General features: G+C 46.8%; 1 protein-coding gene across 1 annotated transcript; it reads right to left on the reverse strand.

Moving 5' to 3' along the window:
- Window positions 1–906: 906 nt before the first annotated feature.
- CCDC70 (coiled-coil domain containing 70) lies at window positions 907–8,001 on the reverse strand. Its single transcript, XM_042903759.1, has 2 exons — window positions 7,786–8,001; window positions 907–1,805 (listed from the first exon to the last, which is right to left on the reverse strand). The coding sequence occupies exons 1-2, from the start codon at window positions 7,841–7,843 to the stop codon at window positions 1,057–1,059; spliced, it is 807 nt and encodes a 268-aa protein (XP_042759693.1). The 5' UTR covers window positions 7,844–8,001; the 3' UTR covers window positions 907–1,056.
- Between the last annotated feature and the right edge of the window lie 57,124 nt (window positions 8,002–65,125).

The following is a 65,125-nucleotide window of genomic DNA, read 5'->3' on the forward strand; positions in this document are numbered from 1 at the left end:
ATGAGTTGGTGAGTGTGAAAGTGCTTGTCAAGCAGGAAGGGATGTGCAAAGGCTAGGTAAGTAGAGGCATTAATAAAGATGAGGGCCAGGCCTCAGAAAGGGGGGAGGCAGGTGTTTGCCTTTACATGTCTCCACTTCCACCTTCTGTTCGTTTCCATACCAATGCCCACAGAGACCATCTAATCCCAGAGGAAAAGCTGGGTGTGTAAGTTGCTGACCACATGAGTGTACATTCATCGAGTGTATTACCTCCTTGGGGCATTTTAATTTTGAATGAAGGAGAGAGATTCGAAGGAAGGAATTGATCCTGTAGTGAGGCCTGTGTGAATGGGAACACATGTGGCAGGGAGACTGTTCTATGTGGAACACTTTGACTTCACCGGCAGGGAAGGGCCTTGCTCTAGAGCCTTCGCCTTATGCCCCGCCCCTTTCTCAGGCTACAGAGAACTGGAATTGAGAAGTTTGCTGGGCATCAGGAACCACAAGTGACAGGACCATTAGGGAATTCAGCCTGTGTGTTCTAAAAGGCCTGCAGGGACAATGAAGCACAATGAAGGCACTGTGGCCTTCTCTGAAAAGCTGTCAGCCTGCTCCAGGCCTCTAAGCCTGCTCAGAGTGGAAAAGAATGATTGTCCCCCAGCACACCAGAGGCATAGGTGACTCAGCTGCTCTCTGTCCCTATGTGTCTCTAACTGGAGTTGTCTCAGCCTCTCTTCTCTCCCATTCTGACTTTTAAAGAGAGCTGTAGGGTCTCTATTCACAAACACTCACACATGGTGGGCTCATGGTGAAGTGCCCAGAACCAAGTTCTATACAGATAGCAGTACAGCCTGGAAGGTGGAAATATGGCCTTGGATAATCACAAAAGTGGGAAAAAAAAAAATGAAGCAGGCCTTATTGAAGAAGTTGTTTTCCCAAACCTCTTCTCAGGACTTTATTAGGTCTTTTGAAGCAAGGAGACAAACAAGTGCCTATTTTCTCCAGCACGTTGGGTCACCCTGGACTTGAATCCCTATCCAACAGAGTCTGGACCCCATGTCCCTTCATGTCCTGTTCTCACGCTCTGCCTCGGAAGAGGGCCAGTGATTGGGGCCCTCCATTGATGTTGTGGTGCCTGTCTTCAGGTATCTGCTCCTCAGCAATATGGCCACCACCTTCTACCCAGAATGCTTTCTCCTCTTCCCAGAGGGCATTCTCTTCCTCCCAGAGGGACTTTTTATCCTCCCACAGGGACTTTTCCTCCTCAAGAAGAGCTCTTTCCTCCACCCACAGGGCTTTCTCTTCCTCCCACAGGGCCTTGTCCTCCTGAAAAATGTTCCGGTCTCTTTCCCATAAGGCATTGTCCTCTTTCCAAAAGGCCTTATCCTCCTTCCAAAAGGTACGGTACTTTTTCCAAAAGGTTTTTTCTTCTTCCCGGAAAGATTTTTCCATTTCCCAGAAGGCTTTTTCCTCTTTCCAGAAGGTCTTCTCTACTTCCCAGAAAGGTCTCTCCTCTTCCCAAAAGCCCAAGATCTGACCCCGGAAAGCATGGATCTTGCCTCGGAAATTCCACATCTTTTCTCTGAAGTCTTCTATTTTCTCAAGAAAAATTTTCATCTCTTCCCGAAAAGCCTTATCTTCCTGCAACTTGCAGATTAGTTTCTTCTGGCGTATGTTGGGTGAGGATCCCACCATTGACCGAAAGCAAGCAAGCCCCATCCATTTGCTCACTTTGAAGGGAAACATCTTCTTAGTTAGCCAGAATGGTGGGGTGGCCATGATGGAGGACAGGACTGTTGGCCAAGTCCAGGTCAGCTGGTCAAACCCTGCAGGGGCAGTACAGAAAAAAAGTTCATGAGTATTACATGCCAGAGAACGAGCCCTTGGGTCTGTATTATCTGATTTAGGAAAATTTAACCATTTCTCTCTTTGACCCATCGCATGTGTTTGTGAGAGATGAGATTTGGTAGAGAAACATGCTGGCTGGTTATAGCTTTGGGCTGAAGAGGGAGTCAATACATTCAAAGTCAAAGCCACTGAAGTCATAGAATCTCAGCCAACAAGGACAGGGATGCTCAACTAGGATATCAGAACACACAAGTGTGACACGATCACTTCAAGGGGTGTGTCACAGTTTTCTTTTACTTTTAAATAATAAAGTACTGCAGCCCCTCAATGCTTTGCTTTTGTTAAACCAATGAGAATTCATTTGAAGTTTCGGCATTCTCACTTGGGGATCGCTCATAACCTTCTCACGGCCATGCTCGCAGCAGGGTGCCACAGGTGTGAGTGTTCTGTTAAGGCCACCTGAAAAGCAGAGGGTGAGACCCACTGGCCTAGGGGGTACTATTTTAGTAGAAGAGTCTATTTGGGGAACAAAGACTTAAAACAGTAAGGTAAGAGACGATGCCAAATGTTAGCAAGGATACAAATAAGAGGAGCTCTCACAATATCAAGTAATACTGAACAATAGGGAAGAGACTTTATGACTCAGTAGCTCCACTTCAGGTATGTACCCTGAGGAATCTTATGAATTGTGACCAGGAGACATGTACAAGAATGTCTGAGGAGACTTGTTCATAAACGCTCAACTGCAACGATCCAATGGCCATCACAATAGAATGGAATTTAAAAATGGTAGTATATTCATGCAATGGACAGCACAGCTATGTGCAACAATGTGGATGAATAGTATAAACATAATTTTTAAAGAAAGAAGCAAGATTGGGGCACCTGGGTGGCTCAGTCGGTTAAGTGTCTGACTTGGTTTCGGCTCAGATCATGATTTCATGGATCGTGGGATTGAGCCCCACATCAGGCTCTGCACTGACAGAGGGGAGGCTGCTTGAGATTTTTTCTCTCCCTCTCTCTCTCTCTATGCCCCTCCCCTGCTCTCTCTCTCTTCAATAAACAAACATATAAAGCGCGCGCGCGAGAGAGAGAGAGAGAGAGAGAGAGAGAGAGAGAGAGAGAAACGCAGGATCAAAGAATTTCAAAGAATAAAGTTCCCAAACAGGAAAAACTAAACTCTGTTGTTTATATACTTAGGTGATAACACAAAAAAGCATAGCAAAGAAGTGAGACCCATAAGTCGAGATAGTGGTTGCTTGAGAGGGGAGGATGGGATAGGGAAGTGGTGGTGGTGATTAGGTGAGACATGAGGAGGGCTCCTGAGGAGATAGCAGTATTCTATTTCTTTACTGGGGTAGTGGTTGTAGGTGTGTTCATTATAAAAATATGTTAAGTTGTAGATATATATTTCAAGTACTCCGATAAATGTATTATATTTTACAATAAAATATAAGCTAGGGAGAAAGAAAGGAAAGAAAGAAAGAAGAAAGGGAAGTGAGGAAGGAAGGAAAGAAGAAAGAAAAGAAAAGAAAAGAAAAGAAAAGAAAAGAAAAGAAAAGAAAAAAGAAAAGAAAAGAAAAGAAATAAAGGGAGGAGAGGCAGAGAGAGAGAACATTGCCATATATCTGAGGTATCAGATATCAGCACCCTCCAGACTACAGTAAGTACAAAGGTGGGTCAAGTGATGAGAAAAAGGGCTGGACACAGGAGAATGGTCAGAGGCAGGGAAGACAAAGGGTGCATGTACCTGGTGAGGGCATTAATTTCCATTTTGAGCTTTCCGGAAGGAGCTGCCAGGGTCTGGCCTCACTCTGTGGGCCTTGCTAAGCACCACATAATGGAGCAACATGACTTCCCTTTGGGAAGTCCCTCTGGGCTTTCTTCTTGTTTTTCCATTTTCAGACTCAGGATCAGGGAGTAGGGGAGAAGGAAGGACACATAGGTGGAGTGTGTGTGTGTGTGTGTGTGTGTGTGTGTGTGTGTGTGTGGTGAAGGGATAGACGGTGGCATCACCATGTCCACCCAGCCACACAAGCCAGAAACGTGGAGCTCATCCCTGACTCCTTCCTTTTCCTCACCAGACTTTGAATCAATCATCAACCCTCCCAGTTATGATTGTTAACATTTCTTGGAACCATGCCCTCAGATTCATGTCATTGACCACGGCTGCTTTGCACCAGGACCCCTGTGACAGTCTCACCAGTCTCTCTGGTATTGACCTTACCCTCCCATCCACCCCTACTGTAGCCTCAGGGGTGTTTCTAAGTTTCTTTATTTATATTTTGAGAGAGAGAGAGAGAGAGAGAAGGCGAATGCTCAAGAGAGGGAGGGGCAGAAAGAGAGGGAGAGAGAAAGAATCCCAAGCAGGCTCTGCACTGTCAGCACAGAGCCGGACACGGGGCTCAAATCCACCAGTCGTGAGATCATGACCTGAGCCAAAATCAGGAGTTGGATGCTTAACTGACTTAGCCACCCAGGGACCCTGCCCCAGGGATGTTTCTAAAACACGTATCACACCTGCTCGCAAAACTCCGAAGACTCCACAGCCCAAATCCAAATGCCTAGTAAGGTCCTCTGTAACCTAACTCCTGCTTGCCACTCCCTTGACCTTCCTACCATCTCCAAAGCTAAGTTTCAGTAATAATGGGCCACATCCAGTTCTCTGGACAAGACCTGCAGTTTCAAGCTTCCAAGCCAAGGAACACGCTGTGTCCTCTACTGATTACCTTTCCTTCTCAGTGTGGCTTGAATTCCTCTCCACATCGCCCCCTCTGAAAGCTACTTGGACCTTCCAGACAAAGTTCATCACCACCCCCTCACTCACTCCTGTTGTTTGCTTGTCATGCTCGGCTGATAATTAGGTGTGGACGTGCCTTGCTGCCATCCCTGTAACCCAGCATCTAAGATGAAGCTGTGGGCATAGGAGGTAATTGATAGAAATGTTGGTTGACTTGAACTGAATTTCGTTGAATTTTGGAAATTTGATTTTCTAGGTTGTATTATGGTTGTCTTATTTATGTAACTGTTGGTATCTTGAGGTGGGGGAAAGTGCGTCCTTCTTCCTTCCTTTCTGCTATGAGAACACAAAGCAGGCCCTCAACAAGTGTTTGTTGAACTGGATTTGGAAACTCTATAAGCAAAGCCTCAGGGTCAATTAGAGCCCAGGATAGCTGTCAACAACAATCAACTTTCTAATTACAATGTTAGTAACAACAACTCCCTGCACATTTATTTAGCCCTTTTATGCTGGGCACTTTACTGGCATTACCTGTGTATCCTTTCAACCATGCTGTGAGATAGGCACCTTGATTAACCTCATTATATAACTGAGAAAACTCAGGCCTGAAGTTAAAAACCCATTCAAGCAATTAAGTAGATGAGGCAAGATTCTTCTAGTGAGTGCTAGAAGTGCATTACGTGGTCAAGCAATACTACTTGGAAACACCATCGGGCTGATATTTTAACTAGGAAGGAGTGTGTGTGTGTGTGTGTGTGTGTGAGAGAGAGAGAGAGAGAGAGAGAGAGAGAGAGAGAGAAAGAGAGAGAATTGTATTAAGCCCCGGACCTACTGCTAACTTAATGATAACATTTAGCAATGTGGTCACTAATTTTAAAGGAAACCTCCTTTCTCCTCATACAATCCTGCTAAAAAAAATACACCAACACTCACACTAAAAAGCAAATCAAAGAACACTGAATGTTGTCAGTGAAGAAAATATATTTTTCACCAAACAACAAAAAAAGGCTTACAAAAATCTATTTTTATATGTGAGGCTTGTCTGTTTCCAGTTTGCAAAAACAAACGAACAAACAAACAAACAAACAAGCAAAACCATTTCTGTGCAGGCTTCTGACTTTCTTCTGAAATGTTTCCTGGACATATTCCAATGCCAAAAGTAACCACCTTCCAAATTACACTAAAGCTTTATTTCTTATTCCTTGGGCAATGTTTGCACTAACTAGAGAACTCACTGAAACAGTTTAATAAATTCTTTTTTCCTTTGCACCAGAGATCCCCACTGTTCTCTGATTCTGAATTTCCCTTGCCTAGTGGTTCCCAGGCTCTTATTTTCTGGCTCTTTTCATGGCCTCACACTTTCTGCAGGTCTAACACCAGTTGTGGTTCTTGGCAGGCTTTCCCTTCAGCGCTGTGCTCCACAAAGAACCAGTGTCGACATTCATGAGGAGAGAGAACCACAAAGCTGAATGGAGAAGCCAATTCTGGGGGACTGGCTCAGTCCATGGAGTCACTTGAGAATAGGAAAAACTACAAAGTATAGGTCAGTGAGCACTAAATGTTCACTCTCCCTGATTTTCCCCCAGTCTCACTGCCTACTTGGGCAGCGGCAGGAGAGATCTGCTTATGACACTTGTTGACAGAAATAAATGTATTATAAGTCAAGTATTCAGGGACTGTCCCTTGTCAGAAGATCTGGGCTCCTATTTGTGGAGAAACAGGGCCACAGGCTGAAACTTCTTCAGCCTCCAGCTTAGCGTCTTGGCATCCACATCCATTGTTAATCCCCGCCTACGGGCTCCTGGGCAAAGCCAGGCCCTCCCCCATCTCCTCACAGCCCCATGGTGACTTTATTTCCTCAGCCATCCCTCACTCCTGGGCCTTCCTATCTCCCTCTCTGCTCCTTCCGGCCTCTCAGCACACGAACACACTCAAGTCCCTCTCATCTTAACACGACCACTCGACCAGCTGACCACAGAATCCCCTAGCTCTTTCTGCTTACCGTGTGCTAGCCTTCTCCTCCTTGAATACTCTTCTCAAAGAGCAGCCGACGATCACTATCCACCATTTCTGTATTGCATATACAACCCATCCTACAGCAATCTGCCTTTTGCCTCCTTACTCCACTGAAACTCTATTTGTTAAGATCCCTAGAGACGTGCGTATTGTTTAGTCCTTTGTCCTCACTGACCGACCTGTTAGCAGCATTTGACATTAGTCCTTTTTGAAGCTCCCTCCCCCTTGGCTTCTATAACACGGGGTCATCCTGCTCTCTTCCCACTTCCCGGACCACTCTTTCTCCACCTCTTTGTGGACTCCTTTTCCCGTCGGAATGTGTTTTATCCACGGAAGGCAGTGCCTACCTCACAGAGCTCTTGTAGGGAGTAAATTGGGCATTTTGAGTGCCTAGCCCAGTACCTGGCACATAGCAAGTGCTCATTATACAGAAAGTAAGAATAATTACAATTGTTACTATTTTCTGTCATTTTCAATCTTCTTAGACCAGCATGCCAGGACGATCATGATCTGTCCCCACAAACCATTTTTGCTTTATCTCTCAGCCACCTTCCCTGATGCCTATGCTCTGGCCACGTGCAATCCCTCAAACATGGCAAGTTTTCCTCAGTTTCCTGCCATGTCGGTCTCTCTCCCTGGATAGCCTTGCCTAACCCCACTTCACTTCACCTAGTTAACTCTTTGGAACTCAGTCACCTCCTCTAGCTCTCCTGACACCCCTGTCTCTACCAAATTCAGAGTCAGTATATGCCTCTCCTGTCCCACTAGGAACACTGTTTCACAGCTCTGTGTCCAGCATCCAGTGCAACAGCTGGTACATAATATATGTTAAGTAAATGACAGCTGAATGAAGGGCGGTATCCCGGATTATAATGTTAGAGAAAAATTCATCTGCAAGTTTTTCTCATGACCATTTAAATTATCCTTGAGAGATAAATCAAGCATAATATCAAATACATACATGCGTATTTAGATATAAAGTGTAATATGATATGTGGGTTCAGTGTATCCAACTTATTCCCTACAAGAGCTACCTATGAGGTAGGCACTGCCTTCTGTGGATATAAAAACAAGAATCAAAGAAACACGCCTAGTTTTCAATATTATACTTCAGGGCAGGAACTTACTTTTAAGGAAAATGTTGTATATAACTCTATGCTTAGAACAAATAACTATCCAATCTAAAGCCAACAGTTACTTACTGCTTAGCTGTTTCCCAACTGGGCAGTCCTCAGTAGCCCTCAGAGGCCAGGCAGTCATTGTCACATCATAGACCCCCTGACACTGTTGGCAGTGATCCCTCTGCCCCTCTTAGTCCTGATTCACAGGGTAGGGAGACCCACAATGGGTAAGGGACTTTAAGGAGTGGAAAGAGAAAGACTTTTCCGTCTTCCATTTTTGACTTCACCAATAGGGTGTCACTGTTGATGACTCACAAATGATTGTTACCTCACATTCTACCTGGATTGTATCCAGGGGCAGGCTTCTGGAAAATCACGTTGCAGTCAGGGGTTTTGTATGTGATGAATCATTTCTCTTGCTGCTCTCGAGATGCTGTCTTTGGCTTTTGACAGCTTGACTATGATGTGCCTATGCATGGATCCCTTTGAGTGTATACTAGAAATTTGTTGAGCTTCTTGGAAATGCAGATTTGGTATAGTTTTTCTTCAAAGTTCAGAAGTTTTTGGCCATTATCTCTTAAAATATTCTTTTTTCCACTTTCTTTATTCTTCTCGGACTCCTTTTACATGTATATTAGCTCAATGGTGTCCTAAAGGTGTCTGGGGCTCTGTTCATTTTTCTTCATTTTTCTTTCTATTGCTTAGACTGGATAATCTCAATTGATCTGTTTTCAAGTGTACTGATTCTTCAGCCAGATCAAATTGCTCTCGATCCCCTCTATTTTTCATTTTTAACTGTAGAATTTCTATTTGGTTCTTATTTTTTAAATAATTTCTATTTATTGATATCCTCTATTTGGTAAGACCTAATTCTCAAGCTTTTCTTTAATTCTTCAGGCATGGTTTCTTTAATTCTTTGACCATATTTATTTTATTTAAAAAAAATTTTTTTAATGTCCATTTATTTTTGAGACAGAGAGAGACACAGCATGAATGGGGGAGGGGCAGAGAGAGGGAGACACAGAATCTGAAGCAGGCTCCAGGCTCTGAGCTGTCAGCATAGAGCCTGATGTGGGGCTTGAACTCAGGGACCGTGAGATCATGATCTGAGCCGAAGTCGGATGCTTAACTGACTGAGCCACCCAGGCGCCCCTCTTTGACCATATTTATAATAGCTGATGTAAAATCTTGGTCTAGGAAGACCATCATCTCCAGTTTCTCAGATAGTTTCTAACCAAAAAGAGAATAACTCAAAATAATAGTTTCTATTGATGCTTTTTCCCTCCATGTGTAAACCATTCTTTCCTGTTTCTTTGTGTGTGTCCTAAGTTTTTGTTGAAACTGGACATTTAAAATAATATAATTTTAAATAATATCATCTAAACAATATAATATCATACAAATAATACAATATAGCAACCCTAAAAATGTGATGTCCCCCCTCCTCAGGTTCATTGTTTCTTGTTGTCGTCGTCGTTGTTGTTATCGCTATTTGCTTGTTTAGTGACTTTCCTGGACTAATTCTGAAAAGTCTCTTTTTTTTTGTCTCGTGTGGCCACTGAAGTCTGCCTGCTTAGCTTAGTGGTCAGCTAATGATTGAACTAAGAGATTTCCTTGAACTGGCAAGTGTCTCTTCCTTTGCTGAGGGACTCTGTGTAGGTGTGTGTGTTGGGGCATGACTTAGGTGATTTGCAATTCTGCCTTAGCCCTCACTTCCTTGCTTGTGTAGGACCTCAAAGTCAGCCTGAGGTGAAAGATTATGACCCTCCTCAGGTCTTTCTTGGGTATGTACTCAGTCAAATACACGTGACCGTCTAGATTTCCAGAAATATGTTAGAACTTTTCAGAATCTTCATGTTGTTCTCTGTTTTTCCTTTTAAGTTTTTGCTCAGCTTCTTATTAGCTCCAACTGGTGACACTGTCACAGGAAACTGAGATATTAAAAACTTGCCACTGTTTTCTTTTTTTTTTTTTTTTTGACAAATGCCCTGAGGATAGGGCCATTTGCACAAAATTAGCATTGAGTTAGGTCAAATAAAGACAAGTCCTGTGGCTGGAGCTTTTCAGTGAACTGCCAGACAAGTCAAGTAGTAATAATTCTTTGGAGATGGGGAATTCTTTGGACTCCAAACTCAACCTGTCCTCTTACTTGTCCATTCCAGGTGTCCCAGTCATTGATTTTAATCATTACTCTTTTCTAATATATGTACTTAAGAATGTCAGTTTCCCTATAAGTACACTTACTTGGATCTCACATGTTTTGACATGTCACATTTAAAAAAAATATTTTTCATGTTTATTTATTTTTGAAAGAGAGAGAGAGAGAGAGAGAGAGAGCATGATCAGGGGAGGGGCAGAGAAGGAGACACAGAATCCGAAGCAGGCTCCAGGCTCTGAGCTGTCAGCACAGAGCCTGACATGAGGCTCGAACTCACAAACTGAGATCATGACCTGAGCCAAAGTTGGACACAACCGACTGAGCCACCCAGGCACCCCAATGTTTATTTATAGTTACACATATTTTTTATCTTTTCTGTTGCTCTTCATTTCTTCCTGCATCTCTATGTTTCTCTTTGAGATCATTTTCTTTTACATCTCCCCAAATCATACCCTAAACCTAAAGTTTCCTTTATTATGGGTTTTGTGATGACTTCTCTCAGTGTTTATTTGTTAAAAATACTTTTATTTTGCCTTCATTTTTATACTATATAACAGATTTTATTATAGAATGGTTTGCTTAACATGTTTCTACTGTGGTATAAACAAATGATTCTTTCCTTTCATTTTTTCATTCTTCCCAGTATTGAGTATTTTATGGCAATAGGATTTCAAAACATTGTAAGAAAGGAATTTTAATGTCTATAAACATAGTGTGTTTAATGTGCTGTTTAACTTATCCGTTCAATCTTTTTTTTTAAGTAGAGGGAAGCTCTGTGTCTTTTTAAAAATTTTTAAATGTTAATTTATTTCTTTTGGGAGAGGGAGAGAGCATGAGTGCAGAGGGGCAGAGACAGAGGGAGAGAGAGAATCTCAAGCAGGTTCCATGCTGTCAATGCAGAACCCAGTGTGGGCCTTGATCTCATGAACTGTGAGATCATGACCTGAGCCAAAATCAAGAGTCAGACACAACCAACTGAGCCACCCAGGCACCCCTCAATCTTTACTTTTATTTACTAAATATTATTCAGGTCTAAAACATCCATGTGATTATTTCACACAGTTTTCAGGGTTGTTTTTTTTTTTGTGTCACGTTTATTCATCTTGATTTTTAATTCCATGAACATGTTAATAATAGTTCAAAGTGTATGTCTTATTGAAGATCCAGATCTTCTGTGGATGTCTTTCCATTGTCTGTTTTTCTCCTCTTGGTTTTCTACCAAAACTTGTTTTCTTACATGGCTGGTTACTTTCACTGATGTTATCTTTTTCCAGAGGTACTTATTTTTGCTTCTAGTAAGCAGAGAGGCTAGAGAAGCTGATTACTTGATTCCAATCAGGAGTTGATATGATTCTAAAACTGGGCTTTAATCTCTATGAGATATGCTTCTCCAATTGACTCTTACTCCAAAAAAAAAAAAATGCTTATGATGTTTTCCAGAACATCTCCTCTCTGATACGTCCTTAGCTCTAATTGTAGCCCTCCAAGCCCCTTTATATTGCTGGAACTTCCGTTCACACCCTCCAGCTTTTCATTCGCTGCTTTCACTTTTGGAAGCAGCTTCAAATGTCACTCATCTCTACTGACTTTAATCCTTATTCAGATCTTGGCCTCCAAACTTCTCCCTGACTCAGTGTTTCTGAGACGTCCAGCACTGCTACTTGTTCTCAGCAATGTTGTTGTTATGGATGTTACAAGTTACATCTATAACTTGTTCTCAGATATGTTGTCTGAAACAACCTGGTCAGCCACTGTCCAGTGGAAAACTCATAGGGGGAACTTATAACCAAAGGAGCGACATGATGTAACTCAAGATTGTTGACCTGGCCAGAAGGCCCAAAGTAGATGAAAATAAATTGATTACATAATTGATATAGCTAGCATTTATTGATCATTAACTATGTGCCCAGTTGCTGTTCTAAGTGTTTTTACATGTATTTTCTCACAACAAACTAACAAATTAGATATTATTGCTACTCCATTTTACAAGAGAAGAAAGAAATGCATAGAGAAGTCAAGAAACTTGCCTAAGGTCATGCAGAAGTAGAGCCCACATTTGAACTTAGGCAGTTTTGTTCGGAACACATACCTGTCTGATACAGAAGGTTGCTGTGGTAATGGAGGCAACAGATAGTCTGAGTCATGACTGGTATTGTAGCTGGGGAGTCAGAGAGGAATAGATAGCTACAAGAAATATTTCAAAGAAAGACTCATTAGCTGATCAAAAGAGTTGCATGGGATTAAGATGGAGGAAGTAAGGGCAAGACTAAGGTATGGGGCCTAAGTGCCTGGAGCACGACCATGCGTTTATTAGAAATTTATTGAGATGCAGTTGATTTAGATGAGTTGCAGTATTCTTACATGAATGTATTCTTACATGAATACATTCTTACAGTATTCTCCAGGTTTCATGTAATTCACGATTCATAAAATGTTGGCTGTTCCAAATAAATCTTACAGCCTCTGGGGGGAATGGCAAATGAAATTATTATTGCTGAATGTGAATGGAGTACTGAAAATAACTTGAGCGTCAGCATCAATGTGCTCAGAGAATTGAAAAGGATAAACTTTTCCCTAGTGCTGCCTGCTTTGCACCAAATCAATGGCTCCTGTTCACTCAAGACAGAAAGTTTAGCTTACATTCTGTTCAATATTATTTTTAAAATTTGTATGACCATTACTGCCAATTTTCAGAAAAATGCATATTCATTGTGAAAAATATTAGGAAACAGAGCAAGGATAAAAAAGAAAATTAAAATCATCCATAACCCAGTACTCAGAGGTAACCACGATAAACATTTCGGATACAGTTTTCCACTCTTTTTCCTATGCTTATGGCTAGATATATTCTGTGAGGCTGGTTTTGTGCTGTGCCTGGTGCTTCGTGGCTTGTCTTTGTATGCAGTAATATATCATAAGCACTTCCCCATTTCTTTAAATATTTCTGAGAACATGATTTTTAATAACTGCAAGAGTGCACATTCCCTTATTTTTGGAAATTGATTTATTCCATGAGGAATATAGATTATTTTCCTGGAAGAGTAGGTCAACCCGGAAAATTGCTCACAGAAGAAGACAATGGCAATGTAATCAATCATTGCTGCCCATGGCCTCAGTCTCTGTATTGAAAGAAGAGAATTCTTTCTAGCAGTACCAGTTATAGAAAGGGATCATTCATGGGAAGTTGGCCTTGTGAAGGCGGAGACTTTGTTTTGTTCCTGCTGTACTCACAGCACCCATTTTACAAAGAGCTTCTGAAATAAAGCAGAAACACATAACCCAATAGATAAATGACCAAAGGATGTGAATACTTTGGTTGTAGACAAATAAAAATGACTCTATGAAAAAATTTCCAACCACACTTAAAGAGAAATGCAATTGAAAATAAATATTGCGTTTCCTACCTATCAAACTGGCAGAAATCCAAAGGTTTAACAATACACTCTGTTAACACAACTATATAGAAATAGGGCCCCTTGTACAGTGCTGGTCAGGATGCAAAATGTTTCAACCCCTAAGGAGGGGAATTTGTCAGTGTCTAACAAAATTATAGATGCATTTACCTTTTGATTCAGTAGTTCCACTTCTGGAAGTATATCCCACAGGTACACCTATTCAAGTACAAAATGATACTTATAAAGGTTATTCAGTTCATTGGAGTATTGTTTGTAACTTCAAAAGATTGGAAATAATCCACTTGTCCAGCAACACGGGACAACTTAAATAAATTATGGCATGTCACTGAGCAGAGTACTATGCAGCTGTTAAAAAAATACAGCAAAGGTTCTATAGGTTGATATGGAGAGTTCTCCAGGATATATAAAGTGAAAAAATCACCATCAACAAGGTGCAGAATACTGCTACATATTGTATAAAGGAGAAAATAAGAATATATACCTATGTATTTGCTTATATTTGCACAAAGGGATATTAGAAGAAAAACACCAAGCTAATAAAAATGGTTATTTCTGAGGGAAATGGTATAGGGGAAGGGGTAGAAGCAAGACTTTTCTGTGAATACCTTCCATGAAGGCTTTGGTCTTTGAATAATGTAAATGGATAATGTATTCTAAAACAAAAAAAATCTTAAAATTGGAAACAAACACATGAACATAACCATACATCAAATATTACCATGCCCACATGTGCCTTGAGGTCACAGTGCTTTGACTTTACCTCTTAGTGGCTACAGCCACATGATGTTGGTAGGAAGGCACCATGTGAGATCTTACAATGTATACTGCATGCAGGTGGGTGTTATGGGATGATTTGCGCCCCCCAGAATGTCATATGTTGAAGTTCTAACCCCAATACCTCAGAATGTGACCATATTTAGAGATGGGGTCCTTAAAGAGGTAATGAAGTTAAAATGAGGTCACTGGGGTGGGCCTTAATCCAATGACCTGTGTCCTTATAAGAAGAGGAAATAGGACACAAACATGCACTGACGAAAGACCATGGGCAGACATAGGAGAAGACGGCCATCTACAAACCAAGGAGAGAGGTCTCAGAAAAAACCAAACCTGCCAACACCTTCAACTTGAACTTCTAGCCCCCTGAACTGTGAGAAAAATAAATTTGTTGTTTAAGCCAACTAGTCTGTGATACTCTGTTACAGTGGCCCTAGAAAACCAATACAGCAAGGGCTTTTTATTTGCTTACTGTTTCATTCCTGCACTTAGAACAGTGTCTGGCATATAATAAACATAGTCATTGAAGGAAAAAGGGAAGGAAGGAAGGAAGGAAGGAAGGAAGGAAGGAAGGAAGGAAGGAAGGAAAGAAAGAAAGAAAGAAAGAAAGAAGGAAGGAAGATCTATTCCTATAGTTTGAAATAAAAGTAGGAGAAAAGATCTGTACTTGGAGATTTCCTCCACAAGTGATTTCTATTCTTTTGTTCCTCCTCATCATATTATTTTTATCTCTGAAGAGGTTATCCTTTTGCCTTCCCCTCCCATCCTCTTCCTCCAAAGGATTACTCACCAGCCTATCTTCTGGAGACTTTCTGTGCACCACCTTTTCTTCTGTGCATTCCTTTGGATCTCTTTGTTCTTGGTGGTTGAGGCAGGTGGATTTCCCAAAGATGGCCTCAATGAGCTGTCTTATTCCATACACTTTTCTTATACTGTGAACTTTCAAAACACTCTCAAGAGGCAGAGTCTGTACCCTCCCCCTTGAACCTGGGTGGATCTTTGGATTGCTTCAACCAAGAGAGCACAGAGGAAGCGATGCTTTGTGACTGGTCAGCAGTAATGTGCTGGGGCCCATGCTACCAGCTCTCCAGTCAGGGTGGATGTCTTTCTCCAGCCCCGTGCCCAGTAAAGTCATGCCAGTACCCTGGAAACAGCCACAGTGGGATTATCTATGGTGCAGAAGCCAGAAAGGACTAGGATCACACACACACACACACACACGCACACACACACACACACACACGCACACACACACAGGTGGTTGTTAAACATTTACCAGCAAACCACTATTTCTGAGGCTAGATCATAAAAAGTGACTCAGCTTCCCCTGGTTCTCCATCTCTCAGTACATGTGCTTTTAAACCCCAGCCGCCACGCTGTGTAGAAGCCCAGGGCACATGCAGAGGCCACATGTAGTGTTCTGGCTGACAGCCCCACCTAGCATCACCCCCACTCAGCATGTGAGTGAGAAAGCCCTCCCATGACTTCAGCCTCAGCCTCCATCTGTCCAGGACCCCAGTCAGTTCCCAGAACTGAGATATATAATAACAAATGAGCACTGTTTTACACCACGTAGCTCGGAGTGGGGAAACAGCAATAGGTAATCACAACAGTGATGCTCTTCTCTGCTCTTCCTCATGGCATTGTAAGTTAAGAGGAAGGAAAATTTAACATTTTTAAAATGTATCAGTTTTATGTGATAAATCTTCATGCTCAGAGTGAGATTTACTCACTCATTTATTCAACAGATATGTATTGAGTGCTAACTAAGTATCAAACCCTCTGCTCACTCAGTGGTAAGGGTAGAGGAGCTCCCTGTACACAAATACAGACAAAATGGAAACAACCAAATACAAACACAGTATGAAAGGCTGACCATGCAGAAGTGTGTCCAGGAGCCACTGGGATGGTGAAAAGGAGAAAGGGGCTAACTCTTGCTTGTTGAGAGGTGCACAGGAAGCACATAGTCAAGGAAGACATCAGAAAGAATGTCTCGGCTAAGTCCCGAAAGCTCGATGGTGTTCCATGTTATTAGTGGGAAGGTTTTCGCAGACACAGAGTAACCCATAAGAAGGAATGAAACATTAAGATCCTGAAACCCTTGTTTTGCACGACTGGATGTGCCCCATCACTGACAGACAGTTGCTGGAGGCTTGTGATCAGGCACCTTCCTGTTGAGGCATGTTGAGAGATAGAAGCCTGGAAAATAGGTTGAGACCAAGTTATGAAGACCCTTGACTCTATCCTGATAAAAGCTTGTAGCACAATAAGAATTAAAATACTGTTTTAAATCTATTAGAGGTCAACAAATGATGTCATGCTGGATGATAAAACTCTCAGAACTTACTATGTGCCTGTCACTTGGGTCGTTGCATACTGATTTAGCTATGCCTATAGCTTCCGACTGGCATCTGTTCCGATTGGCTGGTGCTGCCGTTCTGATGGGTCAGGGCCCTTGACCAGTTTTTAAGTACCGTATTTTGAATGTATCACCCCTGAAAATATTATTAAAATCAAGGACAGGACAAAGTGGGTAAGCATTCGCCATTTTGTGAGTGATAGCCAATACATCAGACAATGAAATAAAACAGGAGGTATAAATACTAGAAAGGAAGGGGCAAAGCCATAGTTACTGGCAGATGATTTGACTTCCTATCTAAACAAAAAAGGAATCAACTTACAATTTTAGAATTGATAATAATCAGAAAAAATAAGCATATGATGCCGGATCTCTCCAAATTTATTTATGACTTTAATGCAGTCTTGAACAGAATTGACAGAGGATTTCTCCCCCTGGGAAACTCAACTAAATCACCTTTAAAAAAGTAATCTGGACAAGTAAATATGTGGGAAAGATAAGGAGTCTGACCCAGTGTCTTTGGTCTCAAAATTCTAGGTGACGAGAGAGACCCAGCTGCCGGGGTTGGGGTAGGAGCCAGGGGGAAGGCCGCTGTTTCTGACAGGAGGCCAGGGTCTCACAAAAGTCTAGCGGATGGTAGGGGGAGGAGGGGCAGAGGGAAGAGAAAACCCCTGGTAGGTGGGGTTGAGCATTTTCCCAATCGTGACATATACCCCTGGGGACGTTGAGACCATCCTGGACTCGGCAACCAGGAAGAGGTACATGATGACAAGTTATCACTCCTTCCCCTCAAGGCTCCAACTGGACCTGAGTAAAATGATTGAGGCTGGAAACCTTCCAGGGAGTGAGGAAGCAGTCTGCAGGGACGTCTTGTCCTCACACCCTCCCTAGAGCCCCTGGGAGCCCTGAATGTGGAGCTCAAGGATGCCCCAGCATTTTCCTGGAGCACCTTGGACAACTGCCCAGTCCCATAGGGCCCTTTGAACTTTAGGAGTTTGACTGTATTTTTTTTTTCCTTCTTCTTCGCCTCTTAGACCACAAAGTTTATTTGTTCATTTATTTATTTATAAAATTGTGGCAAAATACACATAACATAAAATTTACCATCTTAGCCATTTTGAGTGCAGAGTTCAGTAACGTCAAGTACAACAATGAGACAAACTGTTGTACGGCCATCCCCACCATCCATCTCCAGAACCTTTCTATCCTGCACAACAGAAATGTGCCCACGAAAAATAACTCCCATTTCCCTGCCCCCCCCCCCCCCCCCCCCAGCTCCTGGCAACCAGCACCGCCTTTGGGCTCAGAGCTTGACTGCTCTGGGTACCTCATGTAAGTGCAATCCTACGGTGTTTGTCCTCGGGTGACTGTCTTATTACTGCACTTGGGGAAATGTCCTCAAGGTACATCCCAGTTGTAGTGTGGGTCAGGGGTTGACTGCCTTTTCATTCTCCTTCTGACTCTGAGCCGGTTCAGGACTCAGGCAACCCGCTTCTCTTTTTCTTAAGTTATTTTCAGGAACAGGGTGCCTGGGTGGCTCAGTGGATGAAGTGTCCGAATTCAGCTCAGGTCATGATCTCACAGTCTGTGACTTCGAGCCCCACATTGGGCTCTGTGCTGACAGCTCAGAGCCTGGAGCCAGTTCGGATTCTGTGTCTCCCTCTCTCTCTCTGCCCCTCCCCTGCTTGCGTTCTGTCTCTCTCTCTCAAAAATAAACAAACATTAAAAATTTTTTAAATTATTTTCAGGAAAATTAGAATGCTGAAAAAAGTTAAAGAGAAAATAAAAGTGTATATTGAAAATGCTTTCTGACTTAGGTGGGAGTTGAAGTGAGGGACCTAAAAGTTGCTTCCCCAGATAGGAAGCCGTTGGGGTTCACAGATGGAAAATTTAGAAAAAGTGACTCAGGGGTGCCTGAGTGGCTCAGTTGGTTAAGCGTCTGACTCCTTATTTTGGCTCTGGTTGTGATCTCATGGTCATGGGATCGAGCCCTGCATCAGGGGCTCAAAATAAAATTAAAAAAAAAAAAAGAAAAGAAAAGAAAAAGTGACTCAAATAGAAGAGTGACATCAGAATAGAAAGCTCTCCAAGGAAAGCATGAAGAGAACGAGAATGATTACACAGAGCTGATTTGTTTGAGAATGACACACAATGAAAGACAACCTTCTGCACAATCTGGGGAGGAAAATGGGGGTGAACGTTCACAAACAGGGGAGTCAGTGTCGACTGTTTCTCTGATTGCTCCTTATGTTGTATGCAACTTGGTCTTTGGCCAACTTTAATACCTCCCTTCATTTCTATGGCTTCTGTCGAGAATCAGGCATACCCTCATTAAGTCACAGACTCCTTTGTAATTAAACTCAGCGATACACTCATTAACTCATTACTCTTTTGAATTAAAATTTCTTATGGGATACATTGGATTTTATGAAATAACCCTTTTACTCATAGTGCCTGGCTTGGATGGAGTAAGAGCTATTGGTTCAACGAATGACTGAATTCACTTCTACCAGCAGGGCCTCGTTATGTAGGCCACCTGAAGGCTTACTGGTGACAATATGCATAATAAAGTTTCCACTCCGAATTTAATTTTTAACTCAACTCTACTAATGTTCCCCCCATGGGGCCTTCATTCATATGGCAATAAGTGTAGTGGGCAAGAGGATTGACTCAGGATCACATCGCCTGAGTTTAAATTCATTACACACACTCAGGAGCTACGTGACCTTGGGTAGTTACTTAATCTCTCTATGCCTCACTCTACTCATCTGTGAAATGGGGATATTAATAGCACCTGCCTTGCTTTGGGCAGCATTTCTAACAGTGGTTTTGTACTCATTTCCCACAGTAGCTGCTTCCACTGTCTGTTACTAATCTCTGAGTTGCCTACCACCGCCCCCCACCCCAAAACTTCTGTTTGACTTTTCAGCCCTTCCACTTTTGTAACTAATTCCTTGTTTTAAATTCCCTGTTTTCCTAAATGATAAGACTATTCTTTTTATTCCTATCATTTAGCCTTCGAATCTCATAATCACTTTCCAAAGACTCATGCTTTTTTAAAAACAAGTCTATTTCTGCATATAAATATATATTGTCTCTGGGGGCATCTGGGTGGCTCAGTTGGTTAAGTGTCAGACTTGGGCTCAGGTCATGATCTCACAGTCTGTGAGTTTGAGCCCCACGTCGGGCTCTGTGCTGACAGCTCAGAGCCTGGAGTCTGCTTCAGATTCTGTGTCTCCCTCTCTCTGCCCCTCCCCGACTTGTGTTCTATCTCTGTCTCTCAAAAATAAATAAATGTTAAGAAAAAACTTTTTAAAAATATATATTGTCTGGTTTGGGAACAAATATTCTGTGACCTTCTGCTGTGTCTACAGCTGCGCCTGGAAAAACTGAGAGGCCACCTGGTCACTGACCCCCAGGAGGACGGCCCCATAACCTGAAATTCAGTCTGTTTTGACTCCTGAGCTGAAACATGTTCAAAAAGGCCTACTGTCCTTCTTCAGCCAGCTCCAGTCTCTGCTGGAGGGTCCTGGGGGTTGCAAGGCTCTGCTCCCCCTGCTCATAACCACCCCACTTCAACTTGCTCAGGGGGAGGGGTGGCCCAGCTTTGCAGAGAAGAATCAGGGCACCCATACACCACCCTTTCCTCTGGCAGGTCCCCGTGTGCTGTGAAGTGGTCAGCTTGGGTTCAGGGCTGGAGTCTGGCAGGGCCGGGACCAGACTGAAACTAGGGAGGCACTGGACACAAGGTTTGAAGAGATGTCACTTTCAGGGCCATGCAAGTGCAGACTTGGCTTTAAAAAGGAATGCCTCCTTGTATTTTGTGCAGTCAGAGCTCCCACCTTGGTCGCAACCTGTAGACGGGCCGTTTCCACGAAAACAACACAAAACGTAGCAAGCCAGGGCTGGAGGGTGCATTTAATGGCATTTGATATGAAATGGCATTTTCATAGAGTCTCAGACTCGTATAAAGTAACAGTTGAGGACTTCTGCTACCTGACGCTTGTAACAGGCAACGCAGCCTCCAGGAGTCGCGGCTTCAGACCGCGGACAATTAGGCGTTTATTATCCTGGACACACTGCCTGCCCCAGATTTCACTCTCCGATCTACCCTCTGGAATGACACTGAATGTTTCGTCTCTTTTCTTCACGGCAATCCTCAAGCACCGACCGTGCCCCTCGTGTGCTCAGCCCCTCTTCCGGGACCTCCATCCCCTTCACTAAACATCCCTGTTCGGTGGACCCTTCCTCACGTGCCACGAGGCATGTAGGGACAGCGAGAAGGGACAAGAGCCTCTCCAGACAGGTGTGCACCACCAACTAAAGCTACGGCACTGGAATGGAATATTTCCAGCACTAATTATCACCAGCACTGAATTATAACCTCAGTCTGCATTGTAACGACCCCCTCCCCCCCCCCCCACCCCCCTCCCACACCCCCCACCCCGGCCTTGCAAAACCTTCCTGGGATTGGTCTGCTGCCCCCTTTCGGCCGTTGAAAGCACTCCAGGTTGTTAAGGCTGCTGGTGGGGGTGTGCTTTTTACCCACCCGTGAGAGTGGAAAAGGCAGATAAGCCACCCCTCGCCAAGGCAAAGGCCAGGAGTTGCTGTTATGCAGCAGGCAAGAAATCTGAAATGGGAAGCAGAGAAAGAAGCGTACGATAGAGAAGGGGACCTGAAAGTGAAGAGAGGCCCCACAGATGCAGACCTGGAGCCCTGGGACCCCAGCGTGGCTGAATTCTGCTCAGGTTCTGCATCGGGCTCTTTCCTCAGCTCTAAAGGTGAGTCAGGACAGCCCGTGCAGCCTTTCAAGCTGGAGGAATGCTCCTAGCAGATGGTTTCTCAGAATCGCTCAGAGGAAGATGGCAATGTGCTGATTTATGCTTCCTGGAAGGGAATGCCTGCCTTGTGGAGGTGCTTTTCTTAATTGTGTGAAGGGAACGAAAACCTTAATCTTCACTGAATCTAAGGAAAATAGTTTTTCTTGCTGAGAGAATTATCGCAAAGGAACAATGAACTACAGGGCGACAGCAAGTTGTGCTGGACTATTAGAAATAACTTGCTAACTACAGGGCAATGAGTGCACAGAATCTACTGGGTCTCTGAGCTGGCGGCTTTGACTTGATCATTACAAAAGTGTCCTAGAGCTGAAAGGAAGTACGTTTTCCATTTCACAGGAACTGAACAATGAAAGGCACATAGGGGGTCGGTGGGATCACTGGGGCACTCAGTAGGTATGCAATGACCTCCACTGAATTCATGCATGATGCAATAGTTAGGAGAGGAAACGTAGCACAGACTACAGAGGGAGCTACAGGCAATGAAAGATTTGTGTTCCGAGCAGCTGAAACGTCTGTTGGAAATATTCAACTCTCTGGTTAACGTCTGCTTTGGAGGAACAGGGATGGAGATGGTTAATGTTTAACCGTTAAGGTTACTCAAAACCAAGCAATGAGTTGGGGTCTCTGTCACATCCGATTTAGGAGCAACCAGTCTCGTTTACCAAGTAAACCATTAAAATTACACTCACCAAGTCAAAGACGTGCTCATGCTTCATGCTGGAGCTTCAGGGTGAAAATCAGTAATGCTCAGTACTGACCCAGTGCTCAATGTCAAGAAAACCTAGACACCTATCCATTCAGGCTCACTGTTAAATTAGGACACAAATCAGAGGCTTAAAGGAGCATTTGATATATCTGAACACTAAAACTTTAGGGGATGTTAGATCTGAAAGGGTTTCTCCAACTCAGAGCTACTGACATTTTAAACCAGATCATTCTTTGTTGTGGGGGCCGCCTTGTTCCTTGCAGGATGTTTAGCAGTGCCCCTGGTCTCCGTCCACCGGCCACTAGCCACCACCCCCACCCTTAGTCATGACAATCAAAAACGTCTGCAGATACTGCCGAGGGTCCCTTGGGGAGCAAAGCTGCCTCTGGGTGAGGACCACTGAGATACACCAACTGGACTGAAAACTGAAGAATGTCACTTGGCAATTATTATCAATTAATTTCCTTCTGCCCTTTGTTATCGGTCAGCTTCCAGGAGAGAAAGCAACAGGAGCTATTATCACTATTCTCTTTTAAAAATTTTTCTTAATGTTTTATTTCTGAGAGACAGACAGAGCACGAGTGGTGGAGGGGCAGAGAGAGAGGGAGACACAGAATTGAAGCAGGCTCCTGGCTCTGAGCTGTCAGCACCAAGCCTGACGTGGGGCTTGAACCCATGAACCATGGGATCATGACCTGAGCCAAAGTCAGATGCTCAACCCACTGAGCCACCTAGGCGCCCCCTGTCATCACTACTCTTATTGATGCAGAAGCACACGTGAGACAAGCAATCCTCTCACCGTCTTACATAAGGATGAACTTCTAGGTCATTGTTAATTCACACTGGAGAGATAGTACTGCCCAGCTCCCTACCCCAATCTCTTCCTGTTTCAGATTTCTACCAAAAAAAGAAAACCTACCAAGCAAGAAGCATTTTCATTTTCTTATTACTTAGAAACTTTTGAAATTAACTAAAATTGTCATTATCACGAAGATTAACATGGTTCTACTCTATTGGGCATCTCCTGTATTTGAGGGATTGCGCTCTTAGAAGAGCTTCAGTTTAGAAGGGCTAAGGAGCATGTCACTGAGTTTTGTGAGTTTTGCCATGTTCCCACCTTTTAAAAAATTTTTTAATCTTTATTTATTTATTTTTGAGAGAGAGAGAGAGTATGAGCTGAGGAGGAACAGAGAGGGAGGGAGAGAGGAAATCCCAAACTCCACGCTGTCAGCACAGAGTCCCATGTGGGGCTTGATCTCACCAACCATAAGATCATGACCCAAAATCAAGAGTCGGATGCTTAACTGACTGAGTCACCCAGGTGCCCCTGACATGTTCCCACCTTAGCAGTGAATAGATCTTTGATTTAAACCTGTAAATTCACACAGTGAGTTCTGTGAATAAAAAAGCAGATTTGCTACTGTATTTTCCAATTACAGCTTTTTTGGTGGGCTTGGTACCTCAAAGGTATTTGTTTTTGCTTTGAATTGAAATAAATCCACATCAAATATCATAAAGACTAATTCACAAAAGGAGAAGACGACCAAAAACCAAACAAGTCATGAAACAATGTGCAATATCCCTGGTAAACAAAAATTAAATTAAAATCGTAATTAAATTCCATTTTTGCCTATTAAAATAATAAAAATGCTCTAGCCTTTCTAACTCTGAATGCTGGCTAGGATACGGTGAAACGGGCACTTTGCTGTATTGCTAGTGACATTGTAAATGGATACAACTCTTTGGGAAGTTAATTATATCTTAAAAGCCATAAAATTGTTCACCCCCCTAAATTCGGTAATCCCACATCTAATTATTTATTCTAAGGAAGTATCTAATATATGGAAAAAGCAATCTTCATGGACATATATGTCTCCTAGGATTAGTCAAAATAATCAGAAATTGTAAGTAAATATCCAATAACCAGGTTATGGTTAGGCATAGGATGATATACATCCTGCTCTGTGGAATGTGGTAGAACTATTAAAATGATGGTTATGAAGACCACATAATTACCGAAAGAGTTCTCATGTCAAAACGTGGAGTGTTAATTTAATGTACCCATGAATGCGGCCATTTAAAATGCGTGTCTTTGTGCATGCATGTGTACACGTATAGGTACATATCCACACACTTGGAAGAAAAGCTCTTAAAATACTAACAGTTGATGGGCTACGTGTTCTGCAGTTGTTTATAGTGATAAATGGTTTTCTTTTCCCTCTAATTGAATTTTCTGTTAGTTTACTTCTGTAATGTTAAAGACAGTATTCCAAAAGAGAAACAGAGTAGACGCGCCTGGGTGCCTCAGTCAGTTGAGCGTCCAGCTTTGGCTCAGGTCATAATCTCGCTGTTTGTGAGTTCGAGTCCCGCGTCGGTCTCTGTGCTGTTAGCTCAGAGCCTGGAGCCTGCTTCGGATTCTGTGTCTCCTCTCCCTGCCCCTCCCCCGCTTGTGCTCTGTCTTTCTCTCTAAAAAATAGATAAACTTAAAAAGAAAAAAGAGAGAGAGAGAGAGAAACAGTATCTCCCCACTACCGTCACACCATCACATCCTATCTCCCTTTTTTGTTTCTCTAGTGACTTGTTTCTGCTTGTCTATGCCCCCTCAGGCTACTTTTTATCTCTGGAATTGGGGGGAAACAATTTAACTGATTTCCTTTCAAAAAAATACTTCTTCAATGTTTTAAATTATAAACATAAAACCGGCTCAGGGGTAGAAAGGTAAGGCAGGATTAGGGTATAAAGTACAAACGAAAATACTTTGCATTCATGCCTCCAGCCCTTTCTTCAGACCCTACCCCATGGCCCGAGTTCTGGTTCATCTCTCCAGACGCAGTGTTTCTTAACGCGGGGTGTGTCTGCTTCTGAGCTTTTCCTGTGCATTTGTGGAGACGGTTTTTACACCAATGAAGTCGTATTATACGCATCACCCTGCCCACTCAGGTTGTGACAGATTGTGCCAAATACCCCTCCAAAGAAGTGGTACCAACAACGTATCCTTAGCTCTGTTTTTCTGTCTCCTCACTAAAATCTTAAACTGTTCGATCTTTGCCAAGCTGATAAGGGAAAGATGATAGCTCGCAGTTGTTTTAATTAACATGTCATTCCTTATCAGTGCAGTTGAACACAATTTATGAAGGCTGTTGGCCAGCATTTGGGACTCTGCATGGGAATTCTGTCATCGCTTTCTGGCTGAGCGCCAGAGCTCAGCTGCAAGGTCACAGCCACCTGTCTCTTCGGGGACATTCTTGAAGGCGTGACGGAATTAGTAGCACATCATTCTCTTTTAGTTCTCATCCATCTCACCGGCTTATGAAAATAAAGGGCTTGAGGAAACAAGAATTGCCCCACTTACAAAATGATCTCAAAACCTGTACCTTGTGTCGGTGTGTTCTTTTGGATCCCGCTTTACGGGGTCTGATCTTGTTACCAATAAGGATATCTTTGGTTTTTAAATGGACATTTCTACCACTCTTTGCAGTTAGAGACTACAAAGATCAGTCACTCTGGGATATTTGAATCTAAGAAGTTCTCTGTGCCTCCTTACCCTGTTTCTTATAGTGGACACTGTTCAAGTTTCACAGGGAAACTAATGTGCGTGTTTCCTACCCCATTTACGGTCCCAAGGTACAAACGTTTGTACTGTTCTGATGTGACACAGACAAGCTCAGATGGTTTCCACAAAGCTGTTGTGGATTTAAAAACTGGAATATCTTGGGGGCACCTGGGTGGCTCAGTTGGTTAGGCGTCCGACTTCAGCTCAGGTCATGATCTCACGGTTTGTGAGCTCGAGCCTGTGCGGTCAGCACAGAGCCTGCTTCGGATCCTCTGTCTTCCTCTCTGTCTGTCCCTCCCCCTGCCCTCAAAAATAAGTAAACGCTAAAAAAAATTTTTTTTAAACATGGGATATCTTGGGTTGTAGGTATGATAGGAACAATTCAACTCCACACACAAGTCTGAACACTATGTATGATGGAGGAGGAAAATGTTATGGCCCCTGGCTAGATGTGAAGTCCACACCAACCCCTGAGAAGAAAATTCCACCAGCTTCTAAATGTTATTTACGTACCGATCCACGGTGCCCAGGGCCTGTTAGTGAAGTCCACAAGTTCTAGAACTCCAAAGGCCGAGAGGGCAGGGAGACAGGACATCTGGAGCTGAGACAGGAAGAGAGCCACGTAGGGACCGGGAACACAGTCTCTGATGCTGCCAGAGGTAGAGGGACTGGGGTTTCTCTCCCCTCAGACCGGCCAGCACATACACATGACCGGACTTGCCCAGAGCGAGGGCTTTGTGTCATACATGAGACACAACTGTTCTTTACCTCAGAAGGGGGAGGGAAGGAGCTGTCCCTCCCTATGAGGAGCCCTGCTGAGCCAGAGCCCCCTCCTGCCCTTTTCAACACCTGGGCTTGTCCTCAGGTACAGGATGGTTGTTGTCTAGACAGGGTTTTAAGTGGCCTCGCTTGTGTGGCACCCCCGTGGTAATCGACCTCCATAAGTGTGGACACCGACAATACATCTGTAATTCATTCAGCAACCAGCTGTTTATGACTGAGGGCCTGCTTTCTGTTTAACCAAAGGACATGCACCTGGAAAATCCCATCAGGCCAGAGGAGTGGCCTCATTTCACGCCTCTCCGTGGGAAGCCGAGTAAACGATGTGGAAGGAGGCTGTTGCTTATTCACGGCTGCAGTTTTCCAGATTCTCTGTGTGTGGGGATGCCAAGGGGATGGATTCTGCAAGGATAGTGTGGAAAAAGTGGAGCCTCGTGAAGAGACACTTGAACAGCTGTTTGTGGAGTTGTTCACCAAGCTCTTTCATCACCTCACTGTAATGGGGACTTCCAAAGTCGGCTCTGGTTGAGGGAGACCAGGCATCTTGAGTTTGGCAGATCTTTAGACACCCGAACCTAGCTCTGTGACCTTGGGCTCGGTTCTTCCGACCCCCAGTTTCCTCATCTGTAAAATGGGGATAGTACTCCTTCCCTGGGGAGATAAGATTGTGCATCCACAGGACCGATGGAAAAAGTGCACCGACCTCGCAGCCCTTGACTCACGCCGGGGAGCCTTTCTTTCTAGGTGTCCGCGCCTTTCCTCCTGCTGTGGTGAGGAGGGGGAGAGACCATGGGCTTGGAGGTCACCGAGACCAGGCTTCGGACAGTCACGGAGGTCTCATTTCAGATGCCAGCTCTCCCGCTCACCGGCTGAGTGACTTTGAACGTACAAACGGTGTGAATCTCGGTTCTTCCTGTAACATGGGGCGTGCCTGCCTCCTGGGGGGCCGGCGGATGAAATGAGGTAGCAAGTGGGGGACCGGGGCAGCACATCAGTGCTGTGCCTCTGGTTTGAGACCCCCCTGTCCCCTGTCACGTTGACTCTTACTTGCCACGAAGGGGATTCTGCAGATACCAGGCCAGGTTTTGAGTGTGACATGTCCCTGAAGCAAAGTGATGGGGAATAAAAGCCCCGTATCTCATCGTAATCCCCGGAGCTGGAAGCGCTGGCTCAATCACCCAGCCCGAGAGTTAGCAGAGGATCAGCGGGGGAGAGACGCTGCCAGAGAAAGCGCTGCCTGCCCGGGTGGCCTCCTGCCAGCAGGCTCCCGCCGAGCGATGGCAGTGGAGTAAATCACAGTGAACAACAGCTTCAGGCGGCCCTGCTTCTTAGCCATCATTTCCACCTCTGTCCCCGCGCTGCAAATACCCACCTGTCACTGCCAGCTTCCCCTGCGTGAAGGTCTTTCCTCCCAGGAGGGCTGCACGGAATACTGCCAAGATGCCCTGCTCCCCGCCCTGTGAACCGCGGCGCGACTAGCGCTGATGAGGTTTGATTTTGTTTTATTTACTTGTTTCCTGAACATTAATTTTCTCTTTGTGTGAGTAGAGCTGACACACAATGTTCCATTAGTTGCAGGTGTACTGCATCGTGATTCAACAAGTCGGTAGGTTGCACCGGGGGCTCTCGCTACAGGTGTAGCGACCATCTGTCACCATCTGACACTGTTACAATAACACTGGCTGTGTTCCCTGAGCAGTGCCTTTGATCCCCGTGACTTACTCATTCCGTGACTGGAAGCCTGCGTCTCCCTCTCCCCTGCACCCACCTTGCCCGTCCCAGAGCATGCCTGCAAATGGAGCTGTGCCCGTTCAGTACAGGTTCCTGGAGACACTTTTTGTTAGCACCCTGTCTTTTGTATCCCGCCTGGGTCAGCCAGCCCTCCCAGAGACCAAAGTCTGCCGAGCAACAAAAACTTCTCCCAAGTAGAAAATTGTACAACTGCCCATAACCAGGCTTCAGGCGAAAGGAACAGAAATCTGCCCCCACCCCACAACCGTTCCCCTTAATGTCTTTACAGGGTGACATCATTCTCCTGGGCAGGGGAACTTACTGTCTTACTTGATTGGTTGGAGTTTCATTGGGTATTATAAAATTAATGGCTATACTGAGGTGCCTGGCTGGCTCAGTCAGTAGAGCATGTGACTCTTGACCTCAGGGCTGTAGGTTCTGGCTCCATGTTGAGTGCAGCGATTACTGAAAAATAAAATCTTTGGGGCACCTGGGGGGCTCATTTGGTTAAGTATCTGACTTTGGCTCAGGTCACTGTGTCACAGTTTGTGAGTTTGAGCCCTGCGTCAGGCTCGGTCCTGGCAGTGCAGAACCTGCGTGGGATTCTTTCCCTTCCCCTCTCTGCCCCTCCCCTGCTCTCTCTCGTACTCTCTCTCTCTTGATAAACAAACAAACAAACAAACAAATAAACACATACATAAACACATTTTTTAAAAATTTTTTAATGTTTATTTATTTTTGAGAGAGAGAGTGCGAGTGGGGGAGGGGCCAGAGAGAAAGGGAGACAGAATCTGAAGCAGGCTCCAGGCTCTGACCGGTCAGCATACAGCCCCATGTGGGGCTTGAACTCACAAACTGTGAGATCATGACCTGAGCTGAAGTCAGACGCTTAACTGACTGAGCCACCCAGGGGCCCCAACACATTTTTAAAAAATAGGTAAAATTAACGCATGCTTCTTCCAAGGAAAGGGAGATCTTTCTCATCGGGTCAACCAACTTGCTCAGACCATGGCAAGCCCCTGGTGAGGCTGAGATGGGATACAGTCTTCTTGGGTCTCAGTCACAAGAACTACGGTCAAGTCTGTGGTTACCCTTTGTCCTTGGGCCCTCAGGGAGTAGTGTTACAATGCAGAGCAGTGATGTGTGTGTGAAGCAGGAAGGGCTCCAGCTCTGTCGGTATACCTGGGTCCTGTGTAGATGCTGCCAGTTGTCAGCTCTGGCTTTACGGTCAGTCTTAGCTTCTCTGGGTCCCCGAGACACCTTCTGTAAACTAGAGTTAATGCTACTTCCCAGACAGGATCGTTGTGGGGATTAAATATGAGAATTTGTCTCTAAAGAGCTAACACAACACCAGACATATAACGGCTCCTCGGAGAGTGATAGCTATTACCATCTCACCCTCCCGAACCTGTATCTTCCCAGCTGGGCATCAGTGGGCAAGCCTCTTACCCTCTCTGAGCTTGATTCCCTCATTCCTGAAATGAGAGGCGCTTTCCCTACCCGCCAGATAACGGCTAACAAGGCCACACCTGCCATGAGACCAGCACGGAAGCGGGCACCCCAAACCCCAGGCTGACTGAGGCCACCGTGCAGGCACAGACAGTGAGCATGGCGGTGGCTAATCGGTGCTGAGTAAACCCTGCCATAGCCTTTCTAAAAAATCACGTTTGATCCCCAGATCTCTGTCAGCAGAGAGAGAAGAATGCCAGGAGGTCTGGAGAAGGAGTGTCATCGATGCATTTAGAAAATCGCCAGCAACGGTGAGTCACAGCCCTGAGAAATGTCCTAGTTTTGAAGGATTTGGGGCTCTGGGATCCCATGACTTGTTGGTCATGTGATAGAGCCTGTGAACAAGTGACCCATGTGGCTGGTCTGTGCTTGGCTCAGTGTCCTGCCCTCTGCTAGTACCTTCTAGTTCTACTCCTTATATATTAAACTTTACTTTTCTATAGTACGCAGAATGTGTTTTCAATATAATATGTGTTCAAAAAAATGTTTGCGTGAATGGGGTCACCGATAACAACCAATGTATAATGGCATTGGAGCTGGGAGACATGGCAGGGAGGTGTGGAACAATTGCCTTTGCATTTGGGGTAGCTTTTCCTTGTGCCCACCGCACCGTCTCTCCTTACCAAATTGGACTCCCCCCCCACCCCCCGCTGGAGCCCCCTGTGTCCCAAGGGGCTGGACCATGTTACAGAAGGCCCAGGCTGTATCATGACATTCGGAATATCCTGAATGCAAGTCCCAAGCTTTGAGTTTCCTTCTTTGAGCATTCACCTCATGGTGAGATGTTGTTTAAGCCTTTCCACAAGGTTCCCTTTAGTCACAGTCTGTAAAATCTTAGAGCAATTCTATCCGGAGGCAGCAGTCAGTAGGCAGAGCAGACTAAGGTGGAGGGGACAATGACGGGTGCTTGGCTACAGCACTATTGACATGTGGACAGCCAGGTACTATCTCCAGCTCCCCACACCCCTTTCCTCGCGGGCTGTCTGGTTCACTGCTGCATCCCCACACCTCCAGCAGGGCCTGGCACATAGTAGGAATACAGCAGCTGTCCACGGGATGACTAGACGGGTGAATGAATGAACCACCTTCTCCTCTAGCTGATGTATCCGGTCCCATCTCATCCTCCTCAAGCACAACCTGACATTTTACTCCCCGGGATGGCTCTGGGGGCCACTGCCCCTTTCCCCACTGGAGCACACCCACCATGGTGCTGGAGCCTCTGCCCAGAGGCTCTGATGCTCTGGCAGGAATGAAAATGCACAGGCAGGTTCGCTGGCCTCCGGAAGAGGCAACACCTTTGGCCATAGAACAATAGTTCTATGTTCTCCCGAAGTTCACTCCCACCCCACCTCTCCACACACATCCCTACCCATTCTGGCAGTGAGAGCCCTGACAGCGAGGCCAAGTTGTCAAGAGAGGAGGTGTCACTCTCAGGGTTTCCCAGAAAAGGGTGTTTCCATGTTGTACCGCAAGTCCCCTGGTCTGGGCCATCAGCTCTTCAAGTGCCCTTGAAGGGCACTAGAAAGCCTTTGGTTGGCCCTCCTCCATCTGTGGTCTCCTCGATCCCTGAGCTTTCACTTTTTGTTCTGTGAACAACGCTGTCTTCATCCCGGACCGTGGCAGGACCTCCTGTGTGCTCCCCCGTCCCCTGCCTGGTCCCCTCTGCACACACTCCACACATGGCCAGGGAGGTCTCTCCCTGCTTGGTGACTCCCCATTCCCACAGGACTTCAGATCACCCAAAAGACACTTTGTAAGCTGAGCCCTCCTCGCCTCTTGTGTCATCTCTTGCTTTCTGACTTGTTACCCTGGAAAATGCAGCCAGACAAAAAATGTCTCAGCTTCCCTGGAAACACTAGGCTCCCTTTGTTCCCTGGGGCTCCCAAAAGTGCACCTCTCCACCCAGATCTCTCCTATGTCCCACCTGCCCTCTTAGGTAAAGATTGGATCGGATAAGGGGCGCCTGGGTGGCTCAGTCAGTTAAGCAACTGACTTCAGCTCAGGTCATGATCTCATGGTTCTTGAGTTCAAGCCCCACATTGGGCTATAGAGCCTGCTTGGGATTCTCTCTCTGCCCCTTCCTCATTTGCTCGCTCCCTCTCTCTCTCTCTGAAAATAAATAAACATAAAACAAAAAGATTGGATTGGGCAAGAATCTCCATCGGAAGAGGAAATTTTGGTGACCCGTAGGATGCTCGCAATGTTTTAGAATCCTTCCACAGACTCTTTATTGGGTAGAAGGGAGAGAAAAAATAGTAATTATGCAGTGGGAAAATTGGGAAACACTTTGAGTTTCAAAATTAACATCACCAATGCAGCAATCTGGCCAAGAATGGACAACCTCAATCTAAACACAAAGGGACATCTGACAAATCCAAAGTAAGGAATGTTCTATTTAAAAAATTTTTTAATGTTTATTTATTTTTGAGAGAGAGCGAGAGAGAGAAAGCGAGCATGAGCAGGGGAGGAGCAGAGAGAGAGGGAGACACAGAATCTGAACAGGCTCCAGGCTCTGAGCTGTCAGCACAGAGCCTGATGCAGGACTCAAACCCACGAACCATGAGCTCATGACCTGAACTGAAGTCAGATGCTTAACCAACTGAGCCATGCAGGCGCCCCTACCTCCCATCTTATATATTCTTTTCCATCAAGTTCACTCTGCTCCCGTACATTTGCTTCCCTGTGCCCTGACACTGGCCTGGAGGATGAATTTAATAACTGGGAAGCAATGAAATCTTGATGCATGCATGTGCGGTATGTGTGGCCGGCCTCTAGCCATCACAGGATAACTCAATTAAATGCAATGAGTGTAGTGAACCCAGGTCATTTGCACTTGTCAGGGCATCCTGGGAAGTGCTTTTAGCTCCACACAGAGATAGCAGCTGAAAAGGGGCCAACAAAGCACAGACTCAGGAGGGACACTGGGAGAGATGGCTGCCAGCCTGCAACTGGACCCAAAGAACTGTGACCCTGGGTGTATGCATCCCCTCAGCGAGGTGGAGGGAGGCTCACAATACTCAGTGTGCTGAATGTCGAGTGGCAATTTTATTCGACAGTTCTGGCTATGAGAAATAGCACGTTATGTTGTGTTGTGTTATTTTTAATGTACTTTTTAAAACTTAAAAAACTTCTCTCCTTCTGGATGAAATTAATCTGACTTCAGTTTCCTACTTGCCACAGTAGCAAGAAAATCAATCTTGAGCATTTCAGTCACACAGGAATTCAGTTTGTAGGAGTTGAGGGGGATCCCTCTTTTGGGGGGTTGGAGCAGAGAATGCTTCCCCTCTCTGGACAAGGCCATTATTAGCCTATTCAGCCCCCTTGTGCAACTTTTAAAAGGGGCTCTCCCGGTGGAGGTAGCTTTAAGGACACACAGCTTAGGAGCAGAAAATGCTTGTCTTGGGAGAAAGGGCATCGTCACTTCCAGACAAGGGGGGTTTCCACTTTCCCGCACCCAGACTCCTTGTTTCCTGCACAAACCAGGAGCCCCCTGTTTCCCCCTGTTCCCAGGAGCACGCTGTCTTTGCATAGAGCCAACACTGGTGTCAGGCTTGGGCCATCGGGACCTTTACAGGGCTGGGGGTCTGGTGCCCCCTTCTAGGTGCTCCCTGTAATTCTCTCTGGAAGCTTCCAGGAAGAGGGCCACCAACCACAGGTTCCATCAAAAACTCCATTTCTCATGGGCTTAGGAGGGCTGCCCTCCCCCTCTCCCCCCAATGCTCTCCCCATCGGGGCTCCATCCTTTTCCTTTGGGACAGCCCCATGGAACTGCTGTCCCACACACTGGAAACACCAAGTTGCCACCCTTGCCGGAGAAAGAGATTCTGACATCTGTCGGCCCAGTGCTTCTCACTAATTCATCCCGTTACATGAACACCTGGAAGCCTTGAACCTTGGGGAAGTCAAGAATGTGGGCAACGGGGTGGTTTCAGAAAGTCCTGGGGCTCTGGGTTCACAGATTCCGACACGGTCACCTGGCACGTTAAAGGCAGTGAATTCTGAACCAAACACATGCTCTTTCCCAAAAGCTCCCCGTCTTTCTGTCCCTCGCATCTCTGTCAATGCCACCACCATCCTTGTCGCCCAAGCACAGCACTGGAGTCCTTTTCTGTTCCTTTCTTTCCTTCATGCCCACACCTCACTGGTACTCAAGGTCCTGTCACATCTGCACCTTTGTTTGCTCACCAGGCTAGACCACAGCTCAGCCTCTCCCCTGCTCTCTCTGCCCCATCGCCATAGCCCCATCCTTTTTCCAGGGGTTTGACTTTGATTGTGTCACCCCAGCTCCAAATCCTGCAACTCCCTTTATCTTCCTAATAAAGTCCAAATACCCCCTATTCTCAACATCTCCTTCCAACCTCATCTCTCATTCGTCTTGCTACGAACCACCTGCATTCAGCTAAACTCGCCAAGCTGCCACTCCCCAAAACCACCGTGAGCGTCTTGTACTTGAATCTTTTGTTTTCTCCAGGGTCTTCCCTTTGACTTGAAAAGCCATCTGTCCACAGCTCAGCCTTTCAAAACCCTATCCAGCCATTAACACCAGGGCCATATTGCCTTCTCCTGGAAGCGTTCCTCGATTTCCTGGGGACTCTCTTCCTCTGGGCTGCTTGCTGCTCTGTGCACCACTCGTGGCCTCTGTCACACACACATTTGTTTCACTCCTCGGGTACGCCTCTCATCTCCCTTGTGAGGCTGTGAGATCTGAGCTGGTGTGGCTCATCGTGGCCATTTTGAATATTGGTAATGAAGTCCATCCCCCTTCAAAGCAGGCAGTGGAAGCAAATGCCACCTCCTGCAAGCGGCTAGGGGCCATTACCTCTGGGGGTGAGTGGGTGGCTGCAAAACAGGCCAGGTGAGAGGATGCAGCAGGTGCTTACACAGCAGGGGAAGAGGGATGGATGGGAAAGACGAGGCAGAGACAGGATGCTGACTGTACCAGAAGTGGCATAGGGGACCGGGTTTGGTGCCTTTACGGATCTAGGGAAGTTGGGAGGGCAGTTGGGAGAAAAGAGGTCATCCTCCTGCACCCTTTGTCACTTGCCTGCTGGGCATTGGGTAGTCAGTGGGACCCCTGAAAGGTGGCGTTGCAGAGAAAAACTACCTGGTTTTAGTCTCAATTCCTGTGTTGAACTAGTCTGCTTGAAGCAAGAGAGAGGGGGATACACTTGCTACTCACGGGAAACAGGCTCTGGAGATCCTTGAGAACAACGAAGCTGAGCGCGCCCACTTTTCCCATCAAGATTACCCCTTTTAAAAATGCTTTGAATGCTTCTGGCTGCCCACTTTGACCCACAGCCAGGCACTCCCTCGTCTCTAACCAGCGATGGTGGGAGCAGCGGGGTTAAACCCACTTCGAGGTTGAGCAAGAACGCTGAGCTGGCTAACTGGGACACTGCCCTCCTCTTCATAGTCCTCACTAAGTCAGGAGGCAGTTTATTTGTGCTCTTGGCATAAAGAATGGTTTGGCTCCAACCTTCTGATTCTGACGTCCTCCCACATTGCTGTAACTCTGGATGACTTTCTCCTTTGGGACTCTCAGTTGATTTAGCTCTGTCACTGAGCTCTTTGCAATGGACTTGATAGAGACTCATTTGATCAGAACCCAGGATGCAGTGGGCTGAGCCACATTGCAACCAGTGCTTAGTAAGCTCAAACGCATAGCAGTATTTATCAGTGGCGATCACTGCTGTCACACTGCCATCCTGGCCCAAGCAAGGTCACCAGGGAGCTCAGCCTCTGTTTCAGCTCAGCCCTGATGACCCATGACTGTGGAACCAGCCCCCCCAGGGGGAGATCAGGGGAGAGGTGCGGGTTTCTGATCCCTGACTGTGGCGTGGCTGGTCCAAGTGGTAAAGAAGCCCCCGTGCTGTTCACTGCTAATTACTCATTCCGGTGAAACCCCGCAGCCCCATACCTCACACTGCCCTGAGCAACCGGGCTGTTAAGGAAGGCCTGGCAGAAATATCGCCAGCCTAGCTCACGTGAAAGATGGCATGTGGACGGCCTACTTCACCATCTCCGGGGGCCGCTGGTTTCAAACACAGATTCCCAGGTCCTGCCGGTGGGGATTGTGATTTTGTAGCCGGAGTTCTCAGAGAACCTGAGAATGATGTCTCTGAGGCTGAGTGGGTTTGAGCCTCAGACCCAGACAATGGTGCTGCTGACAGGGCTGGGGCACGGCCTGACTCCAGGCAGCTCTAGGTTTAAGACTGTCCCTGCTCAGCTCATCAGAGTCCGTGGGAACCATAGGGCCTCCCTCACAGCTGTTTTTCCAGTTCCCCATTTGATCTCTAGGCGGGGTCTGAAATCAAAGGGAAGTCACACATCCTTAATAATGATAATAGTGATGATAATGGTAATGGCTAACACCCATGTTTATCATGCAGCAGACCTTGTGTTTCGTGCCTTACATGGGTTATGACATGATCATTTTAACAGATCTGTTAGCAAAGTCCTATAATTATTATCGTGTTTTAAATAAGATCATTGAACCCTCAGGGTTCAGGGGCCCTGAAGTTCACACAACCTGCTGTGGGCCTGGAGTGAGATGTGGTCCCCAGTGGTCTGGCTCCAGCTGGAGGCTCACCATGCTCTCCCCTGGGCTGTCGTTAGGGATGCTCTGGCCTGAGCCTTCTCTCCCTGACTCGCTTGGAGGTAGGAAGCTTGTGCGGCAGGGGCCTCCTCTGGGGCTGCCCCACGTCTCTGTGTCACTGAACACAACACCTGGATTACACACATGCCGGGTGATGCCATCTGTCACAAGCCTGCAGGACAGTGAAGGGTTTTCTGGGATGTCAATCACTTTATCATCCTGCTAACAAGCTCAAGGCCAGAAATAGAGATGGGATGCTTCAGCTTCTTGCTTTCCTACCACTTCCCAGCAAGTAGTTTATTCCTTGACCTCCACTTTATACCAGGAATTAAAACAGATGTGGCTAGATTTCCTGAAACTCTCTCTTTAACTGGGCACACTGTCAGCAACGCTGTGTCCCCTGTAGTCAACAGAGCCAGCTACATAATTTGCAAGGCCTGGTTGCAAAATGAAAATGCCGAGCACCTTGTTCAAAAGGCAGGGAAAAAACTCTGTTTAGGGTACTGTGCATAAAGCTTTATCCTTTCTTCAGCAACCTCTTTTGATTTGTCATTGTATTTTTAATTTCCTATTTAATGTTTTAAGTAAACAAAAATAAAATACACTTCATTAACAATTTTAAATGATTAGCATAAATGTTACCATTCACCTTAATATTGTTTAATGACAGCTATAAATGCAAAGGGCATCTGACTCACATGTAGAATCACCAAAATCACACATTCATGTTACCTAGGTCTTAAGTACTTTGTTTTTGCCAGAAAACAGCAGAAACACTACGCGAAACTACCGTGATTATTTTCATTTCACTTCTTGATCATGGGTGCTTTTTACCAAAACTCTGTGATGAGTGAGGTAGAACTGAATGGCAAAGGAAGTAGCAATGGCCCTGACTGTCCCTTTCCTTGTGTGTCATCATGTTGGCAGGAAACGGCTGGCCACCGAGGGAGGCCACCTGGGGAAGAAAGGAAGTGACAGGATTCCTTGGCCATTTGTGTTTCTTAGAACACCACCGCCTCTGACTGCCTTTGAGGCAAGTTCTGGTTCAAATGGGAAATGTGGCCCTCAGGGTGGTCGGTGCCCCTGCTTCCTTGTAATATGCTTACCTTGTATTCATTTGGAGTCTTGCTGACACCTCGTGGGCCCAGCAATTTAAAATTCAAGAACGTGGCAGCAAGAGTGGCAGACGCGCGTGGCACGTATCTTCTCACACGCAGGCTCGACTGTCCCATTAGACTATGCTTGCAAAATACAAGTTCAAAGATAAACTCATTAAGAAATTCAAGACCGCAGCAGGAGAGCGTTAAGCCAAATGCAATTTCCCCCCAAGCACAGGGCGCCGTGTCACTGCACGGGCTGCACATCCATGAAAAGCCAGCTCTGGTGGGCAGTGTTACACTCATTCAGGGAGGGGCAGTTTGAAGGGAGGAGTGAACATCCGGGCAGATCACTCCCCATGCCTGTCATCCTCCACATTTCTTGGAGGTGAAGGTCAAGATTGATTGGCAGGAAGGGGACGGGCAGGACCCTGCTCTTCCGGCGCGTGTAGTAGTGGAGGTTCCGGTTTGGTGGGGTGAGTGGAAGGTGCTAGGCTGCAGACACTTGTAGTCTCAGCAATTTTCTCCTCCTGAGACGACTGGGACTCACAAATCAACCTGTGGTCTTTGACAATCCGAAACTGGAATGGGCCTTGTAGATGAAACTAATTACAGAGGGTTCAGTGTAAGTAAGAGAAAATCCAACTCAAACTGGCTTAAATAATACAGAGGATCTATTGGTTCGTATCAAGGGAAAGTCCAGAAATAGGTTAGCTTCATGGGTGTGTGATTCAGTGGGTGACAAATGCCTTTGAAGACCTAGTTTCTTCTTGCCTCTCCTTTTTGCCTTCCACGTGTCATTCTCAGGCTGCCTCCCCTTCATGGTGGCAAGATGGCGGCCAACAGCCCTTCGAGCACGGCGCTTGCACACCAGTGGCGAGGGAGGGAGAGAAATCGTATTTTTCGAAGTTCTGTCTGAAGAGTGAGAAGGCTTTTGTTTCTTTTTTTTTTTTCTCCCCTTGGGTATGCTGGGCTCAGAATGAATCATGAGCTTATCCACCAGATAATAACATACCCAATGAGAACTACTCTGCTGATTAATTTAGGGCTAAACTTCATGCCCTTCTCCAAAGTCCATGGTGGAGTCAGCTTGTGCCGGAGCACATGAACTGCATAGGAGAATGGGGGTGTGGACAGGTGCGGAGACCAAAAGAAAAATTGGGGTGATTGCCTAGAGAGGAAAGAGAGAATGCTAAGAAGGCTACCATGATATCCGCTCAGAGATTCTGTCTCTGCTCTCGGGGCTGGCATTGGAACCTAGCGGGATGTGTAATGCTGTCTAAACTTTAAAAGCAGGGACTGGGGTGTAGGCCTACCCAAAAGGCATTCAAATTCATAATTAACAAAAAAAAATGTCTAAACAAAACCTGTACGTGCAAGCCATTTAACAGATGGGGAAACCAAGAAGTAACAAGGGGAAAGAATTGCCTGATCATAATAGTGGCCGTATACTGAGCTGGGGTGTGTGTCTGCTAATGCATTTTACAGAAGAGGAATGTGAGACCCCAGAAGGCCATCTAATTTTCCCGAAGCCACACGACGAATGAGTGACGGAGCCAGGACTGGACCCAGGCTGTGTCTCCGTCCCTTCCCAATGCCAGGAGGCCGAAACGATGGTACCAACAGGAAGTAAAGCCCCAAGCCGTTAAGAGCTCTCTTCCACTGTGTGTCAGTGAGAAGTTTTAGGAGACCATCTCGTATCATATTCTGTGGGACATGGGGCCAAATGAATGGAAAGGGAAAAAGACTTCGTGAAGCAAATTCTGGAAGTGATAAATCAGGTTGTCAGCGAATCTGAGGCAGGGAAGGGAAGAACCATCTGCAGCAGGTCTGGGCTCCCAGGAAGCACAGGGCTGATCCTGCCTGGCTCAGCGCATGCCGGTGGCTTCTGGCTTCCTGGCACTGGCAGAGCAGCAGTTTATAAACTCCTTTCCTAGAAGCTGTCAGACTTTAGAGAGGTGGTGCAGGAAATGTGGGTCTTAGAGTCGGCAGCATGAGCATCAGAGACATTCAGCTCTCTCAGAGAGGCAAGTCCTGGCTTGCACCTCCCCCCTTCTCGTTGAGTGACCTCCTGCCATCTGCCGACTTGCCAGAAGGTTGGGCCTCGCAGATGCATAAGGAAATCGCAGCGCGAAGGAAAGGAAAGGGTCTGTGTGTTTCCAACCCAGTGCCCGCTCCTTCTCCTTGCCCCCTGCTTTGCTCTTGTGCTCTTTGCCGTCCTGGTGCTGCCGCTCTCCGCGGCCTTCACGGGTAAGCTGGCTGCTGAGCGCCACTGATCAGCCACGTGCGGCCGTGGGACAACGACCTTCATCTTTAAACGTAAAATGCGGGCTAGAAAGAGCCGGCCAGACGGGTTATTCAAATAGCATAGTAGCTGTAGTAGAATTATTTGGTGAACATTTTGTTTTTAAAAAATGTTTATTTATTTTGAGGGAAAGAGCATGTGCACAAATTGGGGAGGGGCAGAGAGAGACGGAGACGGAGACAGAGACAGAGACTCCCAAGCAGGCTCTGCACTGGTAGCACTCAACCTCACAAAACCGTGGGATCGTGACCAGAGTGGAAACCAAGAGTCGGACGCTTAACCGACCAAGTCATCCAGGCGCCCCTATTTGGTGAACGACCGTTTTTAAAAAAAGAGTCCTGGGCCCCACCCTGGGAGATATTGATGCAATGTGTCCAGGGTGGGGATCCATACCTGCTTTTAAAAAATCTGTCACCAGGTGATTCTGGTGCCTGTGGACCAGGTTGGGGGCCACTGGGTGAGAGGGTTTCCCAGGGCCGCTCTCCACCTCCTGTGTTCGCATGTGGAAGCCTGTCATGAGCAGTATGAAAATGCTATGGTAACATGTAGGTGCTCTGTACATTTCTCTTGCTGAACATATGGATAAATACTTCCATAAGTCACATGTATTAAATGACCTCAATTATGTCAAAGCGTGAAGTGTTGAGGGAGTGGGGAGCTCCTTAAGTAGCTAAAAATGATTGTCGTGTGTCAGTGGAATTAAACTCACGCTCTGGAATGTTGCTAATGGAGCCCCTGAGCTCTGTACACAGAACCTAGCCAGTCCTATTTCAATAGAGACCTAGAAAGCCTGGTGTTCTAGTTTCCAAGTTCACAGCATATTGGAGTAGAAATGGCATAGGTGTTGTTGAGTAAAACCCCAGTACCCTAATTGCTTAATGGGAATGAGGTTTCCCTTTGGGGTGATGACAATATTTTGGAACTAGATAGAGGTGGCAGTTATACAACTTTGTGAATACATTCAGTGCCACTGAATACTTCACTTGAAAATGGTTAATTTTAGGGGCGCCTGGGTGGCTCAGTCAGTTAAGCATCCGACTCGGTTTTGGCTCAAGTCATGATCTCTAGGTTCATGAGATTGAGCCCCAAGTAGGGCTCTGTGCTGACAGTGCAGAGCCTGCTTGGAATTCTCTCTCCTCTCTGTCCCTCCCTCACTCTCATGCACATTCTCTCTTTCTCAAAATAAAATATCATTTATACATAAATAAATAAATGAAATGGTTCATTTTATGTGCAGTTCACTCAGCAAAAAAAAAGCAACAATACTAAAAAACAAAAAAAAACTAATACAAAATAGTACTCTTAAAATTTTTTTTAATGTTTATTCATTTTTGAGAGAGAGAGAGAGAGAGAGAGAGAGCAAGCAGGGGAGGGGCAGAGAGAGAGGGAGTCACAGAATTGGAAGCAGGCTCCAGGCTCCGAGCTGTCAGCACAGAGACCGATGCGGGGCTCAAACTCATAAACCTCAACATCATGACCTAAGCCAAAGTCGGTCGCTTAACTGACTGAGCCACTCAGGTGCCCCAAAATAGTACTCTTAAATTTGTGACAAGTGAAAGTTGACAGCTTGTTGGGAAATAAAAGAAATAAAACTCTGAAGTTTGTACAGAACTAAAATAGCCGAGAAGTTAGGTGCCTGGGTGGCTCAGTCTTCGGCTCCAGTCATGATCTCATGATTTGTGAGCTCGAGCCCTGCATCAGGAGAGCTTAAACCCCACTTTGGGTGAGCTCTGCTTCTGTCTCTGTCCTCTTTCTCTCTCTCTGCCCTCCGTGGGGTTCTCTACCTCTTCTCTGTCTCTCTCCACCCCTCAGGGGATTGTCTCTCTCTCCCTCTCTCTCTGCCTGTCACTCACTTGTGCCCTTTCTCTCAAAAATAAAAAATAAAATAGCTGAGAAGTCTGGGGCCATTTGGTGGAAGGGTAGATGATTCAACCAATTCAATAGGCCCTAAAGCTGCCATTATTACAGTGTAGTTCAAAATAAACATTTATTATATGGCTCTGCTCTATCAAGAAGACTTTCTAAGATGTTAGGTATCCCCTGCTTAGGAATCCAGGAGTATCCTTAAAAAAAAAAAAACAAGTCCTGTGAAAAATCTATCAACTAAAAGATTTTTATTGAGTTAAAAAAAAAAAAAAAAAGCTTTTGGAGCCTGTGGTTTAGTTATCTGGAAAATGAGCTTAACTGGAATAGTTCATTCACTACTAACAAGGCTGTTTAAATGAAGCAAGAACCTATAAGGCCAGTTCCCATAGACATTATGCTAAAATCACTACACTCGCTGCCGGAAGAAAGTATTGGGGAATCACTGCTCCGTGGTTATGAGTTTCTGTTTGGGGTGTTGAAAAAGTTTTGGAACTAGGGAGTGGTGATGGATGCACAAGATTGCGAACGTAATTAGTGCCACTGAATTGTAATGCTTAAGAATGGTTACAATGGTAGGGGTGCCTGGGTGGCTCAGTCAGTTAAGCACTGACTTCAGTTCAGGTCATGATCTCATGGTCCGTGAGTTTGAGCCCTGTGTCTGGCTCTGTGCTGACAGCTTGGGAGTCTGGAGCCTGCTTTGGATTCTGTGTCTCCCCCTCTTTCTGTCCCTCCCCAGCTCGCCCTCTGTCTCTCTTTCTCAAAAATAAATAAACATTAAAAGAATTTTTTTAATGGTTACAATGGCAAAATACTTTATATTATCACAATAAAACATGTAAAAAATAATCATTAAAACCCCATGATATGGGCCCCTCCAAAAAGCCTAAAGAGAATCATTGTGATACTGCTCGTCAGACAGAAAGAACATCTAGAGGTAAAGTAGGTAGGTACTAAGCAATACGTGAAGAACACAAGGGGAAAGACGCTTTTATTAAATTTATTAGGATCCTTTTAAGCCATCTGTGCACTGTGTGACCCTCCTGTGAGCAGCAGCTGTTTTTATTCATTAGGAATGAACAGATATAGAAGTCATTACTCAATGTTCATCTCGCAGCTGGGTTTGAATTGAAAGGCAGTTCATATCCAACAACTTTGGCCCCAAGCATTTAAAGGTCCTTGTGTGAAAAGGTTGTATCGAGACTTGGAAAGTATTTCATCTAGTAGTGGATTCAGCTGAACATCAGAGCTATCTAGGAAGGCAAGCCTCCATAGGTTGACAATTGCAGCAATGTGTGTATTTGATTTTGCTCTGGGGTCCTGAATTTGTGGGTCTCTGTATACCCAGGAATTTTTATTAATTTCAGTGGAATATGGTACCATCATGGGGAAATGGCTTATTTCCTCTAAGGACCCATGCCTCTAATGCATTCATGGGAAATAAAAATCAAATCGAAGCTAAAACTTTAAATGTCATTTTAACAGAAGACTTTGATTTTACAGTGAGCATCCCGTTTCTTGGGCTCTATTGACAAACGTACTGGTCAGGGTAACTTTACTATGTTGTGGTAACAAATTAACCCCGGAATCTCAGCACTATGAAGCGGCTCAACACTATGAAGGTTTATTTCTTGCTCATGAACGTTCCGTTGTAAGTCAGGAGCCTCTCTAGGGTTCCAGAAGACTCCCCCAGGGTAATGTGATGACTTAACACTCCAAATGACTTCATTCTTGCTCACTGACTATCTCAACTCATGGATTCCAGGTGGTCAAAGCAGGGGAACAAAACAAAGGGCCACGTGCCAGTTTTTAAATGCTTTGGCCCCAAACTGTCCCACAGCCCATTGGTTAGAAGTAGTCACACAGCATTGGCTACCCACAGGGGGCTGGGAAGTGTGAGGGACATTCACTGAGCAATGTCTGTGCACAGCCAAGATGTGTGCTAGGACACATCCAAAGCCTGGTCATTTGAGCCAGATTGCTCACTGAGGGCAATGGGCATTTCTTATATATATATATGTATATGTATATATGTATATATATATGTATATATACACACACACACACACACATATATATACATATATATGTATGTATACATATATTAGGTTTTTTTTCAAAAAATTTAAAAATGTTTATTTATTTTTGAGAGAGAGAGAGAGACAGAGCGTGAGCAGGGGAGGGGCAGAGAGAGAGGGAGACACAGAATCTGAAGCAGACTCCAGGCTCTGAGCTGTCAGCACAGAGCCCGAGGTGGGGCTCAAACCCACAAACGGCGAGATCGTGACCTGAGCCGAAGTCGGACGCTTAACCGATTGAGCCACTCAGGCACCCCCTTTCGTATATTTTAAATAATATACCATACCACCACTCGTTCAATAATAGGCCTAGAAGACAGAGGCTGGAGAAAAGTAGAGAAGGCATTGCTATGGGAATTAAAATTGCCACTAAGAAAGGGTACAGTCGGTTAATACCCAAAGTGATATTTGGTCTCTGCTCTACCTGACGTCTGGGGGACAGCCACTTAGTCCCCTGAGCATCCTGAAGATCAGGTGGCCAGTGAGACTGGGCGTGCTCCACAAGCAGGGGATTGGGTTACAGTTTCCATGAGGAGCATTTGGGCCTCTGCAGAAGTCTACTGCATCTTCCCAGCTGGCTTTATGCTTTTGAATGCACTTCTCTTCATCCTTTTTCATTCTCTCCCTTCTGTAGGGATGAAGTTTTTGGCGGACTGCCCCATACAGACCCTCATGCCTCTCTATTTGCTAGTGGGTGGGATCATTGGAGCCTTAAAGGTGAAGTCTATGTATCCACTGTTTACTTTTTGCAGAAATTTAACTTACAGGCACGTGACACACATCCTTCGGAGGAGCCAGAACAACTCCCCTCCCTAAGCACAGGGTTATGGAAGCAGTGGGGCAAGGTGGATCCTGAAGTCTGCTTGCAGAGACGTGGGTTTTTCCTGATGAGGAGCATTCGCCCAGAGCTGGGCATCGTTGCAGTAGCCTCCCTCCTGTGGCCCTGAGAGCAATGTGCTAATTTGTGGCTTTGGTCTGACAACAGTTGAAGCAGAGGAGTGGCTGACTGCCAATTAATTCTACCTTTGAATTGAGCCGGCGTTATCTTGGCCTCTCTCTGCTTCTTTTTAGAAAGGTTCCTGTGGAGGGCAGTGGAGTTTGCATCCGGTTGAAATGTATTTGGTTTTAGCAGCTCTTATGTCTGTGTCTCTCCTAGCGCTCAACCGACCGGCACAGAGACCACTAGCTGCAGTCATCAATCAGACGTTAAACTCTGATGTTTCAGGGGAGGAGGGGCTTCTTTGTGACTCTCAAGTTCATGTCAGTGTAGGGAGCCGATCTGCTCCTGGGTTGTACTGACATCTGTTTTAACAGGGAAAGTGACAGAAGAAAAAAACATCAAGGGTCCTGGAGAGTCTACAGGTGTCAAAATCCCTGGCCCACAGAAATGTCCCACCTGTCCAAAGCACCTCAGATATAAGGTATCTTAGGTCCACATCCATTCATCAGTGACCCTTCCCAACCGTCCAAGCCGCCCTCAAAGCTTCCTGTATCAAAAGCTAGAAAACACAAGCATCCGTTTTTCCAAAATGGTTGCATAGAGATGAAGCACAGAAGAAAACCATCAGGAGTGCCATATATAAAATTTCATTTGGACCCACTGTCTGGTTTCTTTGCCAGCGTCTTTGTGGTGCTTGGGGCCTTCTGAAGATGCTGGCCAGTGGCATCGGTCAGGATATTGGTTAGGACATCAAAGGGGTGTCTTTCTGTTCTATGTAATCAGCAGTCACCAGCTCAAGTCATGGGAAGCAGGTCTGAACCTTTTGTGTCTGAGGTTACGTCACCATTAAATGCCCTCAACTCCTAACAGCAGTGCAGGGGCAGTGTTCTGGAATGTGCAATAACACGCGTCCCCCCCGTGACAACATCCCCACGGGATCAGCTGGGACTCTGTCTGGCTCCAAGTAAACCCAGAGGCTCTCTGCTCAGTGGGGCTTCTTATCCCCTGTGGCCCCGTGGTATGAGGGGAAAAGCCCTAATGGACCGAGCGCCATAGAGATGTTCAAAACAAGGGCAACGTTTTCAGCAGTAATTACCTCTGCTCAGCCCTCCCTCACTTGGCTACCTCATCATCAGGCCGTGAAGTGAAACTTTCCTGTGGAGATGTTACCGTCCATGGGGTCTGTTCCTCTTAACAACGGCAAACTTTTCCTTTATGAAATCCGGCCCAGAACCCAAAGGTAATTTATTTTAATGAACAAACTAGGGCCCTGATAAACAGCACTGATTTTTTTTTTCCTGGCAATCTAGAACTGTTTGCAGCCAAATTAAATTTTTGTGCTCATCATAGCGAGGTAATACACAGTGAGTCCGTAACTGTTAGAGAGCAACAGCAAACAGATTTATAGAATCCCTAGATGGAGAAGTTTGCCGGTGATACCAATGCTCTGTCTTTAACCCTCTCGGAACACTGCACCACAGTGCCCAGCATCCTTTCTAAAATGCAGCAATAGCACCACGGTATTGCATCTTATTGACGAGAAAGCAGAGCATCAGTGAGTGGACATTTCCCAGGGTCACCAAAAAGAACTGAGTCATGACCCACTGGAAGATCATGAAGTGAATTGAGTAGGTTGTGACCATTAAACAAAATGGAATAGAGGGACTCCTGGGTGGCTTAGTCGGTTCAGCATCTGACTCTTGATTTCGGCTTAGGTCACGGTCTCACGGTTCGTGGGACCGAGCCCCACGTCGGACTCTGCGCTGACAGCGCAAAGCCTGCTTGGGATTCTCTCTCTCCCTCTCTGTGCCCCTCCCCAACCCATGCTCGCATGCTCTCCCTCTGTAAATAAACATTAAAAAAAATAGAATAGAAAATACTAGAGTGCCCAGTAAGCATGGTGTGATAAACACATACACGTGTGTTTGGGCATATGGGCCATATAATTTAATCCAAATCGGGACACTTTTGAGAGTACACAGGGGCTTTAATAATCATGCCAGGAAAACCCCGTAAACCAGGACTCTGAGCCAACAAGGATACACGGTCCCCCAATTACTAGGTTGTGATGTAAAAGGTATTTGTTACTGAGGACCGTGTTAAAAAGAAAGTTTCAGAAACACTGATTTAGTGGCCATTAACCTACCTAATGCCCCACCTCATCCCCAATAACCCACTGCTCAGTGATCATTTCTACCACCCAGTGAGTGCTCACTATGTGCCAGGTGAGGTGCTAAGGGCTTTGCCCCATTTTGAACCTAGTCCTCACGATACCCCTTCGAGGCAGGTACTTGTATCAGAAGGGAGTTTTGAATACAAGGAAGAAAAAATCGGGAGGAAAGGCCCCCACGGCATCCAGAACCTACCAGGCCTGTGACGTGGCCTGGAGGCAGCAGGAAAGTCTGCTGGGGTCCGCCCTTTACGAGGCAGGGGGCCTGTTGTGCAGCCCTCTAATCAGGACCAGGTACTCGTGTTATAAAGTCGTGTGGTGGAAGGGTGCGGGGACAGTCGAAGGAAAGTCTGTACGCCTGGCTTCCAGGCATAACTGCATAGCACAGTGGCTTGCCAGACACAGTGAGCCGGGGGTGAGAAGACAGGAGGACCACAGGGCAGGGCAAAGGCACCCCTGAGGCACGAGCCACGTGTTGTGACTGCGCAAAGTCGTGAGCAAGAGGGCAGGTGAACCAAACACAGCTGGACCCTGTCTCTTCTCTCTCGTGGGGAAAGAGTCACTAGAGGTACAACCAGCATGGTAGCTGTTGATTGGTTACAGCAGATGAGGAGCAGGAAGGCGCCCGGGTTTCTAGCTTGGACAGTGTCACCCAAATGAGAGGCATATGGAAGGTAACGAGTTATGTCTTCAACATACTGAGCCGAGGGCCTGAGGGCACTCGGGGGAGCCTCACACGTGTCCGAGGTCTGGAGGAAAGTTCCGGAAGGGAGCCGCAGACTAGGGCGCCATCAGCCTATAGGTGGGTGAGGTCAGGGCCTGGGCCACATTTGTGAGGGTCACCAAAGAGGGAAGCTACCGAAAGAGGCCGAGAGACAGAATGGCTTGGTGGAAAGGAAGCCAGCTTTGGATGAAGACAGACCCGGTGCCTGGATCTTCCACTTTTTGTACACATGACCTTGGCCGAAATTCTTAAACGTCCTGGTCCTCAGCTCCTTTGTTTCTAAAGTGAGGAAAGTAATGTACGCTTCCATAGGGTTGTTTTAAATAAGACAACCCGCCTAAACATAAAAGCACTTAGTATCTGTCTTAGCTCAGGCTGCCGTTGACAAGATGCCACAGACCAAGTTGCTTCCATAATAGACATTCAGTAGGGGGAGGGAGGAGGACACTTTCAGATGATGACCATATGCAGGTTTGCAGTCATGGGAGGACGGAGAGCAGGTCACTGGAGCCAGGAAGGCCAGGGATGACCTCAAGGATGATGAAACAAACCAGAGCAGCAGCGACACTCTGGGTGTGGACGTATATTCCAGTCAGCTAATCCCTTGTCCAAAGCAGCTCACACATCAAAATAGAAAATGCCACGAAGGATGCTGACTAAGGATTGATGCCTTCATTCTTGCCAGTTCTAATTCTTCAAAATTAAATTTCACTCCTTGGCGGCATTTCCAACTCTAGTGTGGGCACTTTGTGTATTAAATCTCCCTCTCTCGCTGTTTCTCTCCTAGCTTCTATTCCCTCTCCTCCACCTGCTTTGCTGCCTTGCCCTCTGACCCCCCCATTCCCCCCCCCCCCCACCGCCTGCCAACCACAACCCAGGTGTCTCTCCTGCTGCATGACTCTACCAGGATGAGGTGGCCTGTGGCCAAGGCTGTGGTGATTGACGACCAACCAGGACGATGATGCATATCCCTGGAGGCAGACCGTGTGCAAGTATCATATCCACCTCAGCCTCAGCCTCAGCCTCTTCCTTTTCCTCTGGTTCCTTTTGGGGAATTACAGGGCCCTTTCCGTTTACCTGCCTGATTTCATTCCCCCTTTCCAGCAGCCTCAAGATTACTGTGACAAAACCCTGTACCCCCGTGCCGTAGGGAGTCCTCGTGCTCAGCCACACCATGCTGGTCCTGCTCATCCTCTGCAGTGGGCGTGTCTATGTGTGGTCCAGGTGGAGATTCGTTGTCGATGGAGACTGAGAATCACCCCCTCCGGCACACACAGGCACACATTCGCGCATGCGCAACTCCCACACACTCCCATGCACACACGCGCACGTATATGCAACCACGCACCCACGCACACTCTGCACACTCATGTACAATGGCAAGAGGAGGGCACACTGTAAAGCAGTAAGACGTCCCTCCAGGCAGTGAAGAAACCACCAAAATGCACTGCGTGTTTATTCTAGGCAGACTAAAGGAGCGCTTGCCTCCCTGGGCCTGGGGGAAGCACTGTGGTTCTTTCCAGAGTGGGGCTTTTGTACTCATGAGTTTGCAGAGGCATCTTTTTATGTGAGGGGATGAGGCGAGGGAGGCAAAGACTGGGAGGCTCTTTCCAGCTACAGGCAATTCCAATGACCATCACAAGAGCAAGTTTTGCGGCTGTTACTGTTGCTACTACTGTGTTGTCATCCAGCCGCAGGCAACCTGAAGTTGTAGAAAGGGATATCTTTCCAACAAGACATATCTTAGCTTCACTTGGGTGGCTTTGTTATGAACAGGAGAAAGGTGCTCTGTTTAATGACTCCAGGTGTCTTTTGGGAAAGAGCTCTCTTTCCCAGCCCCAAATCAGACGGGTTTGATTGGACTGGTAAGGGCATCCCAAGGGCAGCTATAAAGGCTGCCAAAGTCACGGAAGTCAGTGCCCTTGGGGCTCCGGTCTGGCCCGTGAGCCTGGCGTCACGGAGGGTAGCGTGCCCTCCCTGTGTGCCTTGGGGTAGTCCTACTGCAAATTCTTTGCTTGGCCTGAGTCTGCTTCTTTCCCTGGCCATCTGTGTACATCTCTGTAATGTGCTCCTGGCACAAACCAGTTCCATGTAGGTTTTGGCCAGGTTGCACGTGGTGTCGTTAATGCAGGTGTTTTGGGGGTTTTTTGGGGTTTTTTGTTTGTTTGTTTGTTTGTTTGTTTGTTTTGGTCTCTGAGTTTAAATACTCTACAATAGCAAATCTACTTGATGTCAGGTTAGGGCTGGGCAGGCTTTTGCAAATCCATTTATCTGGAAGTTCAGGATGACACCGAAGACTAAACACTAACATCCCTCCCGCTGCTGTCGTTAGGGGTGAAGTTCCTGAGAGCTGGGGTACCAGGCCATGCGGTGCCGTAAGGGGGGGAGGACCGATGCTTTAGAATCTTGGGTGAAGACTCTGTCGTGTGTGTTTCTAGGGGCAGCGCCCACCCAGGGGGACAGTGGCCCCTTCGTAGTTGTGCTTCTGTCGCAGCACATGCACAGCCTCTGTATGTTACCTGGTGCCTAGCTACTGCTTGCTTTTGAGGCAGGGGGTGGGGGGAGGGTGCTCTGTAAGAAGACCAACCCCAAAGTGGCCATCCGTGTGGCCTCCTCTCCCTGCTTCCAGAGAAAAGGACCTAGGAGTTCACGGTGAGTTTGGGCATCTGTCACCTGCTGTTACATTTGGTCCAGGTTCCTCCCAGGTCGGAAGAAGGTGCTGGAAGCGCCCTCTGCTGGGCCAAGGGCAGAAAGCCCTTAACTTTGCCCCTACCCCTCTGGGACTTTGCTGTTTTCATCTTCGCCCGAGCCTTGCAAGATTAGAGGGTGTACGACTTGAAGTTCCTGCCATCATCTGGGATGCCCGAAGTCACTCTCATTGTGCCCCACATCACCTTCTCCATGCCGGGGGCTCCGACACTAGAGCAGGCAAGGTGTTCCATGGGCACCCCCTTCCACCCTGCCTGCCTTAGGTGAGGACTCACCAGTCACTCCCAGTCGCTTAGCTACTGTTTGGACACAAATGAACAAAGCCAGCAGAGCCCATTTGTAAGCTCAATCCAGGCCACATGTCAACCATCATTTCACTTAGCATCTCTGACACAAACTCCTGAGCAGGGCTTGAAAAGAGTGTCCAAAAAAGTAAACCAAGCCTACACAGTTAGGCGAAGCCAGACTCTGTACTCGCGGAGGAGAATGGCCTGGCAGCCCTCTGCAGAGGCAGGCTCCCCAAGTGCACAGGGACCACACCGCCGGCTCAGGCACGCCACAGCCTAGGATGGCAAACAGATTTGTTCTCTCCCGCTAGCTCCCATCACGGCTGTGTGTTGTGTTGGGAATGACCCTGAGGATCTGAGACTCAACAAGGAGGTGTGAGGGGACCCATACAGTCCCACCGGGGGTGACCCTGGGGTTCTGGGGACCTGGCAAATGGAGGTTCTCCCACTCACATCTCAGCACGGTCCTCACCTCGTAGTGATGCATTGTGCCCTTGTGAGTGACTCACAGGAGGAGTCTGGCCATGGACAGGCCACGACAAGGGCTCCTTGTCACTGACTCCTCTTCATCTGCGGGCACTGAGGACCTAAGCCCGTGCACCCACAGTCCTGCCACACACATGCTTCTGAGATGTTGTTGCTGGGGCCTGGGCAAAGGTGGAAAGAGCTTGCAAAAAAAAAAATCTTTTTAAAAATCATAAACTTGCTGTTAGACTGCAGATATTGGCTAGTGCTTTGGGTACCCCTGTAGCCAGGTCCCAGATGCTGGCGATTCCCAGTTTCTGATAGGCATGACTATCCCCGGAGTTTCACAGAAATCGCTGTGTTGGTATACACGATGACTTACCAAATATGCTTGAGAAAGTGGCAACTTATCCCCGTTCCCAGAAATAGCTTGGTAGAAGAATTTATTTCCTCCTTTCCTTCCATTCCCTATATTTATATCTTGTTTCACAATGAATTTGGAGGGTCTTTAAATGCTGTATTTGAGGGGCCCCTGAGTGGCTCAGTCGGTTAAACATCTGACTTCAGCTCAGCTTATGATCTCACAGTTTTTGAGTTCGAGCCCCACGTCGGGCTCTGTGCTGACAGCTCAGAGCCTGGAGCCTGTTTCGGATTCTGTGTCTCCCTCTTTCTCTCGCCCCTCCCCCACTTGCACTCTATCTCATCTCTCTCAAAAATAAACATGAAAAAAATTTTTAAATGCTGTTATTTGAGACAATAAAATTAAAGAAAAAATATATAGTCAAAAATCAAACGATAGGAGGGGCGCCTGGATGGCTCAGCCGGTTAAGCTTCCAACTTCAGCTTGGGTCATAATTTCACAGTTCATGAGTTTGAGCCCTGCATCAGGCTCTCTGCTGTCAGCACAGAGCCCACCTCAGATTCTCTGTCCCCTTCTCTCTCTGCCCCTCCCCCCAGCCCCCGCTTGCTCTCTCTCTCTCTCTCAAAAATAAACATTAAAAAAATAGAACTACAGGAAAAACTAAGATGGTTAGAAAGCAGTTTTCAACGTCTTTTTCCCCCTACACCAACACACTAGAGTCTCACCCTAGAGGCAGTGGTGAAGAAATGTGACAGCTTTCATATGTGCCCTACCCCCCTTTGCAAAGGGAGAGTATTGGTCGTAGGCCCTTGATAATTACTAAAACCTGGACTACATTTTTGGCTTTGAGTTTCCTTGCCACCAAAGAGGAAAGGAAAATCAGCTACAAACTGCCCATTTTCTGTGGAGTCAAAAAATACGCCCCCTCAGGAGAAACATGGGTTAAGTCTGAAAGACCATATTACATGCATCCATTCGTAGTGGGAACACGGCGTGATTCAGTGGGTGACATCTTCAGCATACTGTACAAAGACACTAGCAGCCTTTGAATGATAATTTATTAGGGCCTCCTTCAACGGATGGTGAAGTGGTTATGACGAGGCACCTTTCAGAAAGGTTCTGGGCCAAGGCAAATTGTCCATGACTACGGTTCTCTCAAGGTCTGGCTTAACCCAGAGAGAACTTTCAGAGGGTCTAGGAAGTGATCAGCTGCATGTCCTTTATGTGATTCCCGGTTAGGATCATTTCCCTCATCTGGGCTTTTTGGTGGAAGACGAGCGTGCGAAGTTCAGAGTTATTACCCAGAGCCTCGGGGTGCACCCCGCACTGATGCTAAGCGGACTGCAAACACCGGCACAATGAAAGCACCTCGCCAAGAGGGACCCAGAAGTCAGCCATCCCTTCTTTGCAGGAATGGTTTTCTGGGGAAATTAACATGATAACATCTGAACTTGAGAGTGCTAAAAAAAAAAAAAAAAAATGGGACCATTTCACGGGAGCCAACCACACCCGTGGCTCACAGACCTCAGTGAGCCATCAGAACCACCCAAGGGTTTTTTTAAAATGCAGAAGCATGGCCCCCAGAAATCCTGATTCTGTGGGTCAGGGGACCACACCTGTGCACTCAGGCCACACAGGAGTCACAGACTGACCCAGAACTGTTCCATCGCAGTTGCGAGCATGAGGGCACTCTGATGCTTCTCTGTCTTAGCACGAGAAGAGGCAAAGCGGGCAAAAACTTGCACTTTTGTATAAATGAATCTTGTGCTTCATTTCCTTGTGGGCGTTTTTCATTGCTGATGACATAAACTTGGAACAATTGTTCCTCAGTGCCTTCCCTGAATACCCTGGGGGAGATCATCCTCCAGGCCTTGGGACGCTTCTCTTGTTCTTTCCTCCAGTGCGATTACCATGGGTACAGACCATACACAGGAGCCAACGACCGTCAGGGGCCTGTTCAAGGCAAATTTTGCCTCATAATCCTCAGGTGGACAAATGAGTTCATGGTGGATTCTAGAACAATGAACTCATAAAAATCCTTATTGATTCTGGTGGCAATTTCCCTTTTCATGAGTATGGAACTAAGAAGAAAGCAAATCTCTCGTTTACAGAGGTCGAATTTCAATAGTTCACTTTTTAGGTCAGCCTGGTACGATAGCTGCCAACTTATCTTGGCATATTAGGAGACAGCCTCTTGCTATCGCCCGCAGAAGTGAAATAGCAGGTGGGTGTTTCTCAAATGCATCTTCTGTTGTTTTCTCTAGAACACTCTCTTTGTTAGATCAGTTAGCTTTTAAACTTTCTTACTGCATTGTATGGAGGTAAAGTTTCAAAGGCAAAGAAAAGACAACTCACACTTTATGCTGGTCCCACCCCAGGTGAGGTAGTAAGGGTTTGCAAATATGGCAAGTTCTAATAAGGGCACCGAAATCTCGTGACTGAGAATGTCTCTCTGTTATGACTGCCTCCTATTCACCCCATTGGTGAGAGAGGGGTCCCTTGCCCTAAATGCTGGGAGATGGCTGAGCACACAACAGTTGGTTGCTGGACAGATGAGAGTGACGGTGCTTCACTGGTCACATACATTCACAGCCCGGCAGGGAGGAGGCAGCATGCTATGCAGGGCCCCGTGGAGGCTGCACGGAGAAACAGACTGAGCAACCAGGGATCTCAGGGGTCATGCTCTGTAGAAATAAGGTGGGGTGGGGGGTAAGCTCTGGTTCTGGCAGGAGGATGCGATGGGCTTGTTTGAATGACATCTGGAGCTGGCAGGGAGGTGAAACGCGTTACGCTGAGGAGCGGGTGGGGTGCAGCCAGTCGTCCGGGGGGAACGAGCAGGTGGGAGACTTTCCTGCCTCGTGGGGGGCATATCTGCTAAGAGCAGGGGAACTCATGGTTAGGCCTCTGGGAGGCTAAATATGTCAAGGCAACTGATGAAATTTGGGGCCTTCCAATCACCCTCCAAGATCAATCTCTGCCTTTATTTGCCTATCTTCCCCAGATTACTTAGTCCTGGATTCAAATCTAGATTTGAATTTTCTCAACAACCAAAGCAGAAGGCAGATCAATCAATCATGAGATATACATTGTCCGTGAAGAAAAAAAAAAAGGGGGGGTAGGGTGGTGCCTTGGTGGCTCAGTCGGTTAAACATTTGACTCCAGCTCGGGTCATGATCTTGCAGTTCGTGAGTTCGAGCCCCGCGTCCGGCTCTGTGCTGACAGCTCAGAGCCTAGAGCCTGCTTTGGAGTATATGTCTCCCTCTCTCTCTGCCCCTCCCCTGCTCACACTCTGTCTCTGTCTCTGTCTCTCTCTCTCTCTCTCAAAAATAAATAAATATTAAAAAAAAGAAAAAAAAGCTGCTCCCCACCATCAACACCCAGGTTAGAACACTCACTTCCTGGACAGCTCTGGCCCTGGTCAGGAGCTCTGAGCCCTTCCAATCGTCTGATGATTTTCCCCACAATTGCAAAAATCTTGCAGTCTCACTGGATTCTTCCATTTTTTTTTTTTTACTCTTTATTTCTTTATTTGAATATTTCAGCTTTAAAATGTCCTGTAGCCTGTACTTTTTCATAGCCGCCCCCCCCCAAAAAAGGCGTTCACAAATTGATTTACAGCTTGTAAGTTTGTTTACAAAGAAGCCAGTGTCTGTTCAGTTCCCAGTTCACTGGCGGAAGCAGGTGTGGCCCAGATCCCGCTGGGACTCCCTGTGCCAGCCCCACGGGGGCACCCCAGTTGCAGCAGGTGCTGTGGCTGATGGCTCACATCTGCAGCCTTTCCCGGAAACCCACTCTGGGTTAGTACAGCCAGCTTGCCAGGACGCACCCAGACTTACCCCCGTCCCCACCCGCCAACATATGCAGTTACTCATAGCTAAGGACTGAGTCGGGAAAGAGGGAGTAAAAGCCCAGCTCCCTTGGTTCAGGGCAGGTCAAGCTCTGTAGTGTCATTCACAGTCCAGAGCTTTCCGCGGATTCAGGCCAGGCTTCATCAGAAGCCACATCCTTTCCCATCTTCTTCCTCTTTCCTTACTTGCAATTTCGTTTTCCCAAGACCACTCCCTCAACACGTCCCTTTCCATGAAGCTCCACCCCCAGGCTCTGCCTCCAGAGAACCTGACCGAGGACAGAGCTGTTTGTCCACAGCTGGAGGCAGGAGAAAAATCAATAGTATAAAGCCCTTTTATTTTCCTAAAATGTGATACATGCTTATGGCTAAAAATTCTAGTGTCAGAGGGTATAAAGTAAAATGTGAACGATTTCACACCTTACCCCAACACCCAGGCCCGATCCTCCAAAAGGTAGCCGGTGCTAATTTTTTAGTATCCTTTCAGAACATGTCTATGTATATTCAAGCATAAATTATGTCAAATTATTCATATTATTCTGCAGCCTGCTTTTTTCCACTTGCTACATCATGAACTTCTTTCCCTTATCAACGCAAAGAGATCTGCCTTCAAAAATGACCAATAAGCATAAGATTCACTTAAATAGGCGCATTCTCTGTTACTGATATGGTCTGTCATTTCTGTGAATCAAAATGGAAAAACCAGTAATGTGATATTTTATTTTGCCAAATGAACAACTGAGAGCTCAGCTGGGGAAAGCAGTTGTCATTTTCCCCCTTGTGTACCGGGTGAAATGAGCCCAACTGAACCAAAACTCCCAAAGAAATTAGTTGCTGAGCCTTTTGGATAAAGGCCATGTGACTCACCTGAGGGAAACTCAATGGTCCCCAACAATGGATTAAAACTGCTGAGGGGAGGGGCACCTGGGTGGTTCAGTCGGTTAACGGCCAACCCCAGCTCAGGTCATGATTTCTCAGTTTGTGAGTTCGAGCCCCGCATGGGGCTCTGTGCTGACAGCTCAGAGCCTGGAGCCTGCTTCTGATTCTGTGTCTCCCTCTCCCTCTGCCCCTCCCCTGCTTGTGCTCTCTCTTTCTCAAAAATAAATAAAAACATTAAAAAATATATTAAAATGGATGAGGGACGCCTGGGTGGCTCAGTCAGTTAAGCGTCTGACTTAGGCTCAGGTCACGATCTCACAGTTCATGGGTTCGAGCCCCATGTCGGGCTCTGCGCTGGTGCTTCAGATTGTGTCTCTCTCTCTGTCGCTTTCCTGTTCATGCTCTGTTTCAATCTCACTCTCTCAAATATAAATAAACATTAATTTTTTTTAAAAAAAACTGGTGACAGAAAAGAAGTTGAGCTGGTTCTAAATTATGCACATCCACAGGACCTCATCTGTCAGCAGCAAACCATCCCTTCAATACTGCATGTGTGTAAGCGTGTGTGTGTGTGTGTGTGTGTGTGTAATTAACTATCCTAAGGCATGAATGCAAGATGGAGGCAGCACCCAGATATCACCGAAACTATAAAAAGGATTTTAAGACTCAGAACAAAAAGTAACAACGCAACACAAGGAGATTGTATCTCACACCCATTCAGACGGCCACCCAAAACCATAACAACAGAAACCAGAAAATAACAAGGGTGGGTGAGGATGTGGAGAAATCGGAACCCTTGTGCCTCGGTGGTGGGAATGTAAAATGGTGCCGTCGTTACGGAACTCTGTCTGAAGTTTCCTCAAAGAAAATAAAAAATGGAATTGTCACGTGATCCAACAATTCCACTTCTGGCTGTACACCCAGAAGAACCGAAAGCCGGGTCTTAAAAAGACCAATGTACCGTATACACCAGTGTGCAGCAGCATTCTTCACGATAGTTAAGAGACGCAAGCAAGCCAAGTGTCCCTCAGCAGATGAGTGGATAAGCAAAGTGTGGTGAATTTCTTATGGAATACGATTCAGCCTTAAGAAGGAAGAAAATTCGGGGCACCTGGGGTGGCTCAGTCAGTTAAGCGTCCGACTCTTGATCTTGGCTCAGGTCATGATCTCATGGTTATGAGACTTAGCCCCTCATCAGGCTCCACACTCAGTATGGAGCCTGCCTGGGATTCTCTCTCTCTCTCTCTCTCTCTCTCTCTCTCTCTCTCTCTCTCTTTCTGCCCCTCCTGGGCTCTCTCAAAATAAATAAACATTTTTTTAAGTTAAAAAAAATTTAAAAACGGAGGAAGAAAATTCTCATACATGCTACAACATAGATAAGGCTTGAAGACATCATGCTAAGTGCGATAAATCAGTCATAAAAGGACACATACTGTATGATTTCTACTAATAGGAGGAACCTAGAATAGTCAAAGTCACAGAGAACAGAAAGGACAGTGATGGGTGCCAGGGGCTGGGGGTGGGGAGGAGAGTTCATGTTTAACGGGGACAGAGTTTCAGTTTTAGAAGATGAAAAAGTTCTGGCAATGGATGGCGGTAGATGGCAGAATGTGAACGTGCTTAATACCACTGAACTGTGCCCTTAAAAATGATTAGGATGGTAAATTTTAAGTCCATTTTCCCACACACACAAAAAAAAAAGTGAACTAGTGTATTCAGTCCTTCCAAGCCTCCCTAGGATGACCGAATGGCCCAGAACTCACTGACGAGGGCAGGGTCATTCCATGTGTATATAAGGGCACACGTGCTCACAGGCTCAAAACCCAACCTCACTCTTAGCTGATTGCAGGTCTCAGTGCCTCACCCCCCAGAATGCCCCACCTTCAGTCGCCCAGCCCCTCTGACTTGGTGGGGAGTCTGCGGTGGGGTTGGAGTGTGAAATGGAGGGCGGGGAACTAGAAGCCACCCATTTGAACACAGGAGCCAATCAACCGACCACAAAAAGGTCAGGAGATAGTAGCAGAAGTTTCCAGCCCCCCAGAAGTGACTAAAAGAAGAAACTGAGGAGAAGCCACTAGGAGAGGTGTCCCATCCTTACAGAAAAAGGGTTACGTGTGTGGAGTCTGGACCCAGACTGTCCGGTTGGAATCCTGGTTGTGCTACGTTCTGGATTCTGGTGTGATCTTGGACACACTACTGAAATTCTCTATGCTTCAGTCTCATTAATACAATTTTTTTTTTTTTTTGAGAGACAAACAGTGCGCACAAGCAAGGGAGGGTCAGAGATCGAGGGAGAGAGAGAATCCTAAACGGGCTCCCCAGCTGTCAGCACAGAGCCTCCTTCAGTCTCATATGAAATGAACTTAGAACAGGGGCACCTGGGTGGCTCAGTCGGTTAAGCGTCCGACTTCAGCTCAGGTCACGATCTCACGGTCCGTGAGTTCGAGCCCCGCGTCGGGCTCTGGGCTGACAGCTCAGAGCCTGGAGCCTGTTTCAGATTCTGTGTCTCCCTCTCTCTCTGCCCCTCCCCCATTCATGCTCTGTCTCTCTCTGTCTCAAAAATAAATAAACATTAAAAAAAAAAACAAAAAAAAAAAAAAGAAATGAACTTAGAACAGAGCTTGGCACATAGCAAATAGAGTATGAATATTTGTTAAATAAGAGGAAAGGTTTTTTTTTTTTTTTTTAAGTTTATTTTGAGAGAGAAAGCACAGCGGGGGGCGGGGGGGGGGGGGCGGGGAAAGAGAAAGAATCCCAAGCAGGCTCCACACTATCAGCACAGAGCCTGATGTAGGGCTCAATCTCATGACTCTGAGATCCTGACCTGAGCCAAAATCAAAAGTCAGACGCTTAACCCACTGAGCCACCCAGGCAGCCACAAGAAGAAATGTTTTTATTTCATCCTCACTACTGTGCCGTAAGGACTGGACACTTACACTGCTGCGTAGAGGGGAAACTGAGGCTCAGGGAGGTCAAGTGTCTCCTCCGAAGAGGTATCAGGGCTCAATGTGAGTCTTCTGACTTTCGATCCCAGTTCCGGGCACTCAGTGTCTGTGGCCTCTCCCTGCCCTACTGGTGGCCCTTCTCCTGAGCCAGTGGGAGGAACCAGGGGGAACAGGCCAGTAGGTGAGGGCCAGCTACAACAACCTCTCTGACATCCTCCAGGCTCTTATTCCACTCCCACCCCTGAGCCCCAGACTGCCTTTGCACTGGGAATGGAACCTGTTTGTCATACAACTAAAGCCCTAGAAACAGAGTGCATGAGAGTTTCAGATCAACACAAGTCCACTGGTGGGAAATCATTTCCTTCATCAGCTTCATTACATGGAGACTGCCCTGCCCTTGGCCCTTCTTGCCACCACGTCTAGTCCCTGGTAGGTGGACAAGGGAAACAAGTGGACCTTGGCATGTCCTTTATTTGGGTGATTCATGCCCCTAATACAAAATTCACACTCTCCAAGGGTACTCAGTGTAAACTGAGTCTCTCTCCTACCCCTGCTCCCCAGTGCTGAAGCTTTTACTAGAGATCCCCACTGTGATCAGTTTCCTGTGAAAGGAAGGAAACCCTTAAATCAAATGGATTTGCTCTTTAGGAAGTTGGTTCAGATGGACAGCAGACAGCCCTGGAGTGGACCAGTCTGTAAAAGCCAGTGGGCATCAAGGGACTGGGGAGGCAACCAGCAAGGTACTTCTAAACAGGGTCCAGCCTCCTGCTGGGTGACTGGGTGAGCTGCTGCAGGGCAGGGTCATCGTCTGCCATGTACATCTTGCCTGGGCTGCTTCTCTCCTCCATTAGTGTGAACCCCAGAAAACAGTTGCCTTGGGTTTCTTGTAATCAGACTTCTGTGATTAGGGCTTGGAGCCCCTAACCCCTTGCTGTCATTGCAGAAGAGACCAGTCCTTTAATCCATGCACAAACAGGTTCAGGACCCATGCATGACCTACCTACACTGCAGAGTAACGGGGATCAGCATCAGAGGTCTTCTTCCCCACCCCCTGCCTCACCCTCCCTTCCTTTCCATTCCTTTCCCTTTGCCTTCATTTCTCTTCCCCACCGGCAAGTGCACATTAAACACATACAAAGAGCAGTGCCTGGGCTTCCTATGGATTTATGATTTATGGTTATTCATCTTATTATCTAGGTGAGATTGCCAGGTAAAATATTAAGGCACCACTGCCATTATAACCTTGTCTTCCATGATCTCATTGGCAGCTGGTGTTGCCATGACAACTGGGCTGGAGAAACTGGTACTGAGCTTCGGTGGAAGATGATGTGAGCACCGGTGTGTGTGTGTGTGTGTGTGTGTGTGTGTAGACTTCCCATCACGTATATCTGTTGTGTGGGAAGCCATGGATTTCTTAGGCCACACCTTCTGCTTCTCCTTCCAATTTGGTCAAAATTAGCTTCGGGACTCTAACTGGAGGAGGATTTCTTTGTTTGGCTTATTGGGTGGCAAATTGAGAGCAAGGACACATAAGAAATATTTTAGGGTCTTTCTACCCACATGAAATAAAGCAGCTATCCCCACTTCATGTCACTCTTAAAAGCACGTTGGGCCTACCTTATTTAAATTTTTTATGTATTTCTCTTATTAAAGAAAGTGAGAGCTAGAAGGGGTCTCACATGTCATCTGATTCCCCCTTTCATTTGGATGAGAAAACAGAGGCCTAGAGAGGTTAAGTGACTTGCCACCATATAGTATGGATCCAGGATGGATGCTATGACTTCAGCTAAGTGACTTACCCCTTTAAGTCTCAGTCTGCTCATCTGCAAAATGGGGATAATATCAAGAGAAACTTTACTAGGTCATTGTAAGGATTAAGTGAGATAATCCACAATGCTTGGCACATATTAAGCCCCCAATAAATTTTATCATTGTTACCCAGGTAACCTTGGGAGTCAGAAATAGGACTAAAATCCAGCTCAGCTAACTCCTACTTAAACGGGAGCCTTTTCCCATTAATCTTTCCCTGTCCTTTGTCTTTTTGTGTACATATTCCCTGTCATCCAGGGGAGAGTGGAAGGCCCTTCTAAAATGGGGCTTATCTTTTCTTAAAAACCTCTTAAGAAGTGAGTGTAATGCACACACTAGCTACCCCGTGGATAGGTGTTGATTTAAGGATAAACATTATATGCTTCGTGCACTCATGGACCATCGACTGAATGTACACGGCATGGCTATAATGTAAAGGGAGAAAGGAATGCAAAGAAAAGTTGAGGGAAGTGAACATTTTTTGATCCCTTCGGATGAAACCAGGCATTTCGCTAGTCTCTTTACAAAAGTGTCTGATCATCACCGCCATCTCACGAGGTGAGCATATTCATTCCCATTCTACAAATCAGAGAACCAAGACTGAGTGGTCACGCAGCACGCCCAGGACCACACGCCAGGGTAACAGCTGGGTTTTCGCCCATCCTTTTACTTCAAGGTGCTGCTGAGGCCCTTGATAGACTTTGTGGTTCAAAACAACTTCTCACCCCCTCTGTGAGCCAAAAGCCTATTTCCTGAGGTGGTAGAGGGATTCAGGGCAGACAGACACCTTTTCTATCACTGCCACAAAGCAGAGTATACAAAGCACAGTTGCGTAACTCTGGGACTCTAAAATATTCTCCCAGCCAAACCAGACCGGTATTGAAAGTCACACCAGGCTGGGTGGTTTTCCAGAATGCCACTTGCTTAAACTCCCTTTCATCACTCTGTCAGGAATAAGAGCAATGCAGTGGAACTTCACAGTCCTGTTCAGACGAACAAACTGTTCTGGAGAAACTTATTTCCAAAGTTATTCTGAAGTAAAACCACATCCGCTTGCTGGGGGTGGAGGGCAGTGATCCTATACCTTACATCCTAGGTAATGAGGCCATTAAACCAGCTGGTCTGTACATCTTATGTAAGAGTGGCTCAGTCTCTGGGCGAATTGGGTAACCCAGTACAGAATTTAACTGAGTGACCCACCCCTCAATTAGGGATGGAGGTCAGATATAGACTGGGATGTCTGATTCCTACACAACAGGGCCCAGGAGGAGGCTGGATGACTTCACTGGGATCTAGATTGGCACAGCAACCATGCTTTAACTTACACTGTATGTTTTCTGGGGTTTTGGGGGGTCCGAGGGGAGGCTGATGGAGATTTGGAGGAGATCAAGGGGGCCTCCTTGGCATTGCATGAAGTTGCTGAACTGGTGGCAAAAGTTCAGACTTCGAAGAGACTGACCTCTCCGGTGGGAGACACAGCCCTGCCTCTTGCCAGCTGTCACTGTGTTCATGTTACCAATCTGACTCCTTGCACCTGCTGGGGAAGGGGGTTCTATCTTGGCTAAATTACGCGGGGCATTTCATGAAACAAGATACGTAGGAACTTGGAAAATGCTGTGATAAAACTCATCGGATGGAGAAATCTTGTTAATATCATTACGCCTTATCTTTTTATTCCACATGATTTTCTGGGTAAGCAAATTCTACCAGCCATCTTTGCATCCCAGGCATACCCAGCAGACAGGTGTTCCCCAGATGACGCCCCAAGTGACGCCTGGACGCCTGGTTTCAACCCCGAGTTGACCGTGTGACCCTGAGTGCCGCCCGCAGCAGGGTCCTCCCCGCCCCCCCCCCCCCACCCGCTCCCTGCCCTCTGAGGCTGGGGCTGAGTGGGCGCTCCGCACAAAGCCGTACAGAGAGGCAGGGCGGACCAGAAGACCCCGCCGCGTTCCCCGTGGAGAAGAGCCCGCGGCTTTTACATAACTGGAATGACGTAACCGCCGGCGGCTCCGGAGGGCGGGGACACCGGGAGCGCGGGCCCTACCACATCCGTCCACCGCAGCGCCGCGACGCTTGCCACAGGGCTGCGCGAATACACCAAGTAAGACGGCCCGGGCGGCCGGGTGGGCGGGGCCGCTGGCAGTCACGTGGCCCGCCTCGGCGCGGGCGAGCGCGGACGCGCCCGCGACTCCGCGATCCCACCGGGCCGACTGAGTGACAGGGGCCCCCCCGCAGGCAGGCCGCCCGGCGGGCGGGGTCCAGCCCCGAGGGGCGGGGCTCTGCCGCGCCGGGGCCCGGATCCACTGACGTCAGGCGGCCCGCGCGCCCCGGAGTCCCCTGGGCGTCACCTTGGCGCCCTGCAGGGCGTGCTCGGGTAGCCACGCGGGGCTGCTTTCGGCCTCGGGCGGGGCGCGCCCTAAATCGCTGGTGAGGACTCCGGCTTAGAACTTTCCCGAGTCGTGTGTTTTTGCTCACCGATATAAACGCAGCTTGTGGACTGTGACCTCTCGCTCCTGCTGGAACTTTCCGAACGCCGGTTTCGGGGCGGGTGTCCGCTGTGCACCCAGTGTGAGTTTTGTGACCGGCGTTCGACGGTTTCACTGGCCTGGTGGTCACCCTTGCTGTACCCTAGCCGGCTCTCCACCTTGTGGTTTTAAGAGGCGGCCCGTTCCGGGGGACAGAGAGGTGGTTTTTATCTTAGAATTAGAGAAACGCGGTGGTTCTCAATCCTGGCCGAATAATAGGGCAAGAATCTAAAATACCAGCGTCAGGCCCTGCCCCTAGAGATTCCAGTTCGGTTGGCCTGCACTGGGGCCTAGACTGACATTTTATAAATATCCTCCAGGTGATTCTCATGCCGCCCAGTTATCTAAGGGACCTCCTCTTCTCCCTGCACTAGGGTTTTTATGAGTTCCTAAGGCAGGCCCGCAAATTTCCGTGTTCCAAGGGGAGGCAGCATGGTGCTGCTGACTTCTCTTCTCCCCCACACCCCATCCTTTTGGGAAAAGTGCATGTTTTTCTCAGGAGCCAGGGCTGCAGAGAGTGGTGGGAAGCCGAGCTGTCAGCCCAGCTCCACTGGATTTTGGCAAATACAGTGGCAACCTCTCTCTTTCAAATAGTGGCAGTGGCCACTATTCGCTGGGTCTTTCCATGTTACACAGCAGCCTGGAGAGCTTGGGTTAGCTTCTCGCCCTGGGAAAGGAGGCTTCTGAAAGTCTCTCCCCGAACTCTTACATGGGGGTGGGGGTGTACGGGGGAGGGAAAGACAATTCCTAATATTTTCATCCCCATATGAGGGTCTGTAGTTTGGGTTTGTAATGCTTTTTCTTGGCACACCATGATTTTTACGAAGTTCCCCTATATTGCTCACCTATGCAACAGCATCAAGTCACCGTTCCCTAAACTTGCCTGAACCTGACAATTACCTGGGACAATTAAAAAGAAAACAAACCCTGACCCCTAAGCCCCTGACCCCTAAGCCCCTGACAGGTATAGATGAGGGCTACAATTTGCATATGCAAATTCCCTATTGGGTAAATTGGGGGAAACTGATCCCTGGGAGCTTGCCCCCTGGTGATTCCTATCTTCAGAGGTTCCGGAAACACAAGCACAGTGGTTGCTCAGCTTGAATCAGAATCACACGGAGGGCATGTGACCCTAGATGGCTGGGCCCCATTTTGAACCGTGGACTCAGTAGACAACGCATTTCTAACAGGTTCTCAGGTGATGCTGATGCCACCTGTCTGGGGAGCACCCTTTGAGCATCACTGGTTCAGTAGAAGGTGCCCCAGGTTGGAGTGTTGAAAGAATGGAAACCCTCCTTTGGCTTTATCACCTACCATTTTGTGACCTTAGGCAAGTCATTTATTTCTCTTCACACTGAAAAATAGGGACTGATATCAAGAGTTTGTGAACAAAAAAATACTTCCCCAAAAGAGGGCAGGGGGATACAAAAAAAAAAAAAAAAAAAAAAAAAAACCCAGCCAAATCTCATTGTTCACAACAGATTGGCTGAGGACAGGATCCCGAGATGAAGTCAAAGAGCCAAGGCAAAGGACAGAAGGAGAGTGTGACAGGCCCAGCAGGCCAGCCTGGCCCCGCCCTCTTGGAAGGGCTCACAGCCTGGAGTTTGAGGAAGAGATTTAATCCACAGGAGCTGTCGTCAGCAAGCCTTAGTGTTTAATAGGATCAACATAATCTTCCGGAGGCTAAGGTCTCCTCTAGGTGTCACAGAGGAAAGCCTCAGCTTCCTGCCCCTGGAGGAGGGGATCTTTGGGGCGGTTCCTGGTTTCCCCGTTTGTTTTCTGTGGCCTGCACTTCTTGCTCTCTTGTGGTTTGGGAAAGTCTCACTCGCTCCCCACCAGTACTTTCTCCTGGCTAGGACCCTTTAACCTAGAAGAAGGCCCTTAGCCCCTTCTTGAGGAATCATTTGCTTCTGCAAGAAAATCCTTTCATAGTGACCCTACCCCCCCCCCGCCCCCCGCCTGCCCGCCAACATTTATCAGAGAAAACAAATCTTA

The sequence above is a fragment of the Panthera leo genome, chromosome A1 (genome assembly GCF_018350215.1).
Source record: "Panthera leo isolate Ple1 chromosome A1, P.leo_Ple1_pat1.1, whole genome shotgun sequence".
NCBI lineage: Eukaryota > Metazoa > Chordata > Mammalia > Carnivora > Felidae > Panthera > Panthera leo.

What these genes read in the sequence shown, in the direction of transcription:
- CCDC70 (XM_042903759.1), bottom strand. Translation starts at nt 7,843, where the DNA reads ATGACTGCCTGGCCTCTGAGGGCTACTGAGGACTGCCCAGTTGGGAAA. An exon ending in AGTTGGGAAACAGCTAAGCA is followed by an intron (nt 1,806 to 7,785) that starts GTAAGTAACTGT and finishes CTGCCCCTGCAG; the next exon opens with GGTTTGACCAGCTGACCTGG.